The 72,089-nt window shown below is 38.2% G+C and overlaps 2 protein-coding genes and 1 long non-coding RNA gene across 6 annotated transcripts; 2 read left to right on the forward strand and 1 right to left on the reverse strand.

Annotated features, from left to right (window-relative positions):
- Window positions 1–2,123: 2,123 nt before the first annotated feature.
- TMEM74B (transmembrane protein 74B) lies at window positions 2,124–19,940 on the forward strand. 2 transcript variants are annotated; one of them, XM_074211792.1, is made up of 2 exons: window positions 2,124–2,185; window positions 6,676–19,940. In XM_074211792.1, exon 2 carries the CDS (start codon window positions 6,719–6,721, stop codon window positions 7,499–7,501), a length of 783 nt encoding a protein of 260 aa, XP_074067893.1. In that variant the 5' UTR covers window positions 2,124–2,185; window positions 6,676–6,718; the 3' UTR covers window positions 7,502–19,940. The 2 variants fall into 2 exon arrangements, with proteins under 2 accessions (XP_074067893.1, XP_074067892.1); XM_074211791.1 differs by lacking the exon at window positions 2,124–2,185 and adding an exon at window positions 2,886–4,051.
- Window positions 19,941–20,789: 849 nt separating this feature from the next.
- On the reverse strand, window positions 20,790–45,788 carry PSMF1 (proteasome inhibitor subunit 1). 3 transcript variants are annotated; one of them, XM_074211788.1, is made up of 7 exons: window positions 45,538–45,783; window positions 42,196–42,354; window positions 40,634–40,716; window positions 36,425–36,610; window positions 24,978–25,031; window positions 23,637–23,795; window positions 20,790–21,392 (listed from the first exon to the last, which is right to left on the reverse strand). In XM_074211788.1, exons 1-7 carry the CDS (start codon window positions 45,664–45,666, stop codon window positions 21,341–21,343), a joined length of 822 nt encoding a protein of 273 aa, XP_074067889.1. In that variant the 5' UTR covers window positions 45,667–45,783; the 3' UTR covers window positions 20,790–21,340. The 3 variants fall into 3 exon arrangements, with proteins under 3 accessions (XP_074067889.1, XP_074067890.1, XP_074067891.1); XM_074211789.1 differs by lacking the exon at window positions 20,790–21,392 and adding an exon at window positions 33,293–33,414 and having other exon boundaries at window positions 23,694–23,795; window positions 45,538–45,787; XM_074211790.1 differs by lacking the exons at window positions 20,790–21,392; window positions 23,637–23,795; window positions 24,978–25,031 and adding exons at window positions 32,973–32,993; window positions 33,293–33,414 and having other exon boundaries at window positions 45,538–45,788.
- Window positions 45,789–46,758: 970 nt separating this feature from the next.
- Window positions 46,759–53,190, forward strand: LOC141517601 (uncharacterized). Its single transcript, XR_012476905.1, has 3 exons — window positions 46,759–47,093; window positions 49,880–49,927; window positions 52,710–53,190. It is a non-coding gene; the product is annotated as an uncharacterized LOC141517601 (long non-coding RNA).
- Window positions 53,191–72,089: the final 18,899 nt, after the last annotated feature.

The raw sequence follows: 72,089 nt of genomic DNA on the forward strand, positions 1-72,089 counted from the left end.
GTTAGAGTCAAGTGTCTAAGGCTGAATTTGAACTCCTGTCCTCCTGATTCCCAGACCAGTGCTCTATCCACTGCGCCACCTAGCTGCCCGTGTTTGTGTGTGTGTGTGTGTTTGTGTACCTTTTTGAGTCTACTAGTAACCATCTCTAGAATGGGGGAGCAGAGGGAAGAAAAAAGGTGAAAAATGAAACTTACAAGATAATTTTATCATTTATTTAAAAGGAATATCAATAGATTTACAGTTTCACATATAATCATCTTTCATTAATACTATATTATAGAATTTCTTAGTTTATTGAATAAAATAAAAAAATAAAATAAAAATAAATGAATCTTTAGTGTAGAATAGGATTCCAAGTAAGAAAGAAAACTTAGGATAAGTCAAGAAGGAGAGGTTTGGAACTATTACTCTTTCCCTCCAAATCTACCATTTTATTATTATTATTATTATTATTATTATTATTATTATTATTATTATTCTTTGGTTGTTTCTGATACTTTGTGAAGTCATGAAGTCATTTTGGTTTTCCTGGCAAAGATAATGGAGTGGTTTGCCATTTTCTTCCATTTTACATATAAGGGCACTAAGATAGTCAGTAGTTAAGTGACTTACCCAAGGTCACATAGCTAGTCTGAGTATCTGAGGTCACACTAGACTCCAAGTCTGGTATTCTATCCACTATGCTGTCTCCATCCCAAGTGTTCAAATGAATTATTTGTGCCCAACCAACGTTAGAGTCTTCTGAGTTCCTATGGGACTGATATGGTACAATCAAATACACTGTATCTTGATTTCATTGGTCTTCTGTGAGTAGGCAGTGTAAACAACAACAGGAGGTTTGGATAGAATATGTGAAGGAGTGTGTGTGTGTGTGTGTGTGTGTGTGTGTGTGTGTGTGTGTGTGTTTACCAAAAAGGATAATTTCTTACCAGAATTTGGAGGGAGTTCACCAGTTCATTTTTCTGAACAGACTTCTTAGCAAATGCATTCTAGGATCATTTAAACCAGCCCAGCCCAAGTTTGGGCAGGGCCTGCATTTAAAACAGTGAAAAGGTAAGGTTGCCTGGAGTAATAGAATGAGTACCATCGTCCTCCTGCCAGAACTGTGTGGCCTCAGAAAAGTCACTTTTCCTTTCCTGGGTCTCAAATTCCTCCTTTGTTACATGAGATGTTTGGACTAAATGGCCTTTCCAGTGATAAATACTATGATCTTCAGTCTCTGTCTTTGTTTCACTTTCACACTTCAGACAGTAAAAGATCTAGCTGCTGAGACAAAAACATTCCTGAGCAGAGTGGGAGTAGGAGGGAATGAGGGAAAGGAAGGGAAGCCCTCTGGCCCAGGAGCTACAGGCCTGAAAAGAACAGAAGACAGGTTGCTCTTCGGGTCCCGGGGGCTCTGTGATTTGAAATGCAGTTCTATCTAAAGAAGATAGATCTATAAAGATCATTCTACTACACCACATAGATCTTGGAAAGGAGTGCTCCTCAGCTTTCCAGATGGACAGTATCACCCTCTCCCCACCTCCAGGACTAAGATGTCTCCTGCTGACCATCCAAAAGAGAAGCTAGGAGCCAGAGGCATGGCCAGTTTTAGAGACCTCGTGTGTTTTCGGGGTGCATGAGGGCAGGGTGGGAAGCAGATGATAAGTGCCATGGTTATATTGTCTACTCAGAATGGTCCAAAGGAAAGAGACTTAAACCCTCGCCCCAAGTCTCCCTTGGACTTCCAGAGTGGGTACCCAGGAAGGGGACTCGAGTCCTGTTCCGCCTAAAGGGGGCGCCCGGAGCCGCCGCCACCTCGCAGACTCTGCTGAAACTCCAGAGTCCTCTGCCCAACTGCTCCCCTCTATCTCCCGGCCCCCTCCTTCCCGGTGCTCCCCATCCCCCTCTCGTCCTCCCTCCCGACTCCCATCTCGCGGGTGGGTGTCGGGCCTCAGTCGCCAGGCGCCGGGCCGGGCCGGGCCGGGGCAGTGCCAGGGCAGCGCTGGAGCCGCGGCTGGGGGGGGGCAGGACCGGCCGGCCGGCCGGCGTGTCCCCGGGTCCTCGGGGCCCCCGGGGGCGGGCAGGGACGCGGACAGGCGGCGGCGGGGCTCTTCCGCGAGGCAGAGCCCTGGGAGCCCCGGCGGGCGAGGCAGCGCGCCCGGACAGCCCCGCCGCCGCCCGGCCCGGCCCGGGCCCCTCGCAGGTACGTAGGGCCCGGGCTGGAGCTCCGGCTCCCCCGGGCCCCCTCCCTTCTGGGCGCCCGGCGGGGCGGCGCCGGGGGCTGCGCGGAGAGCGGGTGGGGGAGGAGAAAGGGGAGGAGGGACGGGCGCGGAGCCGGCTCGGGCCGCAGCGGGGCTCGGCGGGCCTCCCCGGGAGGCGCCCCGGACCGAGGCCGGCGAGGCGGGCGCCTGGCCCGGGCGGCCCGGGCTCGGGGGCGGGGCGGGAGGAGGGGGACAGCCCGGCCACCCGGCACTTTGGCGCCCGGGCTGGGGCCGTGGAGCCGGCGCCGGGCCCCCGGACAGGTACGCTCCGGGGCTGGGAGCGCCGCAGGCTGGGTGCCCTTGACCGGGGGGGAGGGGGCGGCGGCGCGGCCCCCGGAGGGGAAGGGGCGCAGCGGGGGCTGGGGCCGGCCCCCGAGCCTCCCCGCCTGGGTGCTGGGGCAGCAGGGCGGGCGCGGCGGAGGGAGCCCGGGGAGGCGAGCGCCCCGCACTCAGGGCTGCCTCGGAGCTCCGGGGCGCTCGGACCTCGGCCGGCCCGGCCCCGGCCCTCATCCTCCCGAGGCCAGCGGCCGGGGCCGGCCCCGTCCCCGCCCCCCAGGACTCGGAGCAGGGCCTGGGGGGGGGGGGGCAGGTAGGGGGAGGAGGACAGGACCAAGGGGGTGTGTGCCAGCCAAGGAGGGAAGGTGCAGGCGTGTGTGTGTGTGCGCGCGTGTGTGCGCGTGTGTAACTTCCCGTCCCTGGATGTGTAACTAGTGAGTGTATATCTTTATTTGCCTTTGTGTGTGCGCCTTCTCTTCGTGTGCGACAGAGCATATTTGCATGTGTGTAAAGCTGGCTTTTTGTGTCAGAGAACATTTTGCATGTCCAGGAGAAGGTATCTCTGTCTGCATCTGCCTTTGTGTGTTTTTGGATCAATGTATGAGAAAGCTTATCGTGTGTGTGTGTGTGTGTGTGTGTGTGTGTGTATGTGAGAGAGACATTCTCTGTATGTCTTTGTGAGATCACCTACCTATCTTTCCATCTGTGACAGTGTGATTAGTAGCCGACATTTACACAGAGCTTTAAGGTTTGCAGAGTGCTTTACATATGTACTCTCGTCTGATTATCCCAGAACTGGGAAGGAGCTAGTACCGACATTACCGTTTCCACTTTACTGATAAGAAAAGCGAGGCTTAGGGAAATTAAGTCCCTTGCCCCAATCACATCTCCAGTAAAAAGTTGAAGGCAGAATTTGAATGTTTTTTTATGACTACAAATCCAGCTCTCTAGCCTTTACACCACACATTTATATAGTATGTGTTTCTTTAAGTGTATTTTCTAAGAGCATATGTAGAATGCCTTTCTCTTTGTGTGTCTCTGTATGAGTGCATCTTCTCTATGTGCATGTTTCTAGGGTACATCTTTGAATCCATGTATGTATGTGTCTGTGAAAACACGTGATAGCTTTTATTTGGATCAGAGCTATTTTGTCTCATTCTAAGAAAAAAGTTCTGAGTTGGGACTGAGTGAGAAGCCAATTCAGACAATGCTGATGAATTATCTCGACAGAGGAACCTTTCTGAGTCAAATTGCTGTGTGTTTGTGTGTGTGTGTGTGTGTGTGTGTGTGTGTGTATTTAGGAGGTGGGCATAGAATGTAATTTTCTGGGCCATCCTCAGACTGGTACTGTTGGAAGGTATATGAGTTTCCCTGTGCCCTGGGAGCCAGGAGAGACTGGAGGCCTAGAGGAAGACACAGTGGCTCCTACAGTTTCCATTTTCCTTTTCTGAATAGATCTCTGTCTGGCACACACTGTACAGAGCAAGCTACTGAAATCAGACCCCACTGGATGCAGCACGAATTTAGAAAAGGTTGGTTTTGAAGGGAACACTCTGTATTTGGGGTGTCTAGTCAGCCCACCCAGACATACATGTACCAGATCTATAGATAAATATTGCTATAAATATGGATGATTGGTTCTCCAAACTAGTATACAGCTTAGTTTATAGTCAGGAGACATAGGTTCTAGTCTGACCTCTGCTACCTAATTCCTGTGACATTGGGTAAATCATTTCTCCTCTCTAGTCCAAACCCCTCATTTTATAATCTGTAACTATGAATTTCTGTAGCTTTTTGGCCACCATCTAAACTGAACAATGTTTATGGATGCTCCATCAGCTCCTTGGATGCTCCTTAAGACAAAGGCAGGAGAGGAAAAAGAGAAAATAATAAAAAAAAAAAACACATGGTTTACAAAGTAGTTTCCTCATAATCAACCCTGTGAAGTGTCTTTGTGGAAGTATTCTTTTTTATTGGATTTGTGATTTTCCGTGTGAAAGCACCTCCATAAGAAGAGCTCTTCTATAGATTGGCACATTTTCTTCAACTCACAGATTTAGAAGGTTGCCTGAGGTGTTAAGAGGTTAAGTAATTTGTTTGAGGTTACAAAGTATGTATTAGAAGTCAAATTTGAACTCAAGTTTTCTTGTTACAAGGTTCAGTCTTCATACAAGTATTATTTCCCCATTTACAGATGAAGAGACTGAGATCTTGTGGGTTTTATAATGATGCATGAATGGTTACACAGCTAAAGAATGTTTGAGCACAGATGTAAACCCAGATCTCCTGTCTCTAGTGATCTTTCTATAGTAAGAAAAGGACTATGACGATAAGGTAGGAGGAAGGAAAGAGAAGAGAGAAAAATCAAGAACAAAAAAGATATAAAACTGGGGCATGGTAGAGAAAGAATCATTAAGAATCATCTGAAGTACCTGTAGTCTAGTAGTCTGGACTAGATTAACAGTTTTGTGTTAAAGTGGAAAGACCCTAGAATATTGGAGCCAAAGAGCCTGACCTTGAATCCTGGGTTTATACCCATGTGACCCAAGGCAAGTCATATAACCCTTCTTTTAATCTCTCCATCTATTCATCAACTATGTGGCACAGTTCAAATGCTAGATTTGAACTCGAGGATCTAGGCCTGAACATTGATTATATTGCTACTTGTGTGGTTGTCAGTGAATAACATTTCAGGGTCCTAGTTTCCTCATGTGTAAAATGAGGGGCTTATCATGAGGAATGAGCTTTTGAAAAGTGATACAGAAATCTGAGTTCTTGGACTCATAATGAGATAATTTCTTATCTCCCCAAGGTTGGACATAACATAACTAGACATTTCTTAATTTGAATTTCACCTGCCTGCTGTAGAGCCTTTTTGGGATGGAGTCAGGCTTCTTGGTTTGTAGTCTTATCTCTTCCATTCCCCTGTGGTGTAACTGGTTGGGAGTCTTGAGTCCTAATTTGTAAAATAAGTGGTAGTGGTAGTGATGTGAATTGTTATGTGTTCAAGGACTGGGGGGGGGGGTGAAGGGAGAGTGAAGAGAACAAGAAATAGTACTTTCTCCTCTGAAGAGAGAGAATGCTAAATATGATGAATATATAAAATGCTTAGTATACGTTTTTTTCTGTAACTTCAAGATTTGATGAATAAAGGATTCCTGAACTGAGTAGGGATTTGATCTAGATGACCTGTAAATGACCCTTCCAGGTCTAGGATTTGAGGGTCTCATTTTTTTAATCATCCTTTACAATCCTTTGCTGTCTCTGTCTCTTCCCCACCTCACCCCCTTTTCTGAATGACTTGTCAATCAGGAAATGTCTCTGTGTTTTGTGTATCAGTGACTGTGCCTATATATCCATGTACATGTACATATCTATTCATGTCTTGAATATTTGGGCCATCTTCAGGTACATGGCAACACTTGAATATTACTGTGCACTTAAATGTACATTAGTTGTTGATGTGGGGGGGATGGTGGGGAGGCAACTTGATATAGCTGGAAGATGATTAGCAGACAATTCCTTTCCCTATGCCTCAGTTTCCTCATCTGTAAAACAGGTATATTAGTACTTGTCCTTCCTTCCTCCCAGAGCTGTTGTGAGAATGATATAATCTATATTAAAGCATTGTAAATCTTTAGGTATTAAATCAAGTCCAGCTGCTTTTAGTGTCAGGTTTCCTCCACTAATGTCTATCAGTACAAGTCCTAATGAGTTACAGAAGCTCTTTAGTCTGATGACAGTCTGTGTCTCTTTTGAAGGCCAGCTTGGCTAAGTTTAGAAGGATGGTTACCTGGTGATGAGTATTCTGTCACAACAGCTCTTGAATACCATCTTCTAAGGTGTGGTAGGGTCATGAGCCACTCCAATGAAGTTTGAATGCATCCAATTCATGACCAATCCTCAAAATATTCTATGTATTTCTGTTTGGGGTGTGTGTGTGTGTGTGTGTGTGTATGTGTGTGTGTGTGTGTGTGTGTGTATACATATATATCATACTGTACTTTATTGTGTGTTTGTATGTGCATGTGTGCATGCATACATATGTGCATGGAGTATGAGGCTTCCTTCATTTGCTGAGATCTCTTTCTAAGACAGAGACACAACTTTTGCTCCCTTTCCTCTCTGTCCCTGCCTGGTTTGTTCTGTCTTCCAGCCGCTGAGGGGTTAAGAGGGATGAACTGGATAACTACTTTCCAATGGCCTCCTCTTCCTCCTTGGAACTAAGGACCTTTGGCAATGGGCCCAGAGTCCCCAAACAAACATTCTCACAATGGACATCAGCACCAGAAGGGAAGCCTGGCCCCTCAGCCCTGCAGAGAGGGGGAATCGAGAATACTTGCTTTTCTGAGGAGGAGGAACAAGAGACCTGTTTCAAGAATCAACAGGAGGCTGTGCCTGGCAGTTCATGCAGTCCACATGGGGAAGGCTCCTCACACCCCCATTCCCAGAGGGATGAACTGTCTCCAAGGTCAGAAGAGGGTTTAGGGGCTGAGACTGCAGGTCACTCAGTGGACTATGGCTTCATCTTTGCCTTGGTCTTCTTGGTGAGTGGAATCCTGTTGGTGGTGGTAGCCTATGCTATTCCCCGGGAAGCCAGGGTAAATCCAGACACAGTGTCGGCTCGGGAGATGGAGAGGTTGGAGATGTATTATGCCCGCCTGGGCTCCCACTTGGACAAGTGTATCATTGCTGGCTTGGGCCTCCTCACCCTGGGGGGCATGCTGCTATCCATCCTACTGATGGTGTCCCTTGTCAAAGGGGAACTCTACAGGAGGAGAAACTTGGCTGTAGCCAGGGGCCCTCGGAAAACCTATGGTTCTATAAACTTGAGGATGAGGCAACTTAATGGGGATGGGGCTCAGGCCCTGGTGGAAAATGAGGTCATCCAATTGACAGAAACTCACCCAATTCAGCCAGGGACCTTCACTTCTCTCTCCCCTCCCTCAAGTATGTGTGATGATGGCACAGCCTGTGGATAGCACAGTTGCTACAGGGTGGGTAAACTGTCCTGTCAGTGTTTAAACCCCATCTGTACTCCCTTTGGAGAAGATTATTTATGTGAACAATTAGTCCTGGAATCCCAGGAAAAACAAAGCATTCAGATTCTGGGTGGGGCAAAAGTATATCTTGAGGTAATGAAAGGTATCATCAACAAGCTTGTGCTAAGTCACAATCCAGTTCAATGGTATTTCACTATCAGATATTTTCAAATGTGGTTTAGTGATGAAAAAAAATTCTAAGTGGCTAACCTGTGCCATATTCTAGGCTCTGTCCTTATGGAAAAAGATGATTTGTAACCAATAGTTGCCTATTCCTCTTAACTTCCAAAGTGAGTCAGTCATGATATCCTGGCCTACCCTTACTGCATAAAAAGCACAGGGTGGTCTTATTTCAGAGATTAGGGTTTATTTTTCTGCAGTAACATAAGCAGAGATTTCTTAGCAATAGTGACTTCTTAGCAAATATTTCAGGGGCACAGACCTGAGGAAGACCTGGGGAATGAGGCTCTCCTTAATAAAAGGATCATGATATGTTTGGAGCATTTCATGTGGTGAGCAAGTGTTTCTCTTCTTGGCAATGCTCACTATGATTCTAGAAGAAGAAAACAAAGATGGATATTGAATCATAAAGCCTTCCCTATACCAGCATAATGCTACCCTAATTCCTTTTAGGGAAAAATATTTTGGTCATCTCTCCAGAGTCAATTTCAGAGTTAATCACAATTCCACACTCACCACTTTTCACACAGGATTTCCCTTACCTCGCTCACTTCTAGTTCTAGGTCCTTCCACTGCTTTTGGGAGAGAATGACTTTAATACTTTAAAGGAATTGGATCTTTGGAAAATTAAAGGGATGTTGAGCATGCAAGAGATGAAATCCTTTTTTGAGCTTCCCTCAAAGGCAGAGAGGGCTGGAAAGAAGAAGAAAAGCACATTTAAAATTTTTTTTTTATTGCATGGTTGGCTTGAAGTCAGATATCCTGGAACTAGAAGGGTCTAGGAACGTTTTCTAGTTCATTCCATTTTCTCCAAGCAGGAGTGCATTTATACTATTCCCCAAATGATGAAGGGTCTAGAGATGTTTTCAAGTCCAACCCCAAAGATCTACAGGAAGTCAAGATGGTTTGTAAGGGCTTAATAAAGGACTGGCTCTAGCAGATGAAACATATTTGTTTTTGGCTTAACGTGGGGAACAAGAAATTGTTCACAGAATCACAAAATATGAGAACTGAAAAAGGGGACTTTATGAACCATTTAGTCAAGTTCAATTTGATTTGGTTTTGACATGTAAAGGCAGTATGGTTGACAAAAAAAATGCCTTGGGACAATAAAACTTTCTCTAATATGTATGGGGTTCCAAATTCTATTATGCTTATAGGGTTCCATGATTGTGTCAAGTTTCTTCCTAGGTTCAATGAGGATTGGGTAAGTCCCCCAGTTTATAGGAGTTCTCATTGTTAAGCTACAGTAGAATGGAAAGTAATTTTAACTTGGTGTTCTCATGAAAGGATATAAACCTCTCAATTCAACAATAAAAAATAAAAGTAAAAACAATCATACCACTGTATGAATTTCTGTGATAGGAGACCTCTTCAGGGGAATAAACCTGTTAAATCTGAAGCCATCAATTCATATCAATTTAACTGTGATGAAATGTGTTTAGGGAATGTTTAAGATTAAATTAGTCTTAGAAATCTGCCTTGTATCCTACTGCAAAACTGCTCAGGAATAGGCATTTAATGGAATTAGGCAGTTACCTCTTAAAATAATGATAATCCCTCACATTTGGTTAGTAGTACTTGACTTCCACGAAGTATTTTTTACTTTTATCTCATTTTATTCTTACAATCAATCTGTTAATGGGTTGTATGAGTACTAAAAGACCTCCATTTGATATAAAAAAGAAATTGAGACTAGAAAGACCAGGATTCCAGCCTGTTGTAACCATCATCCAACTGTTTCTATGATGTGTTCAATCTATTTGGTGTCATCTACCTGTGAGCAAGGGAAGGAGGGAGCAACATACCCTCATTGAAACTGTTGGGAACGAAGTATATTTTAAAACTAAATTTTTTTAAAATAGAGAACTCTAGAAATCATCTAGCAAATTTCTTTGTTTTTATAGATTCAGCTCAACTTCACACACAGGCACACACACACACACACACACACACACACACACACACACACACAAACACACACCCACACACCCATCCTCAACAACAACATTAGGTGTCCATAAGTGAGAGGTATTGTGTTAGGATCTAGGAATACAAAAACAAGCATGAAATATCATTTTGAATAGAATTCTGAACTTGGGAGTCAGGAAGATGTGGTTTCTAATCCTAATTAGAATATAATTTGACATTAACTATATAATCATAAGCAATTCACTTTTTCTTCCTGAGCTTCAATTTCCTCATTTGTAAAATGTGAATAGCTACCAAATGGGGTGAAAATTAAATACATGTAATGTTCCTTTCACATCTTAAAGTATTGTATAAGCCAGACATGTTTATCATCTTCATCTATCAATACCACCACTACCAACACCACCACTACCATCACCACCACATTTTGTTGATTTAGAGAGATTAAATGACTTTCTAAATTCACATAGCTAGTGAGTAATGGAGCCTGTATTGAAATCCTGGTCCTCTGACTCCAAGGTCAGTGTTCCTTTAACTTGGTTGCGCAGGGGAATGACCTATTACAAGTAGTTTTCAGAAAGTTAATCTGGGAATGGTCCTTTCAGTACAAAGGTAGAAAAAAGAAATCAAATGACTTTTCAAAATTCCTATTAAAATAAATAAATCTCTGGAATGGTCTTTCCTGAAGCTTCTCTCACTGGGTTATTATCTAGCATATTAATTCCAGATTTTCCTTCCCTGACCCCAGCCCCAACCCCAGAAAGTTTCTTTTAAATTTTCAACCCATCTCTACCTGTTGAATTCCTTTCATTTTTCTCTAGGAATTCTTCCTTAAATCAGGCCCAGAATCCCTCAGGTGAAAGTGCTTTTCACTGCAGCTCTGAATTTCTCCTAGCACTCTGTTTGGATAGCTCTTGCCACCCTAATTATTTGTTTATTTGTCTCTTTCATTTTCTCAATAGACTGCAAGTTCCTTGAGAAACAGTTTGTCATACCTGTTATAGTAACTCTAGTATAAGGTATTTACACCAAACCCCTACCATCCATGTTCTGGTCATGAAGAGATTGCAAGTTTTTGCTTTTGTCAGAACCTACTTTGTCCCTGAGGACAATTTGTGCAGAGGAAATTGAATTGGGGGGGTGGGGAAGAGGGCAAAAAAGGAGGTAGAGACTTTTTTAAAAAAATGAATTGTCTCTGCATAGGATTTAGGACTGGAAGTGATTTTAGAGATCAAGTTCAAAAGAAATTGAGGCCCATGGAGGGAAAATGATTAATATTCCACAGGTGCTAAGTAGCAGAGTGAAAATTCAACTCCAAGACTCCAAATCCAGCATTTCTTAGTAGTACAAACAGCAGGTGCTTAACAAATGTTTATTGAACTGAATTACATTGCCTTCTCCTCACCCCTACCAGGAAAAGTCCTTACAGTTGTCTGGTACCTATGGATCTTTTTTTCCCACTCAGTAGATCTTAAAGACTCATGGGAAAGTGAAAGTACAAGAGATGGCGAAGACTGACTGACATAATTTAGCTTTCCACAACCAATACTAAATAACTATACTTAGTTCTGAGCTCGCTGCCTTACTACCCATTTTCTGAGGATTCAATTTCTTCTGGTCTCTTCTGATTTTGACTTAAGTACCCACAGAATATCCTCTTTTGAAGATGCTGCAAGTCAGGAGACTTTGCCAGAAAATGCAAGTTTGGTGATGAAACTTTCTTTCTCAGGAAGCTATGGACTACACTGAATGTGACCTTAGTATATTGATTTTTCTGCTTTAACCCTCATCCTCACCCCTAAGCTTCATTTTCTATAGGAAACCACAAATTCTTGCCTTTGGATGGAGCTACTTTGTCCTTGTGGCTTCCTCTGTGCTAAGAATAAGATGGAATATAATAGGTCAAAGGTTTTTCTTTTTTCTGGATTCCAGGTCTCTAATGTTTATCCCTCTAATTCACTCTATATGAGCTAACAAATGCATCTTCTGCTAACTGCTTCTAACAAGTCTCTTTCCTGCTCAGATACCTTCCATAGATCCCTGCTCTCTATGAGAATCGGTCCAAACTCCTCAGCTTGACATTCAAGGTGCCCTTCACAATGGCTTCAACCCATCTTTTCAGTCTCATTACATACTGTTCTCCCCATTCCCCTCATGCCATGCTCCAGTCACACTATTATTTGAATTCCTTGGAAGATGTTCTATCATTTCCCACTTCTGTGCCTTTGTTTTTAATCACTTTACTGTCTATTAGGGATGGAAGAAGGGACCTAAGAAGTCATCTAGGCCAAACTCCTTTTAATAGGCAAAAAATCCCTGAGGCCCAGAGACACTATTTGTCCAAGGTCACAAAGCTTAGAAATAGCAGAGCTCAGATTCAAATATAAGCCTTTTGGCTTCAAAATCATTCCTCTCTTTTTTAAAATCACATTTTATTGCCTACCTTTCAACCATAAATAACAATACAGTATTTGGTTAAATGCCCTGTGTAGAATCCTAAGGTCATAGAATTTAGGGTCAAAAGGGACTCAAATTCAATTATCCCCAATCCAGATTTTACATGTGAAGATACTGAGTCCTAGAAAATTCCTCTTAGTATTATAGATTTACAGCTGGAAAGGCTCCTTGAGGTAGTCCAGATCTTTGTTCATTTGTACATATAAGCAAACTGAGACTTAGAAAGTAAGAGCCTTGGGAAAGGTCATATTGCTCGTAAATGACTGGAATCTAATTCCAAATTTAGTGTTTTACCCACTATAGATGAGTTGTAAAGGTCACATAAATAAGATATTTATGTTACTATTAATGAAAAGATGAAGGCAAGACAACTGTGGAACTTTGATCTAGAAGGTTTCTGTCCTCTGTGAACCTAATTGAAAGGAATTGTGCTAGTAAGATCCCTTCTAGCTCTGAGATTCCATGAGAGGGGAGTGCCCAGTGATCCTGGCTATTTCCAGTCTAGGCAGTGATACAGGGAAAGGAGAGGTTAAGATGATCTTAATACAAAAGAGACACTGAAAAATGAGGTGCTTTCACTGTGCCTTCAACTAATTGGAGAGTAAAGCAGTACAGTCACTGGCTTGGAGCTGGCCAGGGTACTGAACTAGCTGGGCTTTTCCATCATCTTTTCTTTAATAGAATCACAGATTCTTGGGATTAGAAGAGATTTTTAGAACAAAATGTCAGAGTAGAAAAGAACATTAGTACATAGGATACAGACTTTCAGAGCTGAAAGAGACCTTAAAACACAATGTCAGAGTTGAAAGGAACATAGACTGTCAGAAGCCCATCAATACACATTTATTAAATGCCTACAATATGCCAGGCACTATGTTAAGTAAAGGTGAGAAAACAAAGACAAAAGACAATCCCTTCCCTCAAGAAGTTCACAGCCTAACATGCTAATAAACTGGGAATAATTAACAGAGAGCCATTAGAACATATAACATAGAATCTCAGTCAATCAGAAGGAACTTTATGGCTCAATCCCCTTGACAGCTAGGAGAATGAGACCCAGAGAGGGGTCATAGCCATATAGCTAGTGGAACTTCACCTATAGCAAGTGTTTTTTTTCCATTATTTTAAGTTATTCTCAGTATTCATCTTGATGTCCCAAAAGACTAGGATTATGGATATTTGAGGGGAGGCACATTATTTGAAAATGATTTATTACTTCCCAAATTTGGATGTACCACAGGATGAAAACATGTCCTCTTTGAATATAGTCTACAGAGGAAAGGTTGATTGAATATAATCTATCTGGAGGATTCCTATTCTGAATACCCATAGGACAAAAATCATTATTTCCTCACCAGAAATTCTTTCTTCCTCCCCAGGCTAAAAAGCTTAGCCCAAGTCCCCACCTCCCCCCATGGACCCTTCATGGATTTTCCCAGTCCATTGCAAACTCGGCTCCTTTATTTTTAATCTGAACCCCCCAGCAGTTTTTTTTTAAGCAAAATGTTCTATTATTTTAGTTGTGTCTGACTTTTCCTGTTTTCTTGACAGATATTGGAATGTAAATTTTTTTTCTCCAGCTCATTTTACAGATTAGGAAACAAAGGTAAGCAGAGTTGAATGACTTGCCCAGGGTCACATAGCTAGTAGGTATTTGAGTATGAATTTGAACTCAGGTCTTCCTGACTCCAGGCCATATACTCCATCCATAGCACTACCTAGCTGTCCTTTAAGCAAAGTGGCACAGTGCTAAGAACTAATAGATTTTTCACCACTTGGTAAATATCATATAACTGCCTTGGGTCCAAGTTTCCTCATTTATCAAATAGAAACAATAATCTCTGACTCATCCACCTCAAAGAACTATCATGAAGATCAACTGAAGATGTTTAAAGGGCTTTGAGAAGATAAAAATGCTGGATCTATTTATTTCTAATTCACATTTTTTTGATGAAGTTCAGATAGAAATACATCAATCATCTTTAAAAAAAATACCATTCAGATAGGAAGTTGTGGAACAAGTTATTACCCTATTATTCTATTACTACTACCACACTACTACTACGACTACTCTAATACTACAATTACTACAATAAAAACAGATCAGGTCCACATTGCATTTTACAGTTATAGTGTTTCCTTACAACATTCATGTGAGGCAGATATTATCTTTATTTTGCAGACAAGGAAATCCAGTCGGGGATATACAGCTAATAAATGGTAGAATTAGGACTCAAAGTTGGGTCTTCAGACACCAACAACAGCAAATTCCCAGCAATAGGTTAAGGAATTTTAATCAATTCTTGAATTTTGCCTTAAAAATACTTAAGAAAGAGACAGCAATCTTCATGAACCTTTGAAACCTTAAGAGGAAATAAGATTCAGACATTCTATTCATCTAAATCCAGATCATACAAATCCAAAGTCATTACTAGGAACAATAGATAACCAAAGGTCCCAAGATTCATTGACTACTTGATTAAATACTATACAAATGTGATATTATCCATTAAGTTGAATATTTATTAAGTGCCTGTTATGTGCAGTGTTACTATTTGCTGAGAAAGACAAAACATTTTGTTTAAAATGTGATCACTTGCTCTTATTGGGAGTTCAGTCTGGCAGGAAGATAAGACACAAATATAAACATCTATAATGAACAGCATTGCATGGTAGAACATAGCTGTAAAAAATATTTTATGGAGTGCAAGTGAACTTTAAAGGAAATAACTGACTAGGGAACTCAAGGAAGGCTTTAGGGAAGTGGTGACATTTAGGATAGTTAGAGATTCAAAAGGGAATGGCAATATCTTTTACAGCAAATGGTAAAAAATTTCAAGTGAAGATATAAATGATTAAACTTACCTTTCTAATTGCAATTTTCTAGGCTTAGTCAGCTGCCTATTCCCTGCCCCAGCCTTGAGTGTAGGGACTTGAATATTAAGCAGGTGCTTAATAAATGTTTGTTGAATTGAACTGCATTTTTCTGGTTCCTCAATGCCAGTCACATGTTCAAAATCATCTTCTAATTTCCTGCTTTGGAGATCAGTTGTGGCCTGGATGCAGGGAAAATGTCCTAGATCAAAGATAACCTCAGTAGGGGCAGCTAGGTGGTGTAGTGAATAAAGCACTGGCCCTGGAGTCAGGAGCACCTGGGTTCAAATCCAGTCTCAGACACCTAATAAGTACCTAGCTGTGTGGCCTTGGGCAAGCTACTTAACCCCGTTTGCCTTACAACAAAACCTAAAAAAAAAACAAAACCCAATAGCCAGCACCTATTCTTTTTCCCCATATAATGCAATCTTATCCCAAATATATGGAATGTACTATGTCAATGTCAAAACAAACATTAATCTCTTATTGAATAGGATATAGATGTAATTTATAGTTTTTGATTATATATATATATGTGAGTGTGTGTGTGTGTGTGTGATAAAGGCAGGGACCGGAAGAAGTCTGGGGAGACAATGACCTGGAACTTTAGGATTAGTTTTTGTGCTTGCCCAAAGTTGTTTACATGGGATTTGTAGGATCTATAAAAACTAGAGTGTGTAAGAGTCACACAACTCTGTGGGGTTTCATTGGAAGAGCCTCCCTGATATGGCTCACCATAAGAGAATTAAGCAAGCATTATGTGGATTTTCTAACTCTTTCTTCTAACTCTAACTTTCAGATAGAGGCTTGGTATAGAAACCTTTGCCCCTTGTGAACAAAAAGTTAAAGCTAAAACAAAAAAAAATCCACACAATGTCAACGAGTGCTACTTAGCTGGCTGTTTAGTTTTCCAAAAGGAGGTTTATTCTAAGGGAATAAGAGAACTTCTTATGGGGAGGAAAAGTCCATAATGACCATGATTCTGAAGACAAATTTTTCTTATGTGAAAGAAAGCACTAAACTTTTTCCTAGTCTGATATTTGTTATATAAAGGGACTGCCACCCTAAAAGAGCTAAGTCTCTGGGCTCTAAGCTAAAAGGAACATGGTAGAACCTACTGTTCCTCTCATGGAAAAGAAATAGCACCTCAGCAGAGAGTTCCAACTAAAGCCAAATGTTGGAATCAGAATCTCCACAAATACGTGCCCTGCAGAGCCACATCAGACATCTACAAAATGGTCAGATCATGTTCCTGTATGAACCATGAGACCATCAGGGAGAAAGTCCTGTGAGATTATACATCTCTCAAGACTGCTAAGAGGGCTAGCTCAGAGAAAGCAGTATAATGATATCAATAGAAAAATGGTCTTACGTTTTGAAGTTATAAATTGCTCCCTTTATATATGTGCTTTAGCCACACATGCACTCTAGCTAGAGGTTATGTTCCCCTACCCATATACTCAAAGTATGCCCACTCTTCCACTGATGGTACATGTATTTGTGGGAGAAAGGGCCCAGTTTATAGTAAAAAGAAATTCACAGACAGAGGTTTATAAAGCTATGACTTTTGAGTAGAATTGAACCCTCAGAGTATTCTGAACATGATGTTCTTTGGGGGACCCACATTTGAGTGTTGCCCCAGGTGCATTACAAAGGTTGGATAAAATATGACCTCTACACAGATAACTAAAACACTATTCAAATAATAATACATAAGAGAAGTGCAAAACAAAAAAAAAATGTTGTGTGAAACCATTACTAACGGAGAAATCAGGTAAAAACTTCCTAGTGAGGGGCAGCTAAGTGGTGCAGTGGATAAAGCACCAGCCTTGGAGTCAGGGTTCAAATCTGGTCTCAGACACTTAATAATTACCTAGCTGTGTGGCCTTGGGCAAGCCACTTAACCCCATTTGCCTTGCAAAAACCTAAAAACCCAAAAAACCAAAACTTCCTAGTGAAAGTGACATCAGAGTTGAGTTTTAAAAGACAGGCAAGAATTAAATAAGTAAAAGCATATTCCAGAATATTAGTGGAGTTGGGGAGGTTCAAAGACAGAGTAGGCTACTTTGGCCGGGATACATTGTGATAGGTAAACAATATGAGAGAGATTACTTTAAGAATGCAAGTAATAAATTCTTCCAATTTATCTCCAGGAAAAATCTTTTATGTATGAATGTTTCTATCATCAGAGAATTAAAAATGATGTAGTCAAATGGATTCCTTTTTTCCTTTAGGTAACAGAAAATTAATTTTAATATTTTGGTCTATTATCTCATTATCTGAGTAACTGTACTGATTGCAGCCCAGCTATGTCTTGTCCTGTGCAATTCTTATCCATGGTCTCAAGCTTTCCTCCAGATTAGAATACTATTTTATTGCCCATTATGGTCTATTCATTTGGTCTATTCATTCAAATAACATTTATTCCTACTTCTTTCTGTTATCACTTTTAATCACTTGTTATCTTATTGTCTCTTCTTAGACTTGGTTTTAATATGCTAGCTGGCAGAATATTGGCAAGTTAAAGTTTGTCCAGAGGAAAAAATGGCTAGGGGGTGGCATGACATAAGACTTCAGTAGAAAGGTATAGGGATGTTTAGCTTACCTAAAAAAAGAAAGTTTGAAGAGCCAGATTATTGTTTTTTAATTTTCCTGCTAGGGCTAGGGGGAAGAGAATGTATTACAGTTGTCTTCATATATTTGAAAAGTTGTCATGTATGAAAAAGGCATGTTGGGCTTGGCCTTTGAGGGTAGAAGTGACAGAAATGGGTAAAAGCTACAGACATGCTGATTTAAGGAAAAAAGCTTATGCCAGAATTGTCTCAGAATGGATAACACTCATTCTAGAGGCAGAGAATTCCCCTTTCCCCAATGCCCCTTCCCCCACTGAAGGTCTTATAGAGAGGCTGGAATACTGTTGGTGATGTTACACAAGAGGATTGGATGAAATACTTGGTCTTTTCAAATTGTGAGATTTCATAAAGTAGGCGGTATCTAAATTTTTTATAAGGTCCTATTTTCAACTGTTAGAGACCGATCTTTTCTACTTTTTTTTAAAAAACATTTTTAATTAGCCAGTAGACGTATCCCTTAGAATAAGGTTTTTCACTGGACTAATGCTTGTTACCAGGAAGCTGCTGAGGGGAAGTACCGTTTATCCCTAGCCATGTGTCTCAGCTACTAGGACTGGGGAACTTGTACATTTTCCCTTCAAATTTGCTTCCCCAAAAGATAGCTAAATCATAATTACAGATCTAACACTGTGAGGTACCTCAAGAAAATTATTGCTTGCTTGAAGGCAATTAAAGGATGAAGAAACTATTTTGCATAACTAAGTGAAGAAATTAGAACATAGATACCTTTTCACTATTGTATTTTGTTGGAAATATGCTTCCCAAGACTTCTCTGTTGGCCTCTATAATTTTCCCATAGCACCTCTGATAGGTAGTTTATCTAGTACTTGTTACAACATTTTCAGTGAGAGAAGCTTTTATTATTCATTTGATGACCTGTTTGGTTTATTAGGTCTGGACCTACCATTTCAATACTATTGATAAGACCCTGCTAAAGCAACTGTTCTGCACCTTAGCTTCTTTGTCTAGAACCTTAGGGTTAAATGATTTGCCCAGGGTTATTGAGAAGAGGGCTTGCTACTCTGCTTTGTTCCCTTAGGTTAATTACACTGATCACACAGTCCCTACCCATCAACTGATAATTACTGTTTTTTGTTATTGGGGAAGTCAGGAGGGAAGGGCAGAGCAGCATGAAGAAAAATAAGATGGTGACATGTTAGAGATGGGAGGTCCTTCCTAAAGTGGTGGGAAAAATTCCTGAGTCAACGCACCTGTTCCCAGATCACCTAAATTCTACCATTGACAGTACAATTTTTTTTCATCCAATGGGTGTTTGGTCTCCATTAAAAATTACAAAGAAATCTGTTCATAACCCCACATGGACTTATCTGCTAAAAAGTTACCAACCACTGTAAATGTAGGTCTCTAAATGCTTTCCAAACTTCTCATTCTTTCCAGTTACACTATACCCGGAGTCATTTTTTTTTCCAACCATAATTTTTCAGCTTTCACAATATACAGCTTCTCTTTACACTCAAAACCAAACTACTCACTATTCCTTGATTGACCTTGACCTTTCTTTCACTGCCATTCTTGGGGAAACTAGCCTTCATACCTGCTAGTCTCCTAATCCTTTTTTTTCTTTAAAGTTCTGTTCAAGTATTGTCTTCATCACCACAATCACCCCTCAGCTACATGTGCACTTTTCTTTCTCAGATCTCTCCTATACTTGAACCTCTTCAGGCAACTTCTATAATTTGCAATATGACTACCTATATATTTCTGTTACTTCCCATAGTTCTTTAGGGAACAGGAGTATCCTGTTTAATTTTGCATTCCCAATGTTACTTGTGTGCATTGCAGAGGTGGGACAACCTTTTTTCTATCAAAGGCCAAAACTTAAAAATTAGTCTGCTCTATTTGGTCAAACATTTAATTAATTCACTTCTTAAAAACTCCTAGATTTATTAAATTTGGCAATGCCAAACTACATGATTTCTCAGGGACTATATGGACCAAGGGCCAGAGGTTCCACTCCCTGGAATAGTCGGGTGCTTCAAAAAGCACTGCTCCTAATTCCATACCATCTTCAATTTCTCTCCCAAAACTATACACACCTTCTCTACTTTGGGCCAACCACTGCCATTCAGTCAAAAGACCTGAGCTCTACTTCTAGATCAATTAACATGGCATCTAAAGCAAATCATTTCATTTTTCTAGGTCTTAGTGCCATTATAAAATAAAAAGGGAATGGGGAATACTTATTTTGTTGGAAAAGCAGTAAACTGGGATTGTGGAATATTGCATATGATATCAAATATACTATTTTTGATTGTTTTGGTTCAAATGTTTCCATATCTGGAGATAACTTACATAACAGAAGGTATCAATAAAGCTTTAAAAATAAAATTTAAATGGATTGGTTTTGATTTGGTGTATATCTAAATGGGTACAGGAAAGATGCGTTGTTAAGAAATAAGAGCAGAAATTCAATGAAACATCAGGAGACAATAGTAGAATCTGATGCGGTATGAAATAAGCAGAACTAGGAAAACACTATGAATGACTACAACATTATAAACACAGTGAGTACTGTGCAATTATAACAACCCACTTCAGAAATGAAGAGAATCAGAAAAATGAGAGGTAAAAGGATATAAAGTGTAGATATAGGGTACTGCACATGCTTTCAAATGTCAAATGATATATTGATAGGGTTTATCTTTTTTTGTTTATAAGGAAAGGATAACTGATGAGAACATGGGAGGGAGGGGGGGGAGAGAGAGAGAGAGAGAGAGAGAGAGAGAGAGAGAGAGAGAGAGAGAGAGAGAGAGAGAGAGAAATAATTTACATCCAGAAATCATAGATGTAAAAACAAGACACCAATAAAATGTTAAAAAGTAAATTAAAATGAAGATATTTGAATAGATGATTTCTACTTTAAAATGTCTTCCAGAACTAATGAACACTGAACAAATCAAATGACTTAGAGATGTATTGCCCAGCAGTGCACTACTATAAATGCTCTGGTCTTCATTTCTTTCTCATTCTGATCACTTAACTCAGCCCTGGTTGAGTAGCAATCACGAACAGCATTCCAAGGCTCCAACAGTTCCCATCCTCTTCTCTTTTCCCAAATCATCCAAATTGCCTCCACTAAAGAGATTCCAGATGTGCATTTTCATCCACAACAAATGAAAAATGGGATTAAGTCTCAGTAATGGAAACAGCAATAGTAATTTATGAAAGAAAAGCATTTGAAAATTATACAAAGGCAACTATCAGGGGGGGAAAGAAAGGAAAGGCTAGTCTTAGAATCATAAAATATCAAAGCTTTTTGTTTTGGAGGGAACTTAGCGCTAAATGCATTTTAAAAAAAAGCTAAGTGAAAGACTGACTCAACAACACAGTTTTTGTATTGACATTTGAGTTCTTAATAATACATCAAATATTTCCTGTCCTTAGAACACTGCAACCAGGATTGAAGCAGGAATGAGGTCACACACTGCCAAAAATTTTTTATAGGAACCAGAAGTTGGTGATGAAAGAGATAAACACGTTGACTTCTCTTCTTGATTTACAAAGGAGTTTTTCTCAAGGCAGAGGTGGAGAATAGATGGTTATTGTGGGGATGGACAGGCAAATTCCAGCTGAACTTCCAACCCATTAGAGGACTCCTAAGCTCCAGGACTGGATGAAAATTGATGATCTTGGTTCAGCTCTATAAAGATGCTCAAGCTGGGATGTTAGATTTTTATGGCCTTCACATGAACATGTCATCATAGCCTGGGGGTGGGAGATGATCTGGGCTGGGTCTGTAATGAAAATAGCAATGGTGAATTTGAGGAGTAAGGATTTGTGACCCCGAGTGACCAGGAGTCATAAGATCAAAAGATCACAGGATTAAAGGTTTAAAAGTGAAAGGGACATTTTTTTAAAGTAATTTTTTTCAACTACATGTAAAGCTACTTTTCAACATTCATTTTTTGGGTAAAATTTTGAGTTTCACATTTTTCTTCCTCCCTCCCTTTCCTTTTCCTCCCTCCCTTTCCTCTTCCTCCCCTTGATGGCAAGTAATCTGATGTAGGTTTTATATATATATATATAAATTTATAAAACAAATATGAAAATAGTATGCTTTGGTTCACATTCAGACTCCATAATTCTTTCTCTAGATGTGGATAGTATTTTCTATCACAAGTCCTTAAGAATTGTCTTTGATCACTGTATCCCAAAAAGAGCTGAGTCTATCACAGCTGTTCATCACACTTTGTTGCTGTTAATGTGTACAACGTTCTGGTTCTGCTCACTTCGGTCAGGATCATGTCACCTAGTCTCTCCAGGCCTTTCTGAAGACTTCCTGCTTATGATTTCTTACAGAACAGTAGTACTTACATTCATATATAACTATTTGTTTAGCCATTCCCCAATTGATGGGTATCTCAATTTTCAATTCTTTGCCATTACAAAAGGAGCTGCTACAAATACTTTTGCACATGTGAGTCTTTAATCCCTTTTTAATGATATCTTTGGGATACAGACCTAGTAGTTGGTATTGCATGATCAAAGGATTTGCCCAGTTTTATTGCCCTTTGGGAATAATTCCAAATCACTTTCCAGAACAGTTGGATCAATTCACCACTCCAACAACAGTGCATTTTCCATTTCTGTCATTTTCACCAATCTGATAGTCAACTTCAGAGTTGTTTTAATTTGCATTTCTCTAATTAATAATGATTTAATGCATTTTTTCATATGATTATAGATAGCTTTGATTTCTACATCAGGGATTTCATATCCTTTTACCATTTATCAACTGGGGAATGACTTGCATTCTTAGAAATGTCTTTTGTCAAACACCAGTTGTAAAAATTGTTTCTCAGCTTATTGCATTCCTTTTTTTTTAGTTTTTTTTTTTGCAAGGCAATGAGGTTAAGTGGCTTGCCCAAGGCCACACAGCTAGGTAATTATTAAGTGTCTGAGGCCGGATTTGAACTCAGGTACTCCTGACTCCAGGGCCAGTGCTCTATCCACTGTGCCACCTAGCTGTCCCCTATTACATTCCTTTTGATATTGGCTGCATTGGTTTTGTGAAAAAACTTTTCAATTTAATGCAATCGAAATTATCCATTTTATCTTTTAAATTTTCTTTATCTCTTTTTTGGTCATAAATTGGTCCACTTTTCATAGATCTGACAGATAAACTTTTCCTTGATAACTTAATTGGCTTATATCATCACTTTTACGTCAAAATACTGTACCCATTTCTACCTTATCTTGGTATAGCGTGTGAGATGTTGGTATATACCTAGTTTCTGTCATGCTATTTTCTAGTTTTCCCTGTAGTTTTTATGAGAAAGTGAATTCTTATTCCAGAAGTTGGAACCTTCAGGTTTATCAATAGGTTTCTACACTCATTTACTACTGTTTCTTTTGTACCTAATCTATTCCACTGATCCACCACTTCATTTCTTGTTTTTTGCAAGGCAATGGGGTTAAAGTAACTTGCCCAAGGTCACACAGCTAGGTAATTATTTGGACTCAAGTCTTCTTGACTCTAGGACCAGTGCTCTATTTTTGCCACCTAGCTGCCCCCACCCCAATTTCTTAACGAGTCTCAAACAGTTTTGATGACTGCTGTTTTATAATTTTAGATCTGGTATAGCTAGGCCACTGGGAAGGGACCTTTTAAAGATCACCTTACTCTAACTTTCTTATTTCATAGTTAAGGAAATTTGAGGCCTAGAAAGTTATAACTTAATTAAGGTCACACAGATAAGAAATAGCAGGATCAGGATTTGAAATCAGGTTCTCTGATTCCAGATTCAGTACTTTTTTCATTATAGGTCATAGACTAAGGAGAGGTGCCTTCTCATTTGGGATAGGGAGAGATCCACAAAATCTAGAGGCAAATTTTTGACTCTGGGGAGTGGGCTGTGCAAAGCTGAACAGAAATGAAAGGAATAAGCACATGGCTTTTGACTGAACACTACACCTCAATAAAATCCAGGGAACCAGTTGTCCTGTCAAGTAAGGTGAGAAACTCATTAAATACTTACCCAGATGGACTAGTTCCAATAGGGCCAAAAGGATCAAATCGAGCTCCTGGAGGAACAGCACCAGGAGGAAGCCGGTTGGGGAGTCCAGAAGATGGGTCAATGAGAGCTCTTGGGAAGCCAGATCTCAGGGGGTCCAAAATCATGCCACCTCTTTGACCCCTGAAATAAGAAAGAAACTAGGGCAAATAGTGATATTTTTAGGCAAAGGTAAAGGATACAGGGAAAGATGTTGCCATTTTGGTCCTAACTTGTGGGACAGATAGGAAGTTTGTCTGATGGCCAAAACTGAAATGCAAATCTGGTTGGACAACTGCACACTAATAGGAAGTGAGTAGAGCACACTCTATTGATTGAAATATGAATCATGTTCTGAGCTTGTGTCCTCAGTCCTGAAGGGTAAATTCAATTCGGAAAGGCTACACGAGTCAACAGTAATGTAAACAAATTCTAGAACAAGGGTGGTCAATGGAATTATGCTTTCTAAAGAACCTAACAGTACTCAACCATAGCATTAATTTAACTCAAAATGGTAATTTATTTCTTTTTTATGCTTACATGAGCATCTGTACTATAATCTCTGAAGATACATATCTGGCCCTAAAATGGGAGATTGGCCACTATGTTCCCAAACTTACATGCAGAGCCAAGCAGCTACTAGGTGTTCCCCCATTCCCACCTTTTTTTACTCCCTAGAAAGATCCTGAAGTTGGCATCAACTTGTAAAAGAGATTAATTTTCTAATCCAAATGATTTGGTAAAGAAAGGAATTATAAGGGAAAAGCAAGTGTACAAGATTATCCAATTAAACCCAGGGGAAATCACAAAATATTCACAGCAGAACCTAAGGCTGTTGTAGGTCAAATCCTGCAATACAGTGTCTGACACCAATGATTTGTAAATGGCCCATAATGATTTCTAAGAAGAATATACACTTTAACTTTCTTGGGGCTGGTAACTAATTACATACCCATTGTTCTTTTCAAATTCAGTATCCCTGACAGGTAAGATCTTTCTCCATATCCCCATTTTGCATATGGGGAAAGTGGGGCCAGGAATCAACGGAATAGCTGCTTATATTTCTCCTGCCCTCAAACTCCCCTTCCAGAATCACTCAATGTTAGATCTTGATACCACTTTCCAGCTTGCTATCAAACAAAAGCTCTCCTTCCCAACGTTGGGTGCCAAGAGTAGGATGTGCTATAATTATTTCTGATTTGCTCAGTTCCTCCTACTTCTTCCACTCTGAACCATGACTGAATAGCTCTAAAATTAGAAAATGAGCTGTAGGCAAGGAAAGCCTTGAAAGCAACCTGGAACCTCCACTTACTCAGATGTACTCACCCCAAGGGGTCCAGGTCCTCTCCCCCAACGGCAAAGGGACCCAGGGGATCACGCCTGAAACAAACAAAACACAATTACACCAGAGCCAAGGGGATGTACAACATCAGTCCAGCAGCAGGGCCAAGCATGGTGGCTGAGGAGGCAGGGAGAATATGTATGTGTGTCTGATAGTAGGAAAAGAGACAATAGCCAGCATTTTTATCTTTGAGGAAAGATGGCATTCAAAGGTATGAGCAGTCTTACCAAAAGTCCTTAAAACCTATTTATAGCACAGAGGTGACAATTTTGTCAGTTTCTTGGGGGCACAGGCCTGTTTTCTCTTGATTCTAGGTAAGCCTTTAGTTCTGCCTAATGTAAAATTACTTTTAAAAAAGCTATAAATTAGAATCCTGAAAAACTCATAAATTGGTACTGTTCCAATCAGTTCCTACTAATGAGCTAGGAAGAATTCTGTGGTTTAGAGTGGATACAGCTTTGTTTCCAGGGAGAGGGCTTTACTGATCTAGGTCAGTGGACAAGTCATCAGTCACACAGCACCTGTGAACAGATTAAGATTCCTAATGGACACTATCATCATGCTTCTAGTGCTAAATGGTATCCTCCATAAGCCTCAGAATATCTGTTATTCGTTCTGATCATTCTGAGTTAATGTTAGAGTTGGGGCATGAGTAAGAGAACAAAAAAAACATGAAAGGATAGTTAGAGGGTCATTCCTATAACACTTTAACTTGAAAATAAATACTACCAAGTAGACAGGAGGATCTCTGGACCCATAATTATACAATCTTCTTCAATAATTATACAATAATTATATACAATTATACAATCCTCTTCTCTTTCTATTAGATGTGATCTAAAGGAGTATCCTGGGGAGATTGATTACTTAGTGATTACTGTAGGCAACAAACTTGCTTTCATCTTTTTTTTTGCTCATTTTATCTTCTGGCTCAATAAATTTCCCTGGCCTTTTCTAGAATTTGTTGCACTTTATAACACTTGTCCTGCCCACTCCTTGATTCCCTGGTGGAGGAAGGGGAAGTTGGACTATTCTTGCTCCCCACTGTGACTTGTAGGTTCATCTTCATCTACCTTCTACCATTAATCATTTAGTTATATCCCCTGAGCCCTCATTGTAGCAAGGTAATCCTTTTGTAATTTCCTAATTGACTCACTATCCCACTCATTACAATGGTTTTTTCAAACATTTTCACCCCCCCCCCTTTTAATTTAAGGAAATGGAGTTAAGTGACTTGCCCAAGGTCACACAGCTAGGCAATTATTAAATATCTAAGGCCGGATTTGAACTCAGGCCCTCCTGACTCCAGGACCAGTGCTCTCCCCCTTTTTATCCCTCTTTAGACAAATGAACTCAGGTCCTCTGAGTTCCTCTTCCACCTTCTCAGTGACAACTTTGCTTCATATTTCATGGAGGTTATTTGTTGAAAACTTCCTTTTCTTTCCACCTCAACTCACACCTCTCAGGTACTTTTTTGGGCCACAATTACCAACTTTATCCATCTCACATGATGAGCCAGTTTTCTTCTCCTTACCAAGGCAAATCCCCCAAAATACAAAAGTGATCCCATTCCATTTCTGTTTTCTCTAGCAGGCTGCTCCCTCTATCATCCCTTACTCTCCCTTATTTTTGATCTGTCTACTGGCTGCTACCAACTGCCCACAAACATGCCCATGGCCTGTTCAATCCTCAAAATCTCTTGCTTGAAATTTATCTCTTCTAGCTATATTCCCTCTTCACTTCTTTTGTGGCTCAACTTCTTGAGAAGACCATCTTAATAGGTGTCTCTATTTCCTTTTCTCTCATTCTATTCTTAACTGAGCTTTCTGGCTTCTGACCTCATTATTCACCTGAAACACTTCTCTCCAAAATTACCAAAGACTTCTTAATTGTCAAATCTCATGGCTAGTCTCAATCCTTATTCTTCAGCTTTTGACACTGCTGATCACTCTTCCTCTTCTTGATACTTTCTTCCTTCTAGGGTATTACTCTCTCCTCTTTCTCATTTTTACAGTGTTAGCTACTGAAAAATTCACTGGCTACCCCCATTTGAAAGAGTTAGCAGACCACTTATTGTATCCATCCACCTGGGAGTTAACCATAGTATTGTTTCCCAAGCAATATGTAGCAGATACTCATTGTATTAAGAGAATCTGGGTTTCTTCCCTTGATTCATTTGCAATTTTTTGGCCACTGAGACAGAAGACATGTAAACTAAGATGATGGAGGGGTGTGGGCTTGCATATGCATAAATTAAATGAAACCCTGCACACCATAGACAAATATTTGATTGACATGAGCCAAATCTGTCTATTTAATAGACCGTATGCCTCAATGAGATTTCCTTGGGGAAAAATGTATAGATACAAATTAAAAAATAAGACTAATGGGAGCAGCTGGTGGTACAGTGAATAGAGCACCAGCCCGGGAGTCAGGAGTACCTGAGTTCAAATCTGGCCTCAGACACCTAATAATCACCCAGCTGTGTGACCCTGGGCAAGTCACTTAACCCCAATGATTTGCAAAAAAAAAAAACACCTTGAAAATAAAAAAATAAGAATAATAAGATCCATTTACATATTATTTGTCAGATTCTGAGGAAAAAATTATCTTATATTCTATTTTATATACATGGCTAAGAATCAGAAGATTTAGGTTAGATTCCTGGCTTTTCCAGCTATTTATTGTTTGACCATAGGCAAGTCACAACTCCTTAGAACTTCAGTTTTCTTTCTAAAAAATAGAGATAAAAATTCTTATATCACCCATTTCACATGGATGTCATAAAAAACCCTTTGAAAAAGTGATCCACAGTCTTATGAAAAATTGCTCTAAATCATCACTGATTAGAGAAATGCAAATTAAAGCATCTCTGAGGAACCACCTCACTTTCATATAGGCCAATATGACCAGAAAGGTCATCCTTTCTATTGGAGGGGATGTGGGAAGTCTAATACATTGTTGGTAGAGCTGTGAACTCATCTAGCCTTTCTGGAGAACAATTTGGAATTACACCTAAAAGGCAATAAAAATGTGTATACCCTTTGATCCAGCAATATCACTACTGGGTCTATACCCTGAAGAGATCATAGAAAAGGGTAAAAACACCACTTGTACAAAAATATTCATAGCAGCCCTGTTTGTGGTAGCAAAGAACTGGAAACTGAGTGAATGTCCATCAATTGGGGAATGGCTGAACAAATAGTGGTATATGTATGTTATAGAACACTATTGTTCTATTAGAAACCAGGAGGGATGAGAATTCAGGGAAGCCTGGAGGGATTTGCATGAACTGATGCTGAACAAGATGAGCAGAACCAGAACATTGTACACCATAACAACAACATGGGGTTGATGATCAATCTTAATGGATTTACTCATTTCATCAGTGCAACAATCAGGGATAATTTTAGGGTATCTACAATGGAGAATACATCTATATCCAAAGAAAGAACAGTGGAATTTAAACAAAGACCAAAGACTATTATCTTTAATTTTTTTTTGTTAGATTTTTGCAAGGCAATGGGGTTAAGTGGCTTGCCCAAGGCCACACAACTAGGTAATTATTAAGTGCCTGAGGCCCGATTTGAACTCGGGTACTCCTGACTCCAGGGTCAGTGCTCTATCCACTATGCCACCTAGCTGCCCCTTATTATCTTTGATTTTTAAAAAAAGTTATCTTATTATGTAATTTTGTTATCTCATATTTTATTTTTTCCTTAAGAATATTATTTCTCTCTCAACACAATCAATTCTGATCAATGTATAGCATGGCAACTGCTTTCTGGGGGAGGGGGTGTGTGGAGGGAGGGAAGCAAGAGTGGGGGGAAAAACTGTAAAATTCAAAAAACAATTCATAAAACCCTTTGAAAACTGTAAAGTAAGACAGAAATGTGAGCACTGATGTAGAGACATAAGCTCTTCTACATCCATCTTGCACTTCACAGGTATCTTCATAAATATTTGATCTGCTTTGGTCAGGGACAAGAAACCTCTGATCTGTTGCCATATTGACGCCATGCAGGAAGGGATTCGAAATTCAATAAATCTAGCAGCTCTTTAGGGGTGAATTAATTTAAATGTTTAACCAAATCTAGTCCTTGAATGGCGCCATAAATATCCAAAAGGCTCTTGGTATTTAGGTGGTATTATCCAATTTTACAGGTCAGAAAACTGAGACCCAAAAAGATCAAGTCATTTACCCAAGTCACATAAACAATAACTAGCAGAAGCAGACCTTAAACCCTGGTCTTCTGACTGTAATTTCTTTTTCCACTATACTACGTTGCTGTGAATATTTAGATATACATATAATTGTAAATGACTGTTAAGGGAGGAAGGAGGCAGGAAATAGCAATTTCCCCAATATGCTCTAGCAGATTTAAGGTTTTTCCGGTCATCAGGGACTGAAAAAAGGCTGAGAAACACTATCTTTCCTTACGATATATTCAGGACAAGTTTTTGTGGGGGTACAGAATTTTCATGCCAACATCAATTTAAAAGAGAAGCAATCCTTTTCAACTTCTTCCTTTACCTGTATTACCTAAGTGTTGAAAGCATTTGCTTTTTCGGTTTTATAAGAATCTTTTAATATTTCCTACTAGAAATGCTGCAAAAGGGACCAGATGGGAGATTGGATTAGATAACCTTTAATCATCCCTTTTTTATATAGGTTTTTTTTTTTTTGCAAGACAAATGGGGTTAAGTGGCTTGCCCCAAGGCCACACAGCTAGGTAATTATTAAGTGTCTGAGGCCGGATTTGAACTCAGGTACTCTTGACTCCAGGGCCAGTGCTCTATCCACTGAGCAACCTAGCCGTTCCCAATCATCTCTTCTAAGATTCTGATTCTAACAAAAAACCAGTCATGGAATGATGTATTTTCAGGATCTCTGGTATTCTATTTCCTAGGAAACTTTTGTAGATAATGGCTCCCTTCTCTCTAGATAAAGCTACCAAATGTCTATGGCTCATTACTTGCATGATGTCCTGTACTAAAAAAAAACCCTAAGATACTGCAAGACAACATATATCATATGACAAAAGCCTGGCATACAATAAAAGAAATCAAGTTTAAATAAGGGCTTTCATCCATTATTTTTTTCTTTTTTGGTTTTTGCAAGGCAAATGGGATTAAGTGGCTTGCTCAAGGCCACATAGCTAGGTAATTATTAAGTGTCTGAGACTGGATTTGAACTCAGGTACTCCTGACTCCAGGGCCAGTGCCCTATCCATTGCGCCACCTAGCTGCCCCCATGCATTGTTTTTTAAAAAGTCATCTATAATTAGAGGATATGGAAGTATGCAGGAAGGGTAAACATACACAGAACATATATGAATGTGCATATAGGCATAAAGGTTATACAACTAGTTCTGTAATTTTCATTGTAGAACTTGTGTCTACCTGGTGATTTTAAGTAATCTAGTTTAAGGTCAGTCTGATGAAAACAATACAAATTAAGTCCTAAGTCCCAGGGAAAGGAAAGTTAAATGAATTTTTTGAATCTGTAAGCAGGATTAAGGGCTTATATTTTCAGTCTGCATGTACCCAATATTTTCTCAGCTTAGAATGACATCAACACATTCCTATTCTCTTATAAGGGAAAGCTATAGGCTTTTAAGCAAAAGGATAAGAATACTATCACAGGAGCACAGAATCTTGGGAGTAAAAAAAGAACCTTAGCCCAACCTATACCTGAAACACGAATTCTGCCTCACCTGCTGCTCCTTTAATCTTATAACATTTTTGGACAAGTGATCACCTAGTTTCATCCTATATCTGGATACCTTCAGGACTGGGGAACATTTGATTCTCCCCAGTCTGTTTCAATATTGGATAGTTCTATTAGTTAAGAAAATTCTTCCTCATAATGAATTAAAATTGGCCTCCCCATAACTGCTGATTCTAGTGAAGCCAATGGAACAACCTCAGATATCTGAAGATTTCAGTCAAGCCCTGAGCTCTCTTTCTCAAGGCTAAACATTCTCATTTCCTTTAAGTAAGTAATTGTAGGAGGTCCTTCACATTCTGGTCTCCCTTTTCTGGATATGTTTCATCTTGTCAATTTTCCTCCTAAAATGTGGCACTCACAATAGGGCACAAAGTCCAGATGGGCTCTGAGTAGATTAGACCCCAGTAAAATGCTATTAAAATGGAAGGATGGGGAATAAGGATGGACGGCAGAAAATAAATCTCCCAACAAATAAATTTTTCTTTGGTATTATTAATCTGAATTCAGGACAAATCTCGTTACCAAAAGCTCAAAGGGGCTGCCCAAATTTCTTTACTGTAGTGGAATCTATTATGAAGATTACCAGCTAAGGGCAAGACATTCTTGGGTTGTAGAGAGATTTTTTATTGCAACTTCATGAGACAAGTTTGTTTGCAAATAAGATTTGGGTTCAATTTCTCTTGTGGCCACCAGAAGCCCTACCTCCTGAAATGGTAGCCCCCCCCCCCCAAAAAAAAGGTCAGTTTTATGCTTGAATTAAAAAGTAATTGTGACCAATGCAAAGGTCAAAGATACCATTTGATTTGGAGAAGAAAAAGCTAAGTGGCTGCTTCAGACTTTAAGATTAGGGTATAACCATGGCTGGTAACTGGTAGTTCTCCAGTTTCACTGACAATGGACTGAAAGAGGAGAATCCAGCACAGAATGGATTTGGTTTAGACAGAATAAATTTTCTGACTGTAGGTGAGAAAAAAGGGCTGCTGAGGAAGATTAAGAAAGACCTTTCCCTAATTAACTTGAATTCTTATGTCATATTAAGATTTCGAAGGAGGAAAAGTCTCATTTGGCACAGAAAACTGACCATTGAATTTGTGATGAATAAATTATGGCTTTGTATCCTGGGTTTGACACCTACCATTAGCTGTCACAAGCTAATATTTTTTTGAGCTTTAGTTTTTCTCATTCATCTAATAGGGATAAATAATGTCCAGAGTTATGAGGAAAGTACTTTGTAAACCTTAAAGGTCTATAGAAATGTGAGTTACCATCATCCTCATTTGACAGATAAGGAAAATAAGGCAGAGCAAGGTTAAATGACATACCTGACTAGGATAATGATATATGAAAGTCAGTGTCAGAGCCTCTTAAGACTCAAACTAATGCCCTCTTACCATTACACCACACTGCCTCACATTGAAACATATTCAGAAGCCAAAATATATCTGGGCTGAAAGGGCCTCAAGGACATAGAATATTAAAGCTGGAAGAGATGGACTTTATATAGCTATAACTCATTTTATAAAGCAATCTTGCAAAAAAGGACCCCAAATAACCCATTCTGAACCAATTTTTCTTTTATCTATATTCCCTCACTGTTAATCATGAGGCAGATGGCTGTTAGAAATCTAGGTTATATTTTGAGGATAGTGGATGAGCTTATTTGGGGGAGTAAAAAAAATTCATTAATACAGCTTTTGGGGCTCAACAGCCCAAGGTGGAGTGGGAACTAGATACTTCTTCCACAGAACTCAAGTCAGCAGCTGCCTCTAGAGCCCAACAGATGCCATTAAGATAAATCATTAGGTGGCTAGCCCATGGCTCTTTTGGCCCCAAATGACCATGATGGGAAAGGGCAAAAGAAAGGGTTTGGGGACAACCATTTACTGGTATGGAATTTCTCCCCAACTCTTGCTTTTGGGGATGTTGTAATTAACACCCATCAAAACCAAATAGAAGGCCCAGCTGCTTCGATTCCCTTTTCCTTTTCTCCCTTCCAGTCCCACCCCCAGGGTGGGCATTTGAGGGGAAATAAAAAGGTGAAAGTGTGTGAGTTTGGTTGCTAAGCAACTTGACAGTTAGGTTATAATAATGGAATTAGTGTCATTACTGACATCTGTGCTGACAAAGGAGGGTGTGTGTTGGAGGGAAAGTGGGGGAGGGGTGAAAGGAAAGAATTCAACTATATGGATAAGCATACAAAGTAGAGAGAAACATGCTTACACTTCATCCCAAGACTTGGAGCTTCTGTCATTGCTTGGGAGAGATCATCCTATCATCCATCAGGCCCAAAGAAGAAGGTTTTTATTGAAAAGCTGAAATGTATTTCTTCTGAGTTTATACTCTCTCAACCCCAAATGGTTTGCACTTCCTCCTTGAGTAACATCTGCTTAGAACAGAAACCCTCTAACCTCTGTTTGAATCTCTGTCTCCCTTTATGAATTGAACCAATTTCATCCTTTTTTTCTTTCTCACCAGCCAGGCCCAAATACAAGTGCTGAAGATTAAAATGCTCCCATGGTCTAAAAATGGCTATGTGTGAGGCATGATTACTGCTGGCACTGCACTTGCCTGTTTGGTCTCCTGGACTTTGGTTCAATTTCCCTTGTGGTTCATGGAATGATGTCTGTAGTGCTTGGAGATGGGAAGGGAGAAAAGACCTCCACACTCTTCCTCTAATCCATTCTGGAAGACTGCAAAAGCCCATTTTTTTTTTAAAAACAGAACTGCTTTCCTATTAGTTTCTTTTCTTACCCACATTCAAAAATCTTCAATGACCCTTCCCCTCCATTGCCTAAGCTAATATATCCTAGCTCCTCAACTCTGAATGGTTCTCTACAATAATTTGGGCCCCACTGAGTTAATGTGAGTGATTTATTATTAGCTCTGGGACTGAATTCAAATCATAATTCTGTTTCTTTCACTATCTTATGTAACACTGGGCAAATCACACCATCTTTGGGCTTCAGTTTTCTCATCTATAAGCAGGGAAGGAGTTAAATATGATAACCAAGGTTCCTTTCAACTCAAAATATTATGAATTCATCTTTAGTCTTCCAAAACTTCCTTACATGCATTTGCATTCTGATCAAATGAGCACAATTAGAAAAACTTAATTAACATTTTTTTAAAAAAACTTAATTGTCAAAGTAAATTTGGTTTATTACTCAGTGGCAAGGCCATGTGCTCAGCCACTGAGATACAAAGCTTGTCCCTCAAGGAGCTTATGTTTTAGGACAGGGCTGTCCAAAATGTGGCCTGCAGCATGTAGCCCACAGGGCAATTTTATGCAGCCCACCTGTGGATTTACTAAATGCTTTTAGCAAATGAAGCCAAGCTACTGCAGAGCTTTCACTAAAACAGCAAATCAAAATATACTGTCTATTGTTTCAATAAAAACTTTAAAAAATAAAGTTGGACAGTCTTGTTTTAGGAATATCAAGATGTAACATAAATATGAGACATGACTAAATTGTGATCAGAGATAAAAAGCAATATGCTCCATGAAAACTTGAGGCAAAAGAGTTGCTTTCAACTGGGGAAGGTTTCCCTCTAGAGAGGAATTGGTACTCTAATACAGCCTTTAAAAAGAGAGAAAAGGATAAAGTGTTATGTGATGGAGATATAAAGATAGTTATGTTTCAGTCTCTTCCCCCTTAGGAGCTTCACAGTTAAACCGGAGAAAAAAGGAGATATGCTCCCAAAGATGGACCATAGGGTTGGAGTGGTTAGATGACTTTAAGAATTAGCTGACTGTTCAACATGTCTTAGGCTTTTCAAAAGCACTGTGTTTCACCTGGGGTGACTTGCCTCTTCCCCTCTACCAAAACTCTACCTATTCTTCAGTCTCACCTCCTCTGGATGCCTACCTAGATGGCTTGCAACCATAGACATCAGGTTCTTTTAACAACTCTGCAAAAACTAACTTTAGGCTTAAATTAGTAATTTCCTATACTTATGATATCTTTTGTTATTTATCTTGATACCTATACATCTTGACTCTTTGCAATTAGGTTGTAAGGTATTTAAGAGTAGAGAAATAATTGTAATTTTTCCTCTGCATTTCAGCATAGTATTGAATATACAATACTGTACATGACACACCTTTTCAATATTTGTTGAATCACTGATCTGTCTTACTTAATAACCTATTCTTTCAGATGGCTTGTGATTTGAAAAAAAATGATAAGCATCATCACTACAAATTTCTTGTCATGCAATAAACAAATAAATTATTGGGAAAAAAACCCACTTACTATGGATGATACCTCAAGGATTCTTTTAGAAAGTCAACAGTTTTAGGAACCTTAATTCCCATTGGTGCTTACAGAATCTTAGGGCTGGCAGAGATCTTAGACATCTTCTAGTTCAATTCTCTCATTTTATAGAGGATGAAATTAAGTACCAGAAAGAAAATTCCAACACTTGTTAAGAATCATGGAATGGCAAAGTTACAACTAAAACCCAAAGTTCTAAACTTCAATTTCAGGATTAGAACTCAATCCTAGATTTTGAATCCCAATCTAGTATTCTTTCTACTCCAAGGTGCCAGATTATAAAACTCTTGCACATAAAGGATATTCACAAAATACCTTTTGTTCTTGAGAAAATAGCACTGGTCAATCTAGACCACTACAGCAGATTAGTACATTGCTTAAGCTTCTATTGACAAAAGAGGACCTTAATGCATCTTCCAATAACTCAAAATGCAAAAACTAGTAAAGTTAACAATTATGGGCAATCAGAAATTTCTAAACTTATCTTAGCAATTCCAGATTCTCCTGTCTTCGATCCATCATCACGCAGCTGCCAAAATAATATTCCTTATGTTTAAATATGCTATCTTTCCTGCTCAAAAATCTTTAGTAGCTTCCTCCTACCTAGAAGAGAAAAACCTAACTACTTCTCCAGTCATTTATGACTCTTCAACATCTAGTTTCAACCTACTTTTTCAACTTGTTTCCCCTTATTCTCCTTCACATCCCCTATATTCCAGAACAACCTGGACTACTTTTTCTGATCTCACTATTCTTATCCTTTCCACTCCCAAAGCCCTGATTTGGCCGCTTTCATCCTTGAAAAGCACTTCTTCCCAAGTTCTACTTAAAAGAAATCCTTTTCATCCTTTAGAGCTCACTTCAGGGATCACTTCCTTCCTCTAATGCAATCCAACAAGTGTCTATTTAGCCATCTACTATGGTCAAGTTACATTTTATTGAGGTAATGTTTATGTAAATAGGTCATGTGTATGACAATTGGAGGACAGAGTACTAACAAATAAGGGGAAGAAGCAATCGTTGACCTTGATTTCCCTCTAGCCAAAAACCACTAGCTCTTTTCAAATTTTCTTACAATAAAGACTAGATGTTTCCTTTCTTCATATTTCATGCTACTACTTCATATTCTACTTCTTTGTATACCTATCACAACCCATCCTATAGGGTCCTAAGGGATAAGTAGGGCTTATATCATTTTTGCATCCCCAGGGGTCTAGCAGAGTTCCTGGTAAATAGACAGGACAAAAAGAGACAGAAAAGTGCCATTCAATTCTCTCTTACAACCAGCAAGAGGACCACAACAAGGACAAAAAAGTGCCAAGTAAGGGTACTCACTCGGGAGATTAAGAGGTAGTTTTGTGCAGGGCTTTAGCTACATAACGGTTGTGACCTCCTTCGTGTTACATACTGCCAACTCTGTACTTACCAAGGAGGCTGCCTATTGACCTGTGGGTGGTGAGGGGGAATGCGGAGAGGGTCGTAGTCTCTAGAGATGGCGGGTTGGAACTCCCGAGAGGAACTGGCTGAATCACTTTTGCTCAAAGAGTTGTAGATGGGAAAAATGAGACCTGAGACAATCCGTGTCTGGAGCTCTTTGCTGTTCTTGTAGACTCTGTGGGATCGAGAGGAGTAGTCAAACACAGATACATTTAGTTGGCTAGCAATCTTAAAGAGGGTGGGCTTAAGGGCCGCCTGGCAGCTCCTGGGCAGGCGAGCAGCCTTGGCACCTGGATGTGGTTTGGCCGCCCGGTGGCCCTTACTAGAGGAGGTAATAGCCTGGCGTCTCCGAGTTTTTGGGCGATGCTTCTTCGGCATCTGAGTTGCCCCTCCTCCTTTACTGCCCCATTAGAAAGAGCTAAGGGGGGCAAAGCGGGGGGATCTGAGTGACAGAGAGCATGTTGCTTTCAGCATGTTGGCTCCCTGAGGACTCATCCACTAGCTCTCCATTGTGTGTTCATCCTATGTCATGAGGCTGCATCACCTGGGAAAAGGTATGGAAGGGAAACAAATAATAACCACAAGGAGCATGGCTCAAACCAGGACAGGAGGGAGGACTTTAGAAGGCTATAGGCCCAGTTCTCACTCTAACTTATTAAATGTTCTCTTTGATAACTCTCTTCACTTGTATAAGAATAATAATAGGCATTTCTTACCAACCAAACACAGAGTGCTGGAATGGTTTGGGACATAAGATGTGGATGCTTGAGAGAATTATACTCCCAAGTACCATATGGTAGAAAAAGTTCTGGAATAAGAGTCTGGGGATATATATTCTAGCCCTGGCTCTGCCACTAACAATTTGCTGTATGACATCAGGCAAGTCCTCTTCTTTCTAACCCTGAAATGTAAGAGTAAGATATGGTCTTGAAAGGTCACTTTCAACTCCAATATTTTAGGATCCCAGCATAAAATAGTTTTTTTTTACCAGACATTTGGATCCCTCTTTTACTTTATTTGAATTAGACTAAAAGGGATTCTCCCCAAAGTCTAGTAATTTCAAGAACATTTGATTCAAAGCAACAGTAAAAGATTTTGTGTAATATCATTTGCCTTTCATGATATAATTACATAATTCCAGAATTGTAAATCTAGTATAACTCCCTCTTACCTTTAACTTCTTTTCTATCACCCACAGAGTTAATGAAATTATGCTCCTTAAAGCATAGGTCTAACTTTATCATCTCCCAAATCAAAAAATCTGCTTCCAACAAAATACAAAATTCTCAATTTGGAACTCAACACCCTCCAAAATATGAGTTTCCAGTCTTATTTCCTATTAACCACCTCCCCCACCCCAACACTCCCTGTTCCAGTCTAACTGGCACCCTATCTATTCTCCCCACACATGACATCTCTCCACTCCACATATGGGCTTTTCTTGATACTAGAGTGGCTAGTCGTTCTAGTTATATTATACAGATGAGGAAACTGAAACAAACATGGTTAAGTGATTTGCCTGGAGTCACAAACTAGTAAGTGTCTAAACATGGATTTGAACTTAGGTCTTCTGACACTAGGCCCAGTGCTCTCTCCACCATACCAGAAAACTGGCCCTGGAATACCTAGCTTCCTTCAAAGCACAACGCTCAAGCCACTTTCAATATGGATCCTTTCCTTAGTTATTCTTAATTGCTAGCATATTCTTCCCTTTGAAATTACATTGTGTTACTTTGTCTTTATTTGTAAATACGTAATACCTCTAACTTAATGTAAGTTGATTGAGGGCAGGAACTGTTTCATTTTTTTTTAAAGTTTTTGCAAGGCAATGGGGTTAAGTGACTTGCCCAAGGCCACACAGCTAAGTATGAAATGTCTGAGGCCGGATTTGAACTCAGGTACTCTTGACTCCAGGGCCAGTGCTGTATCTACTGCGCCACCTAGCCACCCCAACTGTTTCATTTTTAGTCATTGTATCCCTAGCTCCTAGTGTAATGCCCTGCACATGTTGATTTGAATTTTGCTGATAGATTCATCTATAACATTTCCAGCAAGTATTTATATTGCCTGTGCCTAACTTCTTCAATGATGTCTGTGATTAGCTTCTCTTTACAAAGGAGATTTCTATTTAGGTATGGGTTGAAGCTAAAAGATCTCTGAGGTATTTTTAAGCTAAGAGATTCTGTTAACTCACTTTAAGAGGCAGTCCATTCCTTTTTGAGACAATTTTGATTGTTAAACATTTTTTCCTCTCTTTCACAAAGATAGTCCCTCAATTATCTGAAGAAAATCATGCTACACTCCCCCCAAGTATCATAAGTTTTCCAAACTTAACTCTAGTTCCTTCAACTAATTCCTAGTATAGGTTAGTAACAGGACTAGAAACCATCCTGGTGGTCCTGTTCAGGAAGGGAACCAATTAATTCATCAATGTTCTTCCTAAAATTTAGCATTCCAAACTAGATATAAAAACTCAGATGGGAGCAAGGGCAAAGCACAAACAAAGCTATTCCCTTTTTCATTCTGGATGCTGGGTTGCTGCAGGTTAGTAATAAAGGCTGAAGGAGCAGGAGTTTATTTCCCTATTTTTACAAAAATTTGGCAATGGCAAAAGAAACCTACTACTTAATTCTGCGACATGAAGTCAGGGGTGCAGTAAGGAGTAAAGCATCTTTGTATTCACTTATTCTTCACCATCTATAAATATTTGTGGTTTGACTGGCACAAATCCCTAAAGCAAAGTATAGATGAGAAAACAGAAGCAAAGATAGATTGACTATACTAGCTTATTTTGTTTTGCAGACTCTGGATATTCCTTATTACTCACTCTCCTCTATTTCTTCCCTAGATGTTAGCTACAAAAGGCAAGGGGAATAGGGTGGATCTATCCAAAATATGGGTCTCACACACAACCAACTCTCAAATACACATGCTAAGGGGTTGGGAAAGGAAACTTGTCCAGTTAATTCAAAGGACAGAGACTCTATACCCATTCATTTTCCTCACTGATTAATTCCTCTATCTTTTGGTTCTTTGGAATTCAAGAATCAGCTTAAACCATATCATTTTAGGCTATTCTTATATAATTTCAGAGATAAAGAATACAGAAAGTTGACCTGCCCAGGAATACATGGTATTTTATAAAACTTCTCTTTCAAGTATTTCTTTTCTATTATACTTCCACTGCAAATAATTTTATGGATATAGAACATAATCAATAAATGGCTAATTTCAATTTAAGTCAACAAAAATTTATTGGGTCCTCTGACTGGGGACAATGATTAATAATGGAGCAGCTAGGTGGTACAGCAGATAGAGCACCGGCCCTGAAGTCAGGAGAACTTGAATTCAAATCTGGCCAATAATTACTTAGCTGTGTGACCTTGGGCAAGTCACTTAACTCCATTGCCTTGCAAGGAAAAAATAATAAAGACATGATCCCTGAATTTCAGGATGTATAGAGTCTAATTCATGAAATTCAACAGGCAGAGAAATAACTCATAAATGCACAATTACAATACCTAGAAGAGGAAAATATCATAAATAATTTGGAAAAGTTAGAAAGGGGAAAAGAGACAATATGACTTGAATATGATATACATCAAAAAGAATGGAGAGAAACCTGACAGTTGGATATGGGAAAGAAGTTGTAAGGAAAAAAAAATATAAATAAAGATACAGAAACAGTAAAACCAAAGGAGTGTTTAAAGAATGGTTCATAATTCTTTATTGCTGGTTAAATTGTGAAAGACTTAGTAGTGAGGCAGGAGAGGCAAGTTGGGGACAGATTATGGTGGATCTCAAAGAATACAAACTAAGGAGTCTGGACGCAATGGGGTATAACATGATCAAGTTTGAGCCTAGGAAAACAGAATAAATTATATGATTTGAGTTTTAGTAAATTTATCTGGCTTATGGAGAATGTCCCAAAGCTATTCTGGCAAAAATCAACCTCAGATTTGCTGCTAAGATATCATACAAGGATATGCATGGATATACCAAGGATATATCCTTGGTTCAAGGATAACCAAGAACTTTAACAGCATCTATGAGGTACAAATCTATATTAGTTTCAAACAATTCCTTGGACTGTCTCATCCAGCTCTATTCCATTATTCTATATTATCTTTCCATTAATTGTCTGATCGCTTCTTACACTATATGAGTGTCCTGGAGGAGGGGCAATTATTGGGAGTACCTGTGGAAGTCACCCAGGTGTTCACCATCCACAAAATCCTCCACGTTCAGGGTCAAGTCCACCACCTGTTGTGACTTACATTCCTGGGGAATTGCAAAGGGAAAGCAAAGTTAGGGATCAGGAGGAGGTTGCCAGAGACCCAGAGGGAATCCAGGGCACACCATCCCAATCTAAGACACAAGAGCCTGGCTGAGAGATCCTTAAGAGAAAATTTGAGTTTATGAAGCACTGGAATGGCAAAGATCCAGTTCTAATCATTTCCCCTGATTCTACCTTATGCTTTGGGAATATTCTGGGTTATTCTGTTTCATACCTCTAGCTGGAAAGAAAAGTGGTTATATAAATTCAAAGGGGAATCCCTAAGGCAATCTCCTTTCTTCACCTTTTTACTCTAGTTTAAAGGCTGCCCCCAGTTCTTTGAATTCTCAGGGATTTTCCCAGAGAACATATATTATTTAGATGAGAACAATTCTGGCACAATATCAGAACTCAACCTATCATTTGTCTTCTAATTGGCCCTAAGATTTCTTCAGGTTTTTTAGAAACTTCCTTTAGATAAACCACTTCACCATTAACTTTATTTTTTTTATTTTTAAGTTTTTTTTTTTTTGGTAAGGCAAACGGGGTTAAGTGGCTTGCCCGAGGCCACACAGCTAAGTAATTATTAAGTGTCTGAGACTGTACTCGAACCCAGGTACTCCTGACTCCAGGGGCCAGCGCTTTATCCACTACGCCACCTAGCTGCCCCACCATTAACTTTAGATGGATACCAATAAAGTATTTCAGGTTATTGCCTTACATATGTTCCACTTCCCCCATTTCTCACTTCACAGATAAAATGAGCTTTCTATGATCACTCACTGCTGTATATTTTTCTTAAATCTATTTCTTTTAAGTTTTAAGCATCTGTAGATTTAGAACTGGAAGGACTTTAGTGATTATTTAGTCCAACCCCTTTGTTTTTCACAGATGAGGGGAATATATGTATACAAAGAGGGGAAACAACTTGTCTAACATCACATAGTTATGGAGAAGAGCTAGGATTGGAACCAAGTCTTTTGACTCCAAATCTAGTGTACTCTTTCCACTATACCCTACTGCTTCTCCAGTACTGGTCACAGTTCAGATATTATTACCCTGACTGATATTCTGATATTCTACAATGACACCATTAATATAATAAAATCCTGCCATAATCATGCCATTTATAACACTGTTCCTAAGGAACTAACAATTAACCATAAATTCAGATTCTAATAGAATCATTTACCAATATTTGGCAGTGTGTGAAAGTGTTCTGGGATCTGGGTACATAGGCTCACCCTATTTACATATCATCTGTGTTTTTTAAAATTTTTGATCAGAACCTTTTTTAGACTGAAAGAACAGACCTACTCCCTTATCATGGAAGTCCTGCCTGTCTCCCACCCATTCCTTTGAAAATAGACCTTGAAACTGTAGCAAATTAAGTAAAGGCTCAATCCATCATATCTGACTGGTTGTCATATATATCTCCATTCAGCAGGCTCTTGTAGAATTGGGCTTAATTGCAGAGGACTCACCAAAGCATTGATAATCATGCTATCATCCACCATGATGGCCTTCAGAAGGAGTTCCTTTGTGGAGTCCTTATCTGTGGATTCATATCGAAGGACATACAGATCTTTATTGGCATTCCACCCAGGAGGCAGTAGCTCAGATTTCTTATCATCTGGACCTGGCTGTGAAGATATAGGGAGTAGGGTATAAGTGAAAATGAGAATTTCTAGAGTTTTCTTAAGGGCAGAATAACTGCCCACTCTAATGGTTTTAAAAAACATTTGTGGAAGTTGCTGGGTGTTCTGGTTAGTTTCCAAAATGGAGCTAGGAGGGAAACTTCATTTATTTGCTCTGTGCAAAAATTCATCCCATTTCAGAAGACTATGTAGAATAGCAACTGAAAAACAAACACACATATTCAGGTAGCCCTTTTCTTTAATTAAATTGCCCATGGCCTATAACTCTCATTCCAGTCAAAATTCTCTCTCTGAATAAAGATAACCAGATTTATTTTCCACATAGCAACCATGGAAATTTTATGTACTGCATGAGAGTAATTTTGTGTTTTTAGGTATATAGAGATCATGCATTGATATTTAAAAGATTTATTTAAAGATGCAGAATCCTTCTTGGTATTAGAAGGAACACTTAGGAATAATTTGTTTCAAACCTTTTAAAAGATCAGGACACAGGGAAGTGACTTGCCTAAAGCCACATTCCCAGCCAGAGGCAGAACCAGAACTGAACCCAGACCTCCAATCTTCTTTCTGCTACAACATGCTGACTAGATAAAAATCAACATTTGCATATTGTGAGGTTACCAGCCTTGGTTTTGCAAACTCCAAAGTGCTAGATTTTTTACACTGGGTGTGAAATTCTGAAATGAAAAAATTCTGAAAATATATTAGTACATTTTCTAAAAATACAGATCATAAACAACTCTCAAGTGGGTGATTAAATGGTAAAAAAGGACTCTAAAATAAAACAGCTGGGCTGCTATAAACTCCAAATAGACAGGAATTCCTGGAATAATTTCAAAATGATCTGGCTGAAAGACAAGTAGCTCAGAGGCCTAAAAAGGGCAGAAATGAAACTGAAGGAAACACAAGTGAAATTCAATAGCTTGTATAATTCAATAATGAAAGTGAAAGAGAAAATCAACATGACATAGTAGAATCTAGAATAATTAAATTTGAATTTAGATGTCCTCTGTCCAGTAATTACTAGCTATGCTGACTCTATACAAATCATTTCCCTTCTTGAGACTTGGTCTTCTCATCTATAAAACTGACTACTATTTACCTTACAGGGGCAGTCAGGACAGCTTTGTAAACCATAGAAATTACTGGAAACCATGAGTTATTACTAATTGGCTAATAAAATAAGGGGAAGGTAAAATGGAAAAAGTAGATTTTGGTTTGAGGGTGCTTTCCAGTTTGCTAAATAATTTCTTTCAAATAATATTCAATAACTTTCTACTAAACAACACTTACTAGGGGACCCTCTATTTTCCTCCAATTTCCCATCCTTTTCATCTACTGGTAGGGAGAGTTGGAGTTTGTAAAACAGTATAACTGTAGTCAGCCTGTCTCTAAGCAAGGTGGAGTCTAGACTGCAGGGAAAAATTACTCCAAAATTCATCTCTTACACTTGCCAAGCTGGAAAACAAAGATAAAAAAACAAGAGGAAAGGTTAGCTTAACCTAAGTTCCTAAATGAATTTCAAAAGATAAACAGACTGGTTTATGTTGTCTCAGACTTTTATCAGAGTGACACAAACCAACAGAAGATACAACCCATGCCATTAATTTAGAGTCCAAATGTTAATTCTTTTCAATAAAGGGGCCAATTTAAACCAATTTTTTTCTTGAATCTAAAAACTAAATAAAATAAACATTCATTTCTGTTCCACAATAAAACAGGATTTATGTATGAAACTGTAAATTTCTATCATGCATAAAGCCTGTCTTTCCTTTTAAGCATATAATAAGATGAACATGTAACTTTCAAATCTGTTCTTGTCTGTTCCTCCTGATTTTCCTTTTCTCCAATATGAATTTTTAAAAAATGCTTCAAAGATGCTCTCTTCTTTCTTTTGTTTTTTGGGGAGGGTGCCAGTGGGGCAACTATCTTTAGCTTCCTTTCCTTATAATCTGTCCAAATTGAAAGAAAAAAAAGGAAAGAAAAAGAAAATCCTTGTAGAACATATGCATACTCAGGTAATAACACCAACAGGCAACAATAATAACACCAACAAAACTCCCATACTGTCTAAAAATGAATATCTCATTCTGCCTTTTGAATCCATCATAAAGGGGTTCTTTGCAATAGGAACAGGAATAGGAGTGAAAAGAGAAACAGGAAGAAGCTTGAAGATTATTTCCTCAGGGAGAAAAAAGAAGGTTCTTTCTCTAGCTTTAAATAACCACAAAAGAAATGTTAGGTAGAAAAGCCCAAAGTCTTTTTATTTGATTTTAGAATGCTATCATAGAGTCAAAATAAGAAAGTTTAGCAGTGATTTCATCATTCTATTCCCCGACAACACCCTTGGCCTGTGGATCACCCCAAATCTGGCTTAAACTGAAAGAAAGGAAGAAAGAAAGAAAGGAAGAAAAAAAGAAAGAAAGAGAGAGAGAGAGAGAGAGAGAGAGAGAGAGAGAGAGAAAGAAAGAAAGAAAGAAAGAAACCATATCCCCAAAGAATATGGTGATGAATATTTGGAATGCATAAGTATAGTGGAAAGAAAAAAAGTGGTGAAGGGTTAAAAAAGAAAGAAAGAAAAAGAAAGAAATCATATTCCCTAAGAATATGGCAATGAATATTTGGGAGTAGAGAAGCATATTGGAAGGAAGAAAAAGTGATGAAGGGTTGAAAAAGAAACTATATTCCCAAAGAATATGGTGATGAATATTTGGAATAGAGAAAGTATAATGGAAGGAAAAATGCGATGAAGGAGAAAGAAAAATTAAGAAAGAAAGAAAGAAAGAAAGAAAGAAGGAAGGAAAGAGAATGAAACTATATCCCCAAAGAATATGGTGATGAATATTCAGAATAGAGGAAGTATAGCGGAAGGAAAAAAAGAGTGGTGCCGGGGCCGTGGATGCGAGACTTTGGAAGGATGCGGTCCCAGGTAAGAAAGCGTAAGGCAAGGCCGGCGACCGGGCCTCGGGAGCCCCTGGGTGGGGGGTGTGAGTGGGTCTGGGCCGGCCCCGCCTGGCCAGGGCTGGCGCCCGTCTCGGCCCGGCCCGGTCCTACCCGCCCAGGCCCGGGCCCCGCTCTCTCCGCAGCCAGGAGTCGGGGCAGCGCACGCGTCCGCGCGCCCGGAGGCGCCGGGGGCGGGGGCACGGGGCCGGGCCGGGGCTGTACCTGGTCGCCGGTGCCCAGGGCTTGGTAGCCCTGGGTGACGAGCTGCCAGTGCACAAAGCAGACGAGCGCGTCCTGGCGGCAGGTGATCCCCGGGGCCGCCGAGGCGTAGAGCAACTCCAGGCCGGCCATGACCTCCCCGCAGCCGGACGCCCGCCGACACAAACGTCAAGTCAGCCCCGCATCGGTCCAACGGCCCGGCCTCTCCGGCCTGTCGGCGGGCCCCGCCCCGCCCCGCCCCGCCCCCGCAAGGGAAGCCGCGCGCAGACTGCGCAGGCCCGGTCCCTCGCAGCCACGGGCCCGGAGGGAAACTCGGTGCCCTGGCCTCGGGTTCCGGAGCCCGAAAGGACTCCTCCCTTCCCTCCTACTTTTCTGCTCGCGCTTGCCGCGTCGGGGATCCTCGAGGGGCGGGAAGGGAGAGCCGAGGGCTGGCGGCGGGGCGGCGGCGAGCGCGCGCCTGGGCCGCCCGGCGGGGCTGGGGCTCCGCAGCTCCCGAGCAGGGGGAAGGGCTTTTAGGAAGATCTCGCGAGACCTCTGCCGCTTGTGCGGAAGGAGGAAATGAGAAAGCAGGGAGGGGGGCGCCTCTCAGAGCAAGCGCCAAAGGGGTCCCAAGTTACAGCCCAGAGGAAACCGGAAGCAGCCGGACCCCGACCCAGTTAAATTAATCGATGATGGAAAATGGGGCCCATGGATAGATGGATAGTGACTGCGCCACCAAGGAGAACCAAAGAGCCTAAAATAGTTTTGTCAACAAATGCGAGTTACAAATTTGAGGACTATGGCAGCCAGAGGCCACGCTGATAGCTTTTTCTTTTCTTTTTTAATTTTTGCAAGGCAATGGGGTTAAGTGGCTTGGTCATTATTAAGTGTGTGAGGTCGGATTTGAACCCAGGTAACTCCTGACTCCAGGGCCGGTGCTCTATCCACTGCGCCACCTAGCCGCCCAACAATTCTAAAAGACTTGTGATGGAAAAATGCCATCCACATCCAGAGGAAAAACTATGGAGCCTGAATGCAAACCAGAGCATATTATTTTCACTTTTAAAAATTGGTTTTATAATTTTTCTTTCTCATGACTTTTTCCCCCATTTGTTCTGATTCTTCCTTCACAACATAACTAATATGGAAACATGCTTAACTTCACTGTAAATATGTAACCCATATCAGATCACTTGATGTTATGGAGAATGGGGAGGGAAGGGAGGGAGGCAGAAAAATGTGGAACTCAAAATATGACCAAAAAAGCTGTTGAAAACTTATCTTTGCATGTTATTGGAGAAAAGGAAAAAATTAAAAACTTGTTAGTTTGTGAAATTTTTATGATGACGAAAAATTGAGTAGTATTCACCTCAAAACAGAAGCATTGAAAGGAAAAAACAATTTACAGAAAATTGAAGAAGACAGTTAACTAAACAAAGTCATTTTAAGGGCATTAAAGAAGGATGAAAAATAGAAGGAATTCAACAACAGAAGAAAATGGAAAAGATCTGCAACGATTTGATAATAAAAATAACATTGGACTTTTATCTTCACATTTCCTGACGATGCCTATTACAGAGGTAGAACTGTCCCTAAAAAGAACAAACCAAACAAAACAAAAACAAACCTCCCCAAAAGTAACAACAGTATTTGACCAAATGCAAAATAGGTTTCCAGCTGTACTGGAAACAAAAAAAATTTTGAGGGAATCAAGGGTTTGATTTATATGATATTTGATGGATAATGATGTGGCAGAAAATCTTGGATTTTATTATGTAAATATGTTTGGGGAAATGATAATTATCAGCTTAAATATCTACTTCCTCATCTGCTTCTTGTCCTTGATTATCAAAGAAGACCAAAATAACATTACTATGTTGGAGACAAATTATAGTGTATCCAACTGTGGCTGATCAGACAATAGAAGCTCAGAATGCTCTGCCACAGGTCAGCCACAAATAGTCATAGTTGCTCTCTCTGTAGTAATGTGTGAATACTTGGCAGCTTAGCTTGAGAAAGAACCTCAGTGCCTACTATCTTCTGCCAGGTGATCTTCAGAATCTTCCTAACACAATTTAAATGGAAGCGATTCAGTTTCCTGGCAGTGTGCACTGGTAGATGGTCCAGGTTTCACAGGCATACAGTAATGAGGTCAGCACAAGGGTTTTGTAGACCTTCGGTTTGGTGATCCTTCTAATATCTCTTTTCCCCCATACTTTCTTTCGGAGCCTCCCAAATACTGGGCTAACCCTGGCCGTGTGTGTGTGTGTGTGTGTGTGTGTGTGTGTGTGTGTGTGTGTGTGTGTGGTAACCTCATTATCTGTGTGTACCTCCCTGGAAAATACATTGCCAAGTAAGTGAACTTGTCCACAGTATTCAAAACTCCTACATTTGCTGTGATCGATGGATCCACATAAAGATGGTGTACTGGCTGATGGAACACCTTTGCTTCTTAGTGTTAATTGCTTGGCCAAGATTAGCATAAGCAGCAGATCCATACTTTGTTGTACCTCAACTTTAGAGGCTGCTTTGTCTTTAGAGTGGAAAGTTTATTATCTAATCTTTGCCAGGAGCAGAACAGAGTTCTGTATACAAAGTTTGTAGATCTGATCGAGGTCTTTGAAACTCATGAGGCTTCAAGCCAAGATCAAAGTGGGGGAATGTTGGTCTTGGCTTATAGCTTTTCAAGTTGAAAAATTCATTTGGAATAGAATCAGCAGCAGGTGCTTTGCCACATGAAAAGAACCTAATGGCATTCAAAACCTCTTCTTTGGTCAGAACTTCAGCTAGAGATAGATTGACTTCAACTTGAGGTAAACAGCCAGTGGTTTCTGCATTGATTAATGACAATCTGTTAAGAATAATATGGAAGTGTTCAGCCCAACTCTCTAGGATCATGTTTCTATTGTTAACCAATGTGGCTTCATCAGTCCTGGGTAGCTGAGATACACCTTTTGTCTTTGACCTATAAATAGCCTTCAGGACATCATAAAAGTACTTTGGATTGTTATCATCCAAATAAAATTGAATTTCATCTGCCTTCTTATTGAGACCAAGAGTCCTGCATCTCTCTAAGCTTCACTTGTACTTTATTTATGATGTACTCTACTTAGAAATGGATGAACTATTCTGCTGTGAAACTCTGTGGAGTTCTCATTTTTCATTTAGCAAACTTCTGTATTTCCCCATCGTTTTCAACAAACCAGTCTTGATGCTCACCAGTGTTCTGACCCAGATGAGCAAATGCAGTATTGTATATCAAAAATCTCTGAAACTTCCCACTCTTTCTGCTCCACTGTTGCCAAATATGTATTGGCTCAACTTTCCCTCCAAATTAGCAATAAACTGTACCTGCTTAGAGGGGCACTAATCTCTTAACATTAAATGAAATTCATTTACTCACCAAATGAATGAATCAAAGATACTCCCATTGATAATATTAGCAATGAAATGAAAATTTTAATATATATTTTAAAAATTGGAACATTACCAACATTAAGTAAAATAGACAATTACATTTACATAGAAGAGTGTTAAAAAAATCTGAATATCATGTACAAATTTCCTTTCCTGAATTTTCAAATTCAGTTTTTTTCCTGTTAATCTTTTTGGTATTCCTTCTGTTTTATGTGCATTTAACAAATGCTTCACTGACTTTTTTCTTTTGCTATCCTGTTCTAACTCTCCCTTCTACCCAATTCCCAGTTAGAAAAAAAAAAGAAAACCAAAATTCTTCTAACAATTATGAATAGTCTAGCAAAACACAATTATTTATTTGCAGAGTCCAAAAATGTATGTCTTATTCTGCATCTTGAATCTATTGCCTCTCTGTTAATAGCTATGCATACTTCATCATTAGCTGTTTGGAATATAGTTCTGAAGTCTTTTGAAGTTTTTTTCTATGATGTTTCATATTACCTTGTTCTGGTTCGGCTCAGTTCATTCTAAATAAGTTCACACAGTATTTCCAGGTTTTCCTAAAAAGCTCCATTTACTCATTTCTTAGGAGGATAAACCCCAGTCAGATGCTCAGATAGTGGCCAGAGAATTGCCCTGAATCAAGTGCATTTCACTGGGGAGCTATTCAACCACAGAGATGGAAGGAAGATTAGAGACGCCCTTTTCTTTTTTTTTAACCTTGGGATTTTTCTGACAACATAGGCCCTGATCTTCCTGTCCAATCTGGCATTGCCCCTTTTCTTCCTTGCATGTTATGGGTTATTTCATGGTTACTGTATTATGAAAAATACATATTATTAGAATTCCTGTTTTGTTATAAGGAATTGTATGCAGAAAAGTGTATTTTTAGCAAACTCTAGTGAAAGATGGATGCAGAACTAACTTTATTTTCTGTATTTTTTTTTAGGTTTTGGCAAGGCAAATGGGGTTAAGTAGCTTGTCCAAGGCCACACAGGTAATTATTGTGTCTGAGACCGGATTTGAACCCAGGTACTCTTGACTCCAGGGCTGGTGCTTTATCCACTGTGCCACCTAGCCACTCCTTATTTTCTGTATTTTCAATGTAACATTTGCATTTTTTTTACTTTCATGCTATTTTTCTTTTTCTTTTTGCAAGACAATGGGATTGAGTGACTGGTCCAATGTCACACAGCTAGGTAATTATTGAATGTCTGAGGCCAAACTTGAACTCAGGTCCTCCTGACTCCAGGGCCAGTGCTCTATCCACTCTTTCATGCTATTTTCTAGGAATGTTACCCCCACAAAAGTTGAGGATTCACTATATCTTATCTGGCATTTTAGATTGCAATTTTCCTTTGAATGATGAAGGTGGAAGCCAAACTGTAGGAAGTTTGCATCTCCCCTGTCCTTTAAAAGCCTTCCTTTCATGCTATTATTTCTGCAAGCTGTGGTTCTTTGACTCTCTTCCTTTTCACTGTTAAAGTCCTTGAAAGAGTAGCTCATATCTATTACCTCTGCTTCCTCATTACTACTTATTTCTCAACCCTTTGCAATATAGATTCTGAGCCAACTGTTCTAATGAAATTCTTCTTTCAAAGGTTATCAATCAACTCTGTGATAAATCTGAAGGTCTGTTGTCGGTCTTTATTCTTCTTGCCTTTGTTTCAGTTGGCCATTTCCATCCATTGATATTTTTTTCCTCCCCTTGGCTTTTCTCACACTGTTCTTTTCTTTTCTTTTTTTTTTAAAGTTTCTGCAAGGCAATGGGGTTAAGTGGCTTGCCCAGGGCCACACAGCTAGGTAATTATTCAGTGTCTGAGGCTGGAGTTGAACTCAGGTACTCCTGACTCCAGGGACAGTGCTCTATCCACTGCGCCACCTAGCCGCCCCGCACTGTTCTTTTCTGATTCTATTTCTCCTTTGGTCTTTTCTGCTGGTTCATCAACTCCCCAGTCTCTAAGAATAAATATTGCACAAGACTGTTGTTTCTATATTATTTTCTCCTATAATGATTTCATCTTTTGTTAAGCCTTTATTACCTATTTAAATATATATTCATATACATATATACAAATAAATATATACATTTACTTTACATGTAAGATGGTACCCCTTTCTGATTTGAATAGTTTTACTAATTGAAAGGGGAAAAACCAAGGACAGTACTGAGATAAATACTGATAAAACATACCACAGAGAATAAAAAAACACATTGAAAAGTATGGGTAAATATGGTTAAAATGTATTGATTCCTAGTTTATAATTTATGTCGGGGTTGTAGGGGTATTTAAGCACATCTAACACCTCTGCTGTGAGGGCTTACTGAGAGCTTTTCAAGGCTGTCATCTACCTTTGGTGTTTACCAGACACCCAACTTTTACCTCTAGCTCCAAGAAAATGTTAATATTAAAAAATAAAACAACCTATGAAGTTTTCCATAGCCATCTTATTTCTATGAAACAAAAAACCTTTCTTTTCAGCATGCTTTAATTGTAGGCCTTATTTTTTTAAAATATCCTTCCAGTGGCTTTCAAAATCATTTTTCTTACTTCTTTTATATTCTTCTCCTAAACTTTGATTTACTTACTTAATTCCTAAATTTCTATGTTTCCATAGCATTCCCAAATGCTCTATAGAATTGAATCCCTCTTTTAGCACAAAAAGTTGTTAGTCAAAACCAAAGACTTACTGTCAACCCTAAAAATAAATGACCAAAGAGCTATAGATGTTATACACACCAACTATTTACTCTAAAAAAAAAACCAACTCCAAAACCAAAGGGCTCAACTCTTAACTTAGAAAGACAAAATACCAAAGAACTTCCAGGAATTATAGGCAAAAATCCTTCCTTATTCCATTGGAGAAGGGAACCTAGACAAATATGCTAGAGTCTCCTCTGTGACTGAGGAGAGGCAAAGCAGAGAGGCTAAGATTTGATACATTTATTATGGCAGGACAAAGAACCAAGTAGTAAACTATAACAGCAACAATGAGGCAAGTTAGCCTATTGACAAAAGGTCTATGCATGACTTGAATGTGATTCCAGCAGGTGCTTGTCCAAGCTCAAGGAACCGAAGGCTGGCTTGAGCCAATTCTGTGATTTAGCATAGTTCATTCAGAGGATGAGCACAAAGGATATTTTGCCAAACATGGCACAGATTGCTTGCTGGGTTTTAGCTCTGGCAAACAGGGTATTTCCTAATAGTAAAAAGAGAGGAGAGGTCTCAGCATAGGAGTTCTGATATTGTATAAGTTCATTTTTACTTAGATGATCTTTTTACTAATTTACCTATAATAAACTCTGTTGAATTATTGCTTGATTAGTTGCAGTTCTGGTAAATAAAATTCTAGGAGATGAAATCATGTCATATCTCTCCCACTTAGCCTAGTCCCAAAATATTAAGAGGTTTATGGGACAAACTTCTCTCAAAAATCCTTTAAGATATTACTAATTATAAAAACTTTTAAAATATAACATTTCAAGGCAGGATTCCTTGAAATATTCTTGTTGAGGCACAGGAATTGGGGTTCTGAGTTCCCCCATATGTAATTAATAGCTTATAAAAGTCTGGTCTATTCAAACTGTAATTAAGGTCTTCTCATTTGGCAAACAGGGTTAAGTGACTTGTTCAGAGTCACATAGCTAGCACATGTCTGAGGCTAGATTTAAATTTAGGAAGATGGGTCTTTTGCTGATTTTATTGTTGTATGCCTATGAAACCTGGTCAATACTAACCCCAAACCAAAAAATTGAACTGTTTCTATTTGAATCTTAGGAAGATTATAAAGATCATCTGACAAAATAAGGTACCAGCCACTGAGGTCATTTTTTAAGCCGAATTGTTGAGCATTCAAACTCTGTTGGGCTGGCCCCATTGTTTGAATGCCAAAGATATTGCTGAAAGACTTCTATGGAAGAGTCATACAAGGGAAGCACTCATAGGAAGGTCTGAAGAAGCAGGCCTCTCTCAAGGTCTCTCTGATGAACCTGGGAAGTGATTGTGAAACATGGGAGACATTGGCACAGGAACATTCACCATTGCCTATATCAAAAGAAGATGCTGTACTCTATGAGCAAAGTAGAATTGCAGTAGCTCAAAAGAAATGGAAGAAAATCTAGACACATCTCCACTCCAAATGTTCACATGGACTATTTATGACCAACCTGCGGTAGAGCCTTCCAACCACATATTGGTCTCATTAGCCACATTTGGTCTTCATCAAGAACAAAAGCCAACAACCAAGGTCTACTATGTTGTTCACAGAGTATCACAAAGTATGTTTTCAAATTAAATTATATTAACCCTGTTCTCTTTTCTGTTTACTTATTCTCTACTTTTTCAGAATCTGGATAGAGCTAATACTCTGTTATTTCCAAATCAAGAGGATTATGTTTTAAAATTCTTAACAATATTTCTTAATTTTTGCAAGGCAAATGGGGTTAAGTGACTTGTCCAAGGTCACACAGCTAGATAATAAGTGTCTGAGGTCACATCTGAACTCAGATCCTCCAGACTACAGGGCTGGTGCTCTATCCATTGCACCACCTAGCCGCCCCAACAACATTTCTTATACATTAGTAACATATATCTTATACATTAATAACATACATCAATTGCTGACATTCTAAAATGATTGCCTTCAAGATAATATAGAGAAAACTTGATCAAAGTATTCTTTAAGGGGCAATAACTTATTTTTGCAGTTTTTAAACACATTTCCCCTATTGTCAGATATTAGGTGAGTAACTATAGGAACAGGGTACCTGTAAGGGAGTAGTGAATAGTAGACTTAAGTTTGTATACAAGATCTTGACCCATTTGGTTTTCAGAGGATTTAGGTATAAGGAAAAAGGAATGTACTATATAAAAAGGACCTATGGAAATCATGCAAGAGACAATTTAGGAACATAAAGAGTATCCTCTGAAACTCTAACATTTAAAGACCCTATAGAGAGGCACATGTGGAATTGGATTTACTCATTAGAACTGATTTAGATTATGGTATATGTTCCCAACCTTAAGGATGACATTAGGCTTACCATTTTGGGAGAGGGAAGAAATGGAATAACTAAGATCTGCTATAGGACTTCAGGAACAAAAAGTTCTTCCTTTCCTCTCCCCTGCTCCTTCACACCAGTTCCTTTTCCTCTGGGAACATCCACTGCTATTTTTTTTTTATTTCTAGCATCTCATTTTTTTTTTTCTGAAATAGTTAGCAGTATGACCCTCCTTCCTTCTTTAAAAAAAACACTCATATGAATTGAGAGGTTTTGAGATTGTCCTTAACAGTACCTGTGTGAGGGCCTCTGAAATAACATCTCTCTGCTCTCAGGAGTGACAGCCTGTTCCTTTTTTTCCTTTCTGTTTTAAACCAGGTATCACAAAACCTAATTCTTTGTTATTGTTGTTTTGTCATCCCTGGCTCTCTTATCCTATGCTTCAAGAAGTTACCTTAAGGGAATACCCTTTGGTATACTATGTTTGCAATTCTAACTTCTATTGAAAAAACAAAATTTAGTCATACATAGACAATTTAGATACTTTGGGTGGCAGTCTCAGAGAATGTCCTAAAATTTTAATCTTTTCAGGAAACCCTCCTGAGGGATCATGTGGCTTAGTTAAATAGATTTGCCACAGTCCTGGCCCTCAGTTTATGAATCTAAAGAATTCCCTAGGAGAACTCCTTTCTCCCTGTTTTGGATGCCAATTTTAGGGACCTCTACCACTCTACTAGTGGTTACTTAAGGGGGAAACCCGTGGGGAAGTGCTGGTGCTTTTGATATAAGTGGAACTTGCTGGGGAGATCTAGGATTAATCCCTATTTGCCCTTTCTTTCTAGGTTCATCATCATCGGTAGGCTCATCCTTTGTTCAGGGAACTAGTTTATGAGCAATAGAGGGCAGTATTAGGACCAGAGCTAGAGACTCTCTCTCCCTACCAAATTAAAAGGGTGTTGTCAAGATCGCAAAAAGACTATTGCTATTCTGATTTTAGTCACTAGATGTCACCAGAGACCACATTATGCAAACTCCCAATCTTCCCCCCCCAGGGGATTATAAAAACACAAATCTACACAAATTTCCTCAAGGGATCTTTCTTTTCCCCAGTTTAATCTGAGGGCCTTCCTTGACCAAAAACCTTTCCTTTAAGGGATTGTCCTTTGGGGGGGGGGCATCTAGGTTATGTATCCCTAATTATCTCCAAATTATCACACTGAACACAAAACTAACACCTCAAAAGTGCATATGTAAATAAAGTTGCAGCATTTGATACAAGGCAGATAAAATCCTCTAAAGTGTTCTTGATGAGAGAAGCTTTTGAGGTTTAGGAGAAAGAGATAGTTCACAGTGCAAATCCTTTGAAGAAACTCTTACCTATGTTGGAAAATTCTACCATGCAGAAAGAAAGGAAGGGAAAGGTTCTTTTAAGGTACTCTAAGGATCCAGTCTTTCTCCCTTGATTTGGTTGGACCTCCAAAACTGTGGCACTTAAAATGGCAATAATACATTAAATGTGGCATATTTTCTCTGGGCAATTAACAGTTTATTAGTGATGCATATAAAAAAACTGCATATAAGTGAATCACTGTTGCAATTCTGTAAAACCAGGGACCCAAATGGTACAGAAAAAAAAAGAAAACAGTTCTTTATTGAGACACAGGAAAGGAGGGGGTCTGGAGAGTTGGGAAATCTTATGATTGGCTGCAGCTGGGGAAAGTGAGTTAGCCTTCAGGTCCGGTTGATCATCCCCCTCTGAAACAATTATAGAATACTAATTGCCTTAGGGACCCAAATGCCTTTAGTAATCTTAGCTAGAAAAATCAGAATTACTCAAATCAGTACACCTGGTTAGTTGTCCCCTTGGGAAAATCAAACCACTCCTAGTTTTACAAGAAAAAACAATAACTGAAGAATTAGATTAGGGGAAAGCATTTGGTTCACGTGTTTAGAGAATTTAAATGAATCCCAGGTTAAACTGGTTAGCAAGCAAATATTGAGGGGATGGGGAATTAGGAGCATGAGTTATAGCACCATTCACCTTTTTTTTTTTTTTTTTTTTTTTAGGTTTTTGCAAGGCAAATGGGGTTAAGTGGATTTCCCAAGACCACACAGCTAGGTAATTAATTAAGTGTCTGAGTCTGGATTTGAACCCAGGTACTCCTGACTCCAGGGCCAGTTCTTATCCACTACGCCACCTAGCCGCCCCCACCACCCACTTTTAATTAGGCCTTTAGACCAATTCAGACTAGGACAGGTAGAATTTTTGAGTAAGTTGAGTTCAGGCAGATGACAATTTTTTTTTTTGCAAGGCAGCGGGGTTAAGTGACTTGCCCAAGGTCACACAGCTAGACAATAAGTGTCTGGGTTCAAATTTGAACTCAGGTTCTCCTGACTCCAGGACCAGTGCTCTATTCACTGCACCACCTAGCTGCTCCAATACTGCTGATTCTAAAAATCAATACAGCATAAATATGAATTACATCATACAATCAATATAGAAGTCAGGAGAAATATTAAATTTTATCAGATATAATTTTATACAAATCATACTTATACAGGTTTGCAAAATATCTTTCAATATGAGCCATGTTGCAACAGAAAACAGACATCTTCCCCTACACAAATAGTATTAAAAAAAAGGTATGCTTTGATCTGTATTCAGACTCCATCAGTTCTCTTTTTGGGGATGGCATTTTTTATAAGTCCTTTGGAATTGTCATGGATCTTTATATTGCTGAGAATAGCTAATTCATTCACAGCTAATCATCTTACAATATTGCTATTAACTATGTACAATGTTCTCTTGGTTCTGCTCATTCACTTTGATTTAGTAGATTTTAGTCTTCCCAATTTTTTCTGAAATCATTCTCTCATAATCTTATACCACAACTTGTTTAGCCATTCTCCAATTGATGGAAATTCCTTCAATTTGTAATTTTTTACCACCACAAAAAAAGAGCTACTATAAATATTTTATAAATATAGGTCCTTTTCCTTTTTTTAAAAAAAAAATCTCTTTGGGATATAGACCTATGGTCAATGGATTTTATAGGTTTATAGCCTCATGGGCATACAGAATTCCTTCCACATTGTAGTGTTTGTTGCATGGTTCTCCCAAGAACTGGAAAATCCACAGAAAATTTTTGACCCTCCTGTCATACCACAGCAGAAATCCAAACATTTTTTCTTTTTCTTTTATGGAGTGTTTACAGTACTTATTATAAAATTTGGGTTAAGTATTTACTTGTAGACTCTATGTCATCTGCTGTTCTGCAGCTCTGGGAAAACTTACCCCAAATTTGCATTTAATTTCTTATGCTGACTCCTGATATATCAATAGTACTATGGTGAAAATTGTGATATGGAAGGGATAATTGTAATTCCAAAGTGCTTACTAGAATGTTGAGTCAGTTCACAACTCCATCAGCAGTGTATTAACATCCCAGTTTTCCATACACCGTCCAACATTTGTTATTTTCCTTTTCTGTTATATTAGCCAAAATGATATGTCTACGGTGGTACTGTAGAGTTGTTTTAATTTGCATTTCTCTAAGCAACAGTTATTTAGGGAATATTTTCATATATAGGTTTGATTACTTTGTCTGAAAACTGCCTGTTCATTTCCTTTGACTTTTATTAACTGGGGAATGACTTGTATTCTTATAATTCTCTATGTATTTGAGAAAAGAGACCTTTATTAGAGAAATTTGCAACAAAAATCGACCCCCCCAATTTTCTGCTTGCCTTCTAATTTTTACTGCATTGTTTTATTTGTGCAAACTCTTTTTAATTTAATATAATCAAAATTTTCCATTTTACATCCTGTAATGCTCTTTCTTATTTGGTTTATTTCCTCTCTTATTTCCTTATCCATAGATCTAACAGGTAAAAGTTTTCCAGGCTTTTCTAATTTTCCTATGACTTTATCTTTTATGTCTACATCATATACTCATTATAACTTAATATGATATAAGATATTTGTCTATATATAGTTTCTGCCAATCTTACTAGCTTTCCCAGAAATTTTTCTCAAATAGTTCTTTTCTCAAAGCTTGGATCCTTGTGTTTATCAAATACTGGGTCAAATATTATGGTCATTTATTACTGTGTATTGTGTACCTAATTTATTCCACTATTTTTCTATTTCTTAGCCAGTACCAGATTGTTTGATGCTTACTGCCTTGTAATACAATTTGAGATTTGGGTACTACTTGGCTAACTTTTTTTTTTTTTTAACACTGATTCCCTTAATATTCTTGACTTTTTGTTCTTTTAGCTGAATTTTGTTACTATTTTTTCTATCTCTATAAAATAATTTTGATAGTTTAATTGGTATGGTACTGAATAAATAAGTAGAATTGTAAATTTTATTATATTGACTCAGCTTACCCATGAACAATTAAGATTTTTCCAGTTTAAATTTGACTTTATTTGTGTGAAAAGTAGTTTCTAATATGTATTGATATTGTTTCTCGGTTTGTACTGGCAGGTAGACGTTATTTTAATAGTTATTTCTCTAGATGTTTGTAAATGGAACTTCTCTTACCATCTCTTGCTGCTGGACTTTGTTGGTAATATGGCAAAATGCTGATTTATGTGGATTTATATAATATCCTATAACTTTACCAAAATTGTTCATTATTTCAGTTAGTTTTTTAGTTGATTCTCTAGGATTCTCTAATATATTCATTATATAATTTGCAAAGGGTGTATTTTTGTTTCCCCATTGTCTATTCTAATTACTTAAATTATTTTTTCTTATTATTTCAGCTAGCATTCCTAATGCAATATTGAATAATAGTATTGAAAATGACCATCCTTGCTTCTCTCCTTGGTTTAGGTATTATACCATATTTGTTTCAAGGAGTTTGATAGGATTCCTTTTTTGCCTGCTTTTCAAATAATTCATATAGTATTGGATTTGATTGTTCTTTTAATGTTTGATGGAATTCCCTTCTGAATCCCTCTGGTCTGGGAGATCTTTTCTTTGGAAACTCATTTATAGTTTATTTAATTTCTTTTTCTAAGATAGGGTAATGTAAGTATTCTATTTCCTCTTCTATTAATCTGGGCAGTTCATATTTTGTAAATATTTATCTATTTCACTTAGATTATTGAATTTATTGAAATACAATTGGGCAAAATATGACCCAATAATAGTTTTTAATTTCCTTTTCATTGATGAATTTACCTTTTTCATTGTTGATACTGGTGATTTGGTTTTCTTTTTTCTTTTATTAATACCAAATTGACAAATAGTTTATCAATTTTATTGTTTTTTAAAATGGAATCAACTCCTACTTTTATTTATTAGTTCAATAGTTTTATTGCTTTCAATTTTTTAATCTCTCTTCTTTGATTTTCCATGTTTCCAATTTGGTGATTAACTGGAATTTTTAAATTTGTTTTTATTCTACTTTTTTAGTTGCATGTCCAATTCATTGATCTACTCTTTCTCTATTTCATTGATACAATGATTTAAAGAAATAAATTTTTCCCTACATACTACTTTGAGTGCATCTCATAAATTTTATTGTACTATCTCGTTGTTACCAGTATCTTTAGTGAAATTATTTATTGTTTCTGGTCCTTTAGTAATTGTTATTTAATTTTCTATTAATTTTAATCTATCTTTATTGAATGTAATTTTTATTGTATTTTGTGATCTGAAAATGCTGCATTTAATCTTTCTGCTTTTCTGTATTTGGTTGTACAGCTTTTATGCTATAATATATGATCAATTTTTGTGGAAGTGCTGTGACCTGCTGAGAATAAAGTATATTTCTTTCTGTTCCAATTCATTTTCTTCAGAGGTTTATCATATTTGACTTTTCCAAAATTCTATTTACTTTCTTAACTTCTTTTTTTTTGCTTATTTTTTTTGGTTAGATTTTTCTAGTTCTGAAGGGGAAAGTTGAGGTCCTCCACTATTATAGTTTTACTGTTATTTCCTCTTACAACTTTTCCTTTAAGGGTTTGAATGCTAAATCATTTTGGTGTATATGTGTTTAATATTGATATTGTTTCATCATTTATAGTACCTTCTAGCAAAATGTAAAATGCCTACTTATCTCTTTAAATTAGATCAGTTTTTGCTTTTTCTTTATTTAAGATCATGATTGCTACTTTTTTTTTCACGCTAACTGAAGCATGAAAATTTTGCTCCGACCCTTTACTTTTAAATTATGTGTTTCTCTCTGCTTTTATGTATGTTTCTTGTAAACAATATTTTTACAATTCTAATTTATAATTCACTCTGCTATCTACTTTTGTTTTATAGGTGAATTAATCTGATTCACTTTCAGTTATGATGGTAAATTGTGTATTTTCCTCCATCTTATTTTCCCCATTTATTCTTCTCTCCTTCCTTTCACCTTGTCCCTCCTTAAAAAGTTCATTTTGCTTCTGACCATTTTCTCCCCCAGTTCACACTCCCTTCGATCAGTTTCTGACCTCTTATCTCCCTCCCCTCCCAATTTACAATAGGATAAGAGATTTCTATATCCTACTAAGTATGTATGGTATTCCCTCCTATAAAAGCAAGGTTCAAGTATTGCCTGGAATTAATCAGTCTTCCCCTTCTTTTAATCAGTTATTTTTCATGGCTCTTATAAATCATATAAAGGTATAATAGGGTATTGACTATAGATAACTCCCTTATTTCTGCAGAACTGAATTCCTTCAAAGCTGAACTCCTACAAAACTGAGCTCCTATAGAAATAAGCTGAGGGGTCTCTAGGGGAACATAGTGGATAGAGATAATTACCTAGTTGTATGACCTGGGGCAAGTCATTTAACCTTGTTGCCTTTCAAAAAAAAACCAAACCCCCAAAAGAAATAAGCTAAGATCTAAATTTATCTTATTGACTGGTCCTAATGACACAGATTTCTATTCTGTCAAGCATTTCACTTGTTTGAGTCTTTGTAATACTTATTGTTTAATACTGCTACACCCCCAATACACCAAGTAGTTAATTCTTACAAATCAACCTGTTTCCCTATTCTTGTAACTCCTATGACTATGAATTAATCTCACAAATATGTTTTGATCTCATGGATACATATTTTAATTAGTTTCTTGTTTTAGACTGTATTCTGCCATGAATATCCTTGGCTGCTGAAGAGTCTTGGATCACTTTTATTGGCAAAACTAATTTAGCTAATAAATTGATCATGCTTAGAATACTATGCCTTGGGGTGGCTAGGTGGCACAGTGGATAGACCACTGGCCTTGGAGTCAGGAGAACCTGAGTTCAAATTTGGCCTCAGACACTTAATAATTACCTAGCTGTGTGGTCTTGAGCAAGCCACTTAACCCCAATGCCTTGCAACCCCCCCCCAAAACAGAATACTATGCCTTAGTTTCTCTTTATTGTGACACTATGTATATTCCTTCTAATTGCCCAGATAATATTAAAGATCTTAGGCATTACAAATATAATTTTGCAATGTAGGAATATAAATAGTTTAGCTTTATTGAATCCCTTAAGAGTTCTTTTGCATGTTTACCATTTTATGCTTCTTTTGAGTCTTGTATTTGAAAGTCAAATTTTCTATTCAACTCTAGTTTTTCATCAGGAATACTTGAAAGAATTCTATTTCATTAAATATCCATTTATTCCCCTGAAGAGTCATACTGTTTTGCTGGGTAAGTTATTCTTGCTTGTAATCCTAGCTCCTTTTCCCTCTGAAATATCTTAATACCAGCCCTCTGATCCTTTAATGTAGAAGCTGATAAATAATTTGTTATCCTGACTGTGGCTCCACAATAGGTGAATTGTTTTTCTCCAGTTGCTTGTAATATTTTCTCCCTGACCTGGGAGTTCTAGAATTTGACTATTATATTTTGGGGAGTTTTCATTTTTACCTCTTTCAGAAGGTAATCAGGGATTCTTTCAATTTCCATTTTACAGGAGGATTACAGAAGATGGTGAAATAGGTCAGAAAATTCTAGGCTCTCAAATTTCTTCCACAGATAGAATATCACTCCAAAATGAATGTAGAGAGGCAAAAATAAAGAGGTAAAGCAGTTGTCCTCCTAAGATAATTTGAGAGGACCTCAGGAAACACATGACTGAGGTTTGGTCTGAGTGAAGTGTAAACATCTCCAGGTTGATGCCACTGAATCAACATAAAACAAACTGTGGGCAGTTGGGTCAGGAAGGGACCTAGCATCAAGAATTTTTACTTTAAGACTTCAGGTATTTTCACATCACAAACTTTCATCTAATGATCAGTGTGGGGATCTGAAGTCTGAGTAGGGGAAGAGACTCTGGATGCCAGGCCTAGTGGGGCTGACCAGACATGATCTCATGGATTAGGTATGAGTGAGGAGGAGTTGGAAAAGAGGAGCTAGTGAGGAATCATACAGTAATTCAGGGATCAACAGCATTTTCCAGAAAGCATAGCAGGGGGATCTAGCTGTAGCTCAGAGAGAAGTACCTGTGGCCCCATAGCACACAATTTGGGATTAAAACCTGATTCCAGTTAGAAGATATTAAAAATAAAATAAAGCAAAATAAAAATGAGTAAAGAAAGGAAAAAGAACCCAACCATAGATAGCTACTGTGGTGTAACAGAGGATCTGGGTTCATATTCAGAGGAACAGAAAGGTGCAAAAAAGCCACTCCTACCCAAAGAGCAACCTCAAATGGTGACAGGGCCAAAAAGAGTTCTTGGAAGAACTTAAAAATTTTTCAAAATTCAGATAAGACAGATTGAGGAAAAATTAGGGGGGAAAAGTCACCCAGGAAAATCAAGGAAATTATAAAAAGAAAGTCAAACAATTAGAAAAGGAGAGCCAAAATCTTAAGGAAGGAAATAACTCTTTGAAAACTAGATTGGGACAAGGTAAAGCAAATGGCATTACAAGACACCAAGAAATAATAAAACTAAAAGAATGAAAAAAATAGAAGAGACTATGAAATAATTCATTAGAAAAAGAACTGATATGGAAAACAGATCAAGGAGAAATAATGAAAGAATTATTGAACTATCTGAAAGTTTTGATAAAAAAAATCTTGATATATATAATATTATATGAAATTATTAAGGAAATTACCTTGACGGGGTGGAGCTAAGATGGAATTCCAGGAAACTCATTCCACAAAGAACTCCCAAAGCTGTCAAATTATGACTTTAGCCAAAATTTAGAGAGGCAGAACCCACAGAAAGACTGAGTGATACAATTTCCCAGTCCAAGACAACTTAGAAGATCAACAGGAAAGGTCTGTTTCACTAGACTGGGAGTTGGAAAGAGCCACAGCTCAATTGCATTGCAGCAGCATGCAGTGCAGCACAGCCGGGTCAGAGCAAACCAGCTCCAGCCTTCCAGGAACAGCCCTGTGTGGGGCCTGGGTGCCTCAAGTTGTCTGGGTCCATGGAAGAGGGGCCAATTTCCAGACCTCTTGGCTCAGGGATCACTGGGGATAGCCAGAGGAGGTGAGAGAGCTCTGCTGCACTAGAGTGAGTGGAGCCCTGTCCTCAGAGCACCCCTGTGGTGAGAACTTGCAGTGGGAATTGGGGAAGCCACCCATCACTTCCAGAGCTCTCAGCCCACAGATGGTAAGGGAGTCAGGGGAGACTATAGAGGTCCCTCTGCTTTCCCTGGGGCAGGACTCTGCTGTATGCCCACACTCAGATCCAAGTTGCAGTTTGAGCTTTCATACTACCATAGCTGAGCAGGGATTCTCCTCACAACTCCAGAGCAGAGGGGAGGACCTGTGGTCATCCAGACACCAGAGCACAGGCAAGAAAGCAGTCAGAGCCTCTCATAAGATCTTGGAGGAATTAAGGTCCCTTTGGGTTGTCCCCCAAACCCCCAAAACCTTGGAAGTATGGTAAATCAGTCATACACTCAGGAAATAAGTAAACAACTGAAAGAGAAGAATCTAGCCAAAGAAAATTATTTTGGTCCCATGGAGGACCAAAATACATACTCAGAAGATAACAAACTTGAAGCTTCTGTATCCAAAACTTTCAAGAGAAATATAAAATGGGATCAGGCTATGGATGAGCTCAAAAAAGACTTTGAAAAGCAATTAAGGGAGACAGAGGAAGAGTTTGGAGGAGAAAGGAGAACAATGCAGATAAATCATGAGAACCAAGTTAGCAGTTTGGTGAAATACAAAAAAATACTGAAGAAAATAAAGCATTAAAAACAGTTTAGGCCAAATGGAAAAAAGCAACACAAAAGGTAAATGAGGAGAAGAATGCCTTAAAAATCAGAATTGACCAGCTAGAAAAGGAGATAAAAAAGCTCTCTGAAGAAAATAACTCCTTCAAATGTAGAATGAAACTAAAGGAAGCCAATGACTTTGTGAGAAATCAGGAAGAAATAAAACTACACCAAAAAAAAAAAAAAAAAAAACAAAAGTTAGAAGAAAATGTGAAATATCTCATTGAAAAAATAACTGACCTTGAAAAATAGATCCAGAAGAGATCATTTAAAAATTATTGGGCTACCTGAAAATCATGACCAGGAAAAGAGCCTAGACTTCATTTTTCAAGAAATAATACAGCAAAATTGCCCTGAGATCCTAGAAGCAAAAGGTAAAATAGAAATTGAGGAAAATCACTGATCATCTCCTGAAAGAGATCACAAAAGAAAAACTCCCAGGAATATTATAGTCAAATTCCAAAACTCCCAAGTCAAAGAAAAAAAAATGCTAAAAACTGCCATAAAAAAACAATTCAACTACTCTGGCTCTATAGTCAGGATTATACAGGATTTGTCAATGTCTATACTAAGGGCTCATAGAGCTTGGAACATGATATTCTAGAAGGGAAAAGAGCTTGGTTTACAAGAGAGAATCAACTACCCAGCAAAATTGAACATCCTCTTTCAGGGGAAAAATGGACTTTCAGTGTAACAAAGTACTTTCAAACTTTCCTATTGAAACACCAGGGGTGAACAGAAAGTTTGATTTCCTAGTACAGGACTCAGGTGAACCATATAGGGGGGTGAACAAGAAGGACTAATTAATGATGTTGAACTGTTTGTATTCCTGCATGGGAAGAAGATACTGATAACTCATATGAACTTTCTCATTCATAAGAACTGTTAGAAGGAGCATATGTAGACAAGACACAGGAAAGAGCTGAATATAATAGCATAATATTAGTAATAAGATGGAGTCAATGGGTGATAAAGGAAAGTACTGGGAGGAAGAGAAAGGAGAGGAAGAAGGGGCTAAGATATTTCACTTAAGAGTCAAGATAAAGCTTTTTCAGTGGAGTGGAACAGGGGAAGGTGAGAGGGAATGAGTGAGCCTTCATTCTTATCAGAAATGGTTCAGAGAGGGGCAGCTATGGTGACGCAGTGGATAGAGCACCAGCTCTGGAGTCAGGAGTACCTGAGTTCAAATCTGACCTCAGACCTAGCTGTGTGGCTTTGGGCAAGCCACTTAACCCCATTTCCTTGCCAAAAAAAAAGAAATAGTTCAGAGAGGAAATAACATACACACTTAATAGGGTGAGGAAATCTATCTTACTCTAGAGAAAAATGAGAAGAAAGGGATGGGATAAGGGGGAATAGGAAGTGGGGAGTATGTGATAGGTGAGAGAAGATTGTGGGAGAGGGTACTCAGATACAACACACTTCTGAGCAGAGACAGGATGAAGAGAGAGAGAGAGAGAGAGAGAGAGAGAGAGAGAGAGAGAGAGAGAAAGAGAGAGAGAGAGAGAGAATAGAATAAATGAGAGTGGGGAGGAATATAATGGAGGGAAATACAGCTAGTAATAGCAACTGTGGGAAAAATATTGAAGCAACTTCTCTGGTGGACATATGATAAAGAAGGTAACTCATCCCAGAGACAGAGCCATTGGAATCTGAACACAGACTAAAACACACTTTTCTTTCTCTCTTACTATTCTTGAGGTTTCTCTATTTTTTTGGGGGAGGGGGTTTATATTTACTCTCACAACAAGATTATTGTAATAATAAAAGTAAATAAACCAAAAAAAGGAAATCACTCTGAAATTCTAGAATAAGAGGTTTATATAGAAATAGAAAAAAAAATCAAGCATTCACCATCTGAAAGAGACACCAGAAGGAAAACTTACAGGAATTTTTAAAGTCAAGTTTCAATGCTCCCTTTAAGAAGCAGCTTTTGCAAGGAACAAGGAAAAAACCATTAACACTGTGGAGCTACATTCAGGATTTCAGAAGACTTCTATACTAAAAGACCATAGGCTTTGGAATATTATATTTTGAAGTGAAAAAGAACTGGGGCTGCATCCAAGAATTACCTGCCCAGCAAAGTTGAGAATAAAAAAATGGATATTTAATGAACTAAAAGACTTTCAAACATACATGACCAAAACATCAGAACTCAATGAAAAATTTAATATTTGAGATCCTGAAGAAATATAAGGAAAATACTAAAGAACAACTATAAGGGACTCATTAAGGTCAAACTATTTACTTTTTATATATGAAAATGCTATTAATATTTTTAAGATCGTTGTTATTATTTGGGTAGTTTGAAAGAAAGGTTGGGACTGAGCTGAGCCTGATGGGGTTATTATTTTTTTTAATTAAATTAATTTTGTAACTACATGTAAAGATAGTTTTCAACAATCATTTTTTTGGTAAGATTTTGAATTCCACATTTTTCTCCCTCCTGCCCTTCCCTTCTCTCTCCCTTCGTTGGAGAGTAAGATATTTCCATAGTAGTCATATTGTGAAAAAAGAATAAGAACAAAAAGGGGAAAAGCATGAGAAGAAAAAAAATAAAATATAAGACAATTTTTTTAAAATTGAAAGTAGTATGCTTTGGTCTCCATTCAGACTCCATAGTTCCTTCTCTAGATGTACATGTTTTCCATCAAAGGTTCTTTAGAATTATCTTTGATTATTATTCTGCTGAAAAGAGCAAGTAGGATGAGATTATTTTAATAAAAAAATTGTAAATCTCAAGTACCTCATACAAATGGGGCATGAAAGGGAGAATTGATACAGAGGAAGCAGATGGGGTATTAAGAGCTGATGGATTTGGAACCATATTCTCATTTGATTTGTGTTAAAGAGGGAATAGTATCTACATCTAAAAGGATATAAATGTCTTCTAAACTTATAAAAAAATAAGAAGACAAGAGGATAGGATAAAGGAAGATAAAACAAAGTATAGGAGGGTAAGGGGAGAAGATAAAGAAGGGATTTTTTTAAAAAGGGTGTGAATTGGGCAGATAGTAGTAATAAATTAGATGTGTGAAGAAAAATGAGGGTAAATAGAAAGACTGAAAAGAATAATAGTGAGGAAAAAAGGATGGAAGAAAATACAAAAATAGTCATTGTAACTTTGAATGTGAGTGGGATAAACTCACATACAACAGAAATGGATAGCAGAATAGATTAAGAATCAGAATCCAACAAAAAAATGTGTTTACAAAAACACATTTAAAAATGAGAGATCTACACAGAGTTAAAATACAAGGCTGGAGCAGAATTAATTATGCTTCAGCTGATACAAAATAAAAGTGGGGTGGCAATCATTATCCCACACAAAATTAAAGCTAAAATAGAGTTAATGAAAAGAAATAAATGGGACAACTACATTTTGATAGAGGGTAACAAGCCAATTGACGCCAACCAACATCTAAATTTTTTATAAGAAAAATTAAATGTATTACAGGTAGAAATAGATAATAGAGGGGTGGCTAGGTGGCACAGTGAGTAGAACATCAGCCCTGGAGTCAGGAGTGCCTGAGTTCAAATCTGACCTCAGACACTTAATAATTACCTAGCTGTGTGGCCTTGGGCAAGCCACTTAACCCCATTTGCCTTGAAAAAAAATTTCTAAAAAAAATAAATAGATAATAGTGCTGTAATAGTGGGGGACTTTAATCTTCCCCTCTCAGATCTAGATAAATCTAGCTAAAAAATAAAGAAGAAAGAAGAGGAAAAGGAAGTGAATAGAATTTAAGCTAAGCTAGATATGATAGATATCTGGAGAGAATTTAATGAGAATAGATGGAATATACCTTTTCATCAGTGGTTTATGGTACAAAAGTTAGCCATCTATTAGGAAATAAAAATTTTATAGTTAAAAGCAGAAATATCAAAAGCATCCCTTTTAGATCATAATGTAATAAAAATTGTATTAAATAAGGGACTATGGAAACATAGATTAAAAACATTAGTTTTTGGAGACTAAAATAACTGAATCTTAAAGAATGAATGAGGGCAGCTAGGTGGTGCAGTGGATAGAGCACCGGCCCTGGAGACAGGAGTACCTGAGTTCAAATCTGGCCTCAGACACTTAATAATTACCTAGCTGTGTAGCCTTGGGCAAGCCACTTAACCCCATTGCCTTGCAAAAAAGAAAAAAGAATTCATTATTTGATAAAAAGAAATTTTTGGGAAAACTGGAAAGCAGTCTGGCAGAAAATGGTCATAGACTAATATTTTACACCAATTAGCAAGATAAGGTCAAAATGGATACATGATCTAGATATAAAGAGAGATATTACAGAAAATTTAAAGAACATGGAACATATTACTTTTCAGACTTATGGATAGGTGAATAAATTATGAATAAACAGGAGTTAGAGAGCAGTGTGAGGTGTAAAATTAATAATTTTGATTAAATTTAATTTGAAAGTTTTTGTACAAATAAAACAAATATAGCCAAAATCAGAAGGAAACCAGAAAATGGGGAGGGGGGGAATTATATGGACAGTTTCTCAGATAAAGATCTCATAACTCAAATATATAAAGAACTTTATCAACTCTATAAGAATATGAGTCATCACACAACTGCTAAATGGTCAAAGAATAGAAACAGGCATTTTCCCAACAAAGAAATCAAAATAATTTATGTCATATGAAAAAAATTCTCTAATTTATTATTTATTAGAGAAATGCAAATTTAAAAATCCTTGGGATATTTTACACCTATTCAATAAACTAAAATGATTGATGGAGAAAGTAACAAATATTGGTTGAGATGTGAAAGAAATTGAAACAGATTCACTATTGGTGAACTTGTGAACTCATGCAACCATTTTGGAGAGCAATCTAGAATTATTTCCAAAGAGTTATGAAACTGCCTATACCCTTTGACACAGAAATATTCATACTAGGTCTGTTTTCAAAGATAACTAGGAAAAAGGAATAGAATCTGTATATTCTAAAATATTTATAGCAGCTTTTTGTGGTGACAAAGAACTAGAAAATGAGGGGATACTCATCAATTAGGAAATGGATGAACAGGTTGTTGTAAATGATTGTGATGGAATACTACTGTGCTAAAAGTAATGATTAGTTTAATATTAGAGAAATATGGATAGATGAGCAAAATAGTGAAGAACAAAATAAACAGAACCAAGAATACAGGATACACAGCAACAGCAATATTGTTTTAAGAACAATTTTGAAAGACAAAGTCATTTTGACTATTTTAAATACCTAAATTGACTACAAAGGACTTATGAAAGAAGACATCATCTGCATCCAGAAAAACAGCTGATACATTTATGAAGGAAAAAAAAGCAAGTTATGTGATAGTTTTTTATATATTTGAAAGGAATAGGAAGTTGTACATAACAGATCTTCAGTTTCATGTGTAAGCATCTTCCTCCTCATTTTACTGTTATGGAAATGCTTGTCTTATTTCTTAAGTTAAATAAATAAATAAATAAATTTTTTAAAAATTCTATTTTACCTCCTGGTTCTAAGATAGCTAGGGTTCTATGGCGGTTTTCCTTGATAATTTCTTGAAATGTGATGTCTATATATGTTTACATTTATTCATACATATGCAGATGCAGATATACATGCATACATACATATGTGTATATAAATATATGAACAAATGAAAAATTATTAAGAGCTTATTATGTACTATACTGTGCTAAATACTCAGGTTACAAATAGGATTTCCAGATCCCTTTTTTGGACATGGCTTTCAAATAGTCCAGTATTTCCCTTCATTCTATTTTTTCAGGTCAATCGTTTTTGCCATGAAATGTATTACAATTTCTTCCATGTTTTTCACCCTTTTGACTTTGTTTTAATAATACTTGTCTCATGGAGTCTTTAACTTCTTTAGATCTACTCAAATTTTGTTGCTTAGGCAAGTTTGGTATATCTGTTCCAAGCTAGTAATTCCCTTTCCATTTCTTTATTTCACAGATTTTATTTCTTTTCCAGTAACTCAAATGTTCCCATTCCATTTATAAAAATATTTTTCAACTTAAAAAAATTCTTGCTTCATCAATTCTAGGAATTCTAGTTGAGTCTGTACCCAAGCTGTATTTTTTGAGCTATCAATTATAGCTTTTTGCGGGAATATAAACTTCTACGTTTGTATCTTGAGTTTCCCTGCCACCACCATAGTTTGTGTATGAGTTCTTTTATTGCTTGCACATTCTTCCAGCTTACTTATGACTTTGGATTTGATGGACTTTGAGGAACTTCGAGAGGGAACTGGCCTATTACTGATTTTTTTGAAGTACTGAATTTTTATTCCAGGATCTTAGGATTAGGCTGGAGACCTACAAACTTTTAGTGCTCCTGAAATGATCTGATCCAAGGCTGTCTAAATGCTATCACCCCATCCCCCCATCCCCAGGTCTGAGCTCTGTAAGTTCTTTTTTTCTAGTATATTTAAAAAAAATTTAATTAATTTTTTCAACTACATGCAAAGATAGTTTTTAACATTCATTTTTTGTAATATTTTTGAATTCTACATTTTCCTCCCTCCCTTTCTTCTCTCTCTCTCCCTTTGATAGCAAGTAATCTGATAAATAATATATCAGATTACTTACTATCAAACATATTAGTCAAAGTAAAAGAACAATCAGAACAAACGGAGAAAAACCATGAGGGGGGAAAATAAATTTGACCCTTTCCAAGGGTTTTTAAAATTGAAAATAGTATACTTCTTTTAAATTTTAAAAATTGAAAATAGTTTACTTTGGTCTGCATTCAGACTCTACAATTCTTTATATGGATGTGGATAGTATTTTCCTTCACAAGTCCTTTAGAATTGTCTTTGATCATTGTACTATTGAGAAGAATTAAGTCTATCATAGTTATTCATCATATTATATTTCTATCAATGTATATATTGTTTTTCTGTTTCCCCTAAGTTAAGTGAAACTTACCATCAGTTCATATATGTCTCCTTGACTTCCACCTACTCATGGAGTACAGTGATGCTCTGTCACATTCATATACTTAAACTCTGTGAGTCATTTTTTTTTAAGAGTAGAAACTTGTTAATTTAAATATACATTCATTGTATAATCAGGGAAGGGGGACATATCAAGGGGAGGCAGATTGGGAAAATTGTAAATTCCTTACTGCCCATCCAATGAGCAGTAGCAACTTTTTTTTAAATTTATTTTTTATTCTAATTTTGTACAAATGTTTTTTTTTACATTAATAAAATATTCTTGTTTACAAGTAAACAAAATACCCCTCCTCCCCCATGAATATAGATAGACTTGCTTGGGCGACAAAAGTAAAGGGGAGGGAAAAAATTAAAATAAAAAAAATAATAGTAATAATTGTAGGTAAAGCAAGGTGGCACAATGGATGAGGCACTAGCCCTGGAGCCACGAGCACCCAAGTCCATATCCAGCCTTGTAAAACCACCAATAACCCAGCCGTTTGACATGCAAGCCACCTGATCCCCACTGCCCTGCAAAAACCAAAAAAGAAAAAAGAAAAAAAAGACCCAAAATAAAATAAAATAGTAATAATAGTAAGGGTGTCTGGGTGGCAGACAGAGCATTGGCCCTTGAACCAGGAGCACCTGGGTTCAAATCCGGCCCCAGACACCCAAAGATCACCCTGCTATGTGGCCCCAGGCAGGCCATCCAGCCCCACTTGCCCTGCACCCTCCCCCAAATGATAATAACAAAAAATGTGCTTGAGTCTTTGTTCCAACACCAACAACTCTGTCATGGGTGGATCTTATTCTTTATGATAAGTCCATCACAAAAGTTATTTCCTTATTTTTCCACCATTGCCATTGCTGATCGCAACTCCCTCCTTTCTTATTTCTCCACTACCATGTACTCTATTTTCTCTCTCCTTTCACTCTGAATCTGCTGTAGGGTAGCTAAGTGGCTCAGCAGACAGATCCCTGGTCCTGGGGCCAAGAAGCCCTGAGCCCCCATACCACCCCTTAGGCCCAGAATCCAC

Source organism: Macrotis lagotis, chromosome 1 (genome assembly GCF_037893015.1).
Source record: "Macrotis lagotis isolate mMagLag1 chromosome 1, bilby.v1.9.chrom.fasta, whole genome shotgun sequence".
Lineage (NCBI taxonomy): Eukaryota > Metazoa > Chordata > Mammalia > Peramelemorphia > Peramelidae > Macrotis > Macrotis lagotis.

What these genes read in the sequence shown, in the direction of transcription:
- TMEM74B (XM_074211792.1), top strand. Translation starts at nt 6,719, where the DNA reads ATGGCCTCCTCTTCCTCCTTGGAACTAAGGACCTTTGGCAATGGGCCC.
- PSMF1 (XM_074211788.1), bottom strand. Translation starts at nt 45,666, where the DNA reads ATGGCCGGCCTGGAGTTGCTCTACGCCTCGGCGGCCCCGGGGATCACC. An exon ending in CACCTGGGTGACTTCCACAG is followed by an intron (nt 36,611 to 40,633) that starts GTACTCCCAATA and finishes TCGATCCCACAG; the next exon opens with AGTCTACAAGAACAGCAAAG. An exon ending in ATTGGAACTAGTCCATCTGG is followed by an intron (nt 21,393 to 23,636) that starts GTAAGTATTTAA and finishes TTTTCATTACAG; the next exon opens with ACCCAGCCCAGATCATCTCC.